The sequence below is a fragment of the Schistocerca americana genome, chromosome 1 (assembly GCF_021461395.2).
Source record: "Schistocerca americana isolate TAMUIC-IGC-003095 chromosome 1, iqSchAmer2.1, whole genome shotgun sequence".
Classification (NCBI taxonomy): Eukaryota; Metazoa; Arthropoda; class Insecta; order Orthoptera; family Acrididae; genus Schistocerca; species Schistocerca americana.
Window position 1 is genome coordinate 62,552,864 of NC_060119.1, and position 72,089 is coordinate 62,624,952.

Below are 72,089 nucleotides of genomic sequence, written 5' to 3' on the forward strand. Positions count from 1 at the left end.
GGTTCCAGAATGAAGCGCCTAGAACCTCTCGGCCACAGCGGCTGGCCCACATGTCTTCGTCTGAGTGCTGCACGCACTCTTTTTCTAGATCCTCTGTGGAGTGCTGCACGGCTACGGAGACCCTGCCGGTAGTTACACTAACAGATGAACATTCTCCCGGTTCATGTGACTATACAAACCCCCTTGCCCTCACAGACTGTTTTGCTTAAAGGCAGTGTTTCCTCAAAGGAGTGACAACAATACGACAAGCCAGAATTTGTCACCGAGCGAGGTGGCGCAGTGGTTAGCACACTGGACTCGCATTCGGGAGGACGACGGTTCAGTCCCGCGTCCGGCCATCCTGATTTAGGTTTTCCGTGATTTCCCTAAATCGCTCCAGGCAAATGCCGGGATGGTTCCTCTGAAGGGCACGGCCGACTTCCTTCCTTAATCCGATGAGACCGATGACCTCGCTGTTTGGTCTCTTCCCCCCAAACAACCCAACCCAGAATTTGTCTGAATGCTGCCACTCTTTTACGGACTGATGCGTATGTATGTGCATGGGTATGATGACGTTCCATTCACGCGAGTTCTTGGGAAAAAGCACATACCGCTTGGTATAAAGTGTGAGTCAAAAGGAAAGGTGCATGTTTTTACGGACTATAGTATTATTAATACTTAAAATTAAAATTTCAATGAACAAATGCCCGTTTCTTAATCCTAATCGACATAACACTGTTTGAAAATCTACTAGCACTCACATGCGAATACAACCGAAACTACACTGGGATTCGTGGTGTTGTCTTTACTGTACATTCCATTTGCTTGCACCTGGTGGGCCAACGTGCTTATTACATTCAGTAATTGTTTGTGTGGTTGGCTTAAGAGCGAAGTGAACAAGTGCAGAATGTACACAAAGAAGAAATTTCTCGCTCGTAGTTTACATACGTATGCTCAAGTAAAGCACCGTACGAATGTGCTCAGATCAGCAACTCAGCAGCTGTCTACAAGAGCAGCAAAATGCATTGCAATTGATGGTTTACTTTTGAACATCTTTGTGAAGAAATGTACACAATTAAACAAAACATTAACAAGATGTATCAAAACATTAGATCATAATGTTCCATTTACTATCAGCCGCATTTGTTCTGTTCCCTCATTGTTTTCAGTAGTTAAGAACAAGACATATGTTCCGAGCTGTCCTACAGCATCGACTGCACACCGACCAGCGCAGCGCCGCGAAACGGCATCGAGGAGGTGCTGACCCGTGGCCAGTGGAAAGAGCGAGCAGCGCCACACCTCCAGGAAGTCAGAGTTCAGCACTTCCTGTCAACGCTGTCTTAACCAGCCGCCCATCGCTGTTCGCCCCATTTCGGTCGCAGACTTCCAGAGTAGCGCCACTCAGAAGTAGGAACGCGATACGTAGCCCGCATTCTGCGAGTAGTAATAGTGGTTAAGCGTAATCAAATGTAGGAGGCACAAGAAGTTAAGTTTCTTTTCTGTTTAGAAATACAGTGTTATGCACAGATCATTTTGAATTCCTGTCACTACCATCACAACTTCTCTCCTCTTGTTTGCGTCCCTTGTGACACCCCACAGTAGCTGACAACACATCATATGACGTTTCTTCTTCGGAATCACTATCACCCCCCTCCTCCCCAAAACTCACCCTATATCATACACATTGTACACACACACCTTCTCGATAGTTGTTATGGACTTGGTGATAGATAACTGTTAAAAGGAAACTGAAATTCATTAACTTTCTAGACAATATTGACAACGTTACGGTAAAGTTTTACTTTAAAATATAGACGAAAGAGACATGTAAGTACACAGAATCCTACATTCCAGTTTCCTCAGTGAACTCTGTAGTCCCCAGGGTTTCTGCTTTCAACTTAACGCTGCACCACTTCAAAAATGGTTCAAATGGCTTTGAGCACTGCGGGACTTAACGGCTGTGGTTATCAGTCCCCTAGAACTTAGAACTACTTAAACCTACACACATCCATGCCTGAGGCAGGATTCGAAATCTGCGACCGTAGCGGTCGCGCGGTTCCAGACTGTAGCACCTAGAACCGCATGGCCACTCCGGCCGGCTGCATCACTTCCTGCTAGTACCTGTATCCGCTAGTGATTTTGAATAAGACCTACGCGCCATCACTACAATAGCTGAAAAAAATGGTTACTGAACCACACGCAGTCACACTACTTTGAAGGAAAAGTTAAAGCACCAAAGTAAAACACTTAAGTGTCAACCTATTGTTCCCTGAACGATTTCCAGCAAGCAGTGTTCGTCTGTAATATTTCCGAGCAAAAATAATAGTGAGCTGCTATATCACATAGACAGAAGGCAAGAGTTTGTTGAATCACAAAACAAACAGTCCCCAGTCAACGCAAGGGAATAAAATCTATTACAAAGATTGTAACTCATACAAAACAGTAAAAACAAGTACATCAACGTGCTCCAGATCTGAAAAACGCTACAGAAGCTGGGAGGTGCAAGAAACAGATTCCACCTGGAAACCAGGTACAGTTATGTAATATAATATGTATAAGTAAAGCACATTGCATGCAATGTACAGAAAATGTCACTGCTTGTAGATCAAGAGACACTACAAGGGTCGTGTGGAAAAACTACTGAATAAACAAACTGTCTTCATTTACTTTGCACTCTTTGTTGCAGCCGAAAGAGATTCCCGAAACCTTGACTCGTTACTTAACCCATCTTTGTTAAGCTGTGCCCCATTATAGATAGATTCGCCCGTAATAAATTTTGTTACTAATTTGAATGTATTATTTTGTCTATTTAGCAGTAGCTGCAGCTGCTAATTTCACTAATGGTTGTAAATTCTTTGCTCGTCACTGCTGAGGAGCGTATGCAGAGGGTGTTGGCAGCGGCATGCATCTGTTCACTGTGCTACTAAAGTAGTTACACGTTACACAAAGTGTACAGCAGACAGAAACGTTATTACTTTTTAAGTTCCATACCTCAATGGGTAAAAACGGAACCATTATTCCATTATATTTTTGTTGTTCGTCTGTTTGTATGCTTGGCTTCTAAGGCCCTATTTCTCAGGAACAAATAGAGGCATCAAATTGAAATTTATATCATGTACTAAAATTTTCGGTCCCGTTGCGGCATGAAACATTTAACTTTCTACGTCAGTGCAGCCAATATATACTGCCATTTTTTGTGACATATTTGGATACTTGCAAACTATGTGTGAACTACGTACGTACATACTGGGGCTGTTGCTCTAGTGGTATTGTCACTTTGCATGTCGGGCGAGTTGGTTCCGACTCGTTCCGCCTCTATCGCAGCGCCACGAGAGATTATTAGTTTTCCCATTACTGTTCTATATGTGCACGTCGCATCGTTGCCTGTCTCACAGCGTCTCGTGTTTGTGAATCAGTTTTGACGTAGCGTTGTCTTTGCCATGATGTCGTCCATGACTCCCAGGGATATTCCACGTACAAGTACCGTCAGTTTTAGTTCTGTCAAGTCCACGTGGCATCTGCAGCCAGTTTGTAGACACGATCAACAGATTCATACAGCTCACTTCGAGTCTGAATCGCAGGTGGTTCATGTCAAGTTTCTAGACCCACGTTAGGTTGTGAGGCTCCTTTTGTGGCTTGGACAACAACTCCATTTCACTCATTGTAATGGTTCTAATAGTGTGGTCAATCTGGTAAATGCGAGTGTGGAACATATCAATGTGTTTAACGTTCTGCCCGAAGTAGATGACGGTTTTCTTAGTACCATCATGCTTCCATTTTGGGGCACATGGAATACAATGCGGGAACGTTGATCCGTTCAACACCGCTGACAGGTTTATAATGGTGTTAGATTACTGGACATGGTGGTAAAATGGAATATTCCATCTCGATTGCAGGTGTGTGGATACCGAGCACATGCAATTTACACAAGACGAGTAGTGACCTATTTCATATGTAACTGCACGAACTGCCTGTGTCATCTCAAAGTCTTAAAAACAACATACTAACATAAAAAAAAGGCTAACTTCAGCGACTGTGACTAACAAAGTTCCTGACGGGCAATGCCAGCTATTGCTTGTTGGCCCAGGTGAATTTCCTGCCACTTCCACTTCAAAACAAGCGTACACGGACGCGAGAGGGTGAGCAGTCTGACGGTACCTCTTCCCTTGTCCCCCCGTCGGGGGATGCTTCTCTCCTAGCAGAGTCAACTGCTGTTTAGAATCTGAAAGCGTCCAGTAACGCTCCCGGTGCATCTTCCGAGACCGAGACGGTCTCATCGGAATCGCATGGACTTGTGTGGAACTCCCTACTAAATCTACGGACTTGAAGGGCATTCCTATGACGTATTACCGGAAAGTGAAAGGATGCCACACAGGCCGCTGCTGATCAGACTCACTTCGGCACAAGCGTGCCTATGGAACACGTGGTGACGGTAAAAGACCTACCGCCACCTTCCGTTCCTATCGATTCTCAGGAGAGACTCCTTCCTCTTCGCCTGATACTGAATTTCCGTAGGAGGCCCTCCCCCACACGTAGCGGCATGAGGCAGTCACGTTCCCGCAAAGCCACAATAAACAGCGTTTTCAACTTGAACGTGCGGCATTGCAAAGAAAGAAAAACTTAAACGGGGTGTAGCAGAGGGATCCAGGATTTTACATTCAGATTCATCCAATGACTTCACCACAGTCTGCGATACACGAGCTTATATGACACTTGCAAGTAATCGTCTGAACTGTTCTGGTAATAACTGCATGCCGGCCCATACTCTTCTTACCTTGAACGAGAACAGAATTAGTTTAGAACTTAGACTTGCGGCGTTGCGACGATTTATTTACGATTTAAGAGCAGACGTGATTACTTTTGCATGAAGTATTATTTCATAATTTTTCTGTCCCATTAATGTGGCTCCTGAAATATCTACTGGTACGCTGTTATTTTACTAAGAGGGAATGCGAATGACCGATTTCGATGTTCTGGGTAACGGCCGAGCGACAGATCGCGCTTTGTGTGGCCTCACTTTAATTCTTTTTCATGCTCCTTCAGCATCTGGCCATTCCGTAGGCCGAGTATGATTTTACGAAGAGGATATAGTTTACTTATTTCGTAAGACTCCGCAGAAACCTCTGTTAGGCGGAGATTTTAATTGTGAACTTTTAACATGGTAGCGCGTCAACAATCGTGAATAATTTAATGACTATACAGAATCCGTCTCGATTGCAAATAGAAACCGGATGTTTACCTAGGTTTCGGCGCGGATCACCACGCCTTCTTCGGGACACACTAAAACGCCCCTTTAGGCCGTTAGTAGTTTTAGTGTGTTCCGAAGAAGGCGTGGTTATCCGCACCGAAACCTAGGACAACATCCGGTTTCTATTTGCAGTCCAGACGGATTCTTTATAATCATTAAATTTTAATTGTGTTTTGCACCCTGTGGATCACAACGACACTTTTAATTTGCTTAAGCAACTAGATGGTTTGGAGCGCTTTTCGCAAATACGAGATGCATGGTTCTGTTATCTCGTCTGGTACGTGCATTCTACAGCTACTTGCGGCAGCAGACTTGATCACTTTTTTTTTTCTTTCTGACTCTTTTTTTTGGCAATTTTTAGTGACAGACGTGATACCCACATGTTCCACTGATCACTGTGCAGCAGCTGCAACCTTCAGTCACGCGGCTCAACCAGTAGAACTGTATCGCCTCTTCTGGATGTTGAAAGCATCTCTTAAAGAGACTTTCCCTCGAGATTATCGTTCGATAGGTTTGGACCCGTAGCTTGCGTCCGTTATCCTCATTCCAAGTCCGTGCTCTGGAAAGCGTTAATGCGTTACGGAGCTGACAGGGCGAGGGATCTCTGGCAGATTCAGTAATATTATTATTCCGTCTATCATCAACTTTATGAAGGTGCCGGACAAGGTCTTTTAAGGATTGTGGATACTCGCCATGTTTTGCGAAGCTTCGTCAGTTAGAGAGACAATGCATAAATAAAGTATATCATCTTATCTTGTTGCGCGAGCGTCGTAAAAAGAGCGTGTATCGAATAACTTACTTGCACCGATGGTCAGGAACTGAGGTCTCAATGTGAGATTTCCAGAGCGATCTGTAGTTACCGACCTGTATGACATCAGCGCTACTGATACGATTTTCGTTGGTGCATTTATTCGGCTCCTGGATTGCATTCACTCCTGCATTAAATGAGGACTTTTTAAGTGACTTTACTCGAGATGATATACATCGCCTTATTGTTGGTTCATCATCACAAAAATCGCCTGGACTCGAGATTCATCAGAAATACACTCCTGGAAATTGAAATAAGAACACCGTGAATTCATTGTCCCAGGAAGGGGAAACTTTATTGACACATTCCTGGGGTCAGATACATCACATGATCACACTGACAGAACCACAGGCACATAGACACAGGCAACAGAGCATGCACAATGTCGGCACTAGTACAGTGTATATCCACCTTTCGCAGCAATGCAGGCTGCTATTCTCCCATGGAGACGATCGTAGAGATGCTGGATGTAGTCCTGTGGAACGGCTTGCCATCCCATTTCCACCTGGCGCCTCAGTTGGACCAGCGTTCGTGCTGGACGTGCAGACCGCGTGAGACGACGCTTCATCCAGACTCAAACATGCTCAATGGGGGACAGATCCGGAGATCTTGCTGGCCAGGGTAGTTGACTTACACCTTCTAGAGCACGTTGGGTGGCACGGGATACATGCGGACGTGCGTTGTCCTGTTGGAACAGCAAGTTCCCTTGCCGGTCTAGGAATGGTAGAACGATGGGTTCGATGACGGTTTGGATGTACCGTGCACTATTCAGTGTCCCCTCGACGATCACCAGTGGTGTACGGCCAGTGTAGGAGATCGCTCCCCACACCATGATGCCGGGTGTTGGCCCTGTGTGCCTCGGTCGTATGCAGTCCTGATTGTGGCGCTCACCTGCACGGCGCCAAACACGCATACGACCATCATTGGCACCAAGGCAGAAGCGACTCTCATCGCTGAAGACGACACGTCTCCATTCGTCCCTCCATTCACGCCTGTCGCGACACCACTGGAGGCGGGCTGCACGATGTTGGGGCGTGAGCGGAAGACGGCCTAACGGTGTGCGGGACCGTAGCCCAGCTTCATGGAGACGGTTGCGAATGGTCCTCGCCGATACCCCAGGAGCAACAGTGTCCCTAATTTGCTGGGAAGTGGCGGTGCGGTCCCCTACGGCACTGCGTAGGATCCTACGGTCTTGGCGTGCATCCGTGCGTCGCTGCGGTCCGGTCCCAGGTCGACGGGCACGTGCACCTTCCGCCGACCACTGGCGACAACATCGATGTACTGTGGAGGCCTCACGCCCCACGTGTTGAGCAATTCGGCGGTACGTCCACCCGGCCTCCTGCATGCCCACTATACGCCCTCGCTCAAAGTCCGTCAACTGCACGTATGGTTCACGTCCACGCTGTCGCGGCATGCTACCAGTGTTAAAGACTGCGATGGAGCTCCGTATGCCACGGCAAACTGGCTGACACTGACGGCGGCGGTGCACAAATGCTGCGCAGCTAGCGCCATCCGACGGCCAACACCGCGCTTCCTGGTGTGTCCGCTGTGCCGTGCGTGTGATCATTGCTTGTACAGCCCTCTCGCAGTGTCCGGAGCAAGTATGGTGGGTCTGACACACCGGTGTCAATGTGTTCTTTTTTTCATTTCCAGGAGTGTATTATTCACATTTTCGGCTTCTTGTAAATGATACCATTACGTCGCTGATAAATGAGGCGATAAATTGACGGTTTGATTCCTGCCCCTTTCAATGCTGGTAAAGTCGTTCTAATTTCAAAGACAACCGGACATCCAGACGATGATAAATTCCGCCGTTCACATTCCTCAATTTCGATTACAAAACAGTTGCGTGGGTGGTTAACAGCCAGTCGTCGATGTTGCTAGATATACTCTTGACGTTCCCCAAAGCTGTTTCCCTAGACCTACGATCCTGATTTCTTTAGTCTAATGGTGAGACTTCGCCCCGGTGGTTGCAGCTACTTCTACGCTGAAGAACCACAGAAACTGGTACGCCTGCCTAATATCGTGTAGGGCCCCCGCGAACACGCAGAAGTGCCGCAACACGACGTTCAAAGCAGACTAATGTCTGAAGTAGTGCTGGAGGCGAGTGTTACCATGAATCCTGCAGGGCTGTCCATAAACCCGTAAGAGTACGAGGGGGTTGGAGATCTCTACTGAACTGTACGTTGCAATGCATCCCAGATACGCTCAATTATGTTCATGTCTGGGACGTTTGGTGGCCAGCGGAAGCATTTAAACTCAGAAGAGTGTTCCTGGAGCCAATCGGTAGCTATTCTGGACGTGTGGGATGTCGCATTGTCCTGCTGGAATTGCCCACGCCAGAATGCACAGTGGACGTGAATGTATGCAGGGGATCAGACAGGGTGCTTACGTACGTGTCACCTGCAGAGTCGTATCTAGGCGTATCAGCGGTCCCATATCACTACAACTGCGCGTGACCCACACCATTGCACAGCCTCGACCAGTTTGAACAGTCCCCTGCTGACATGAAGGGTCCATTGATCCATGAGGTTGTCTCCGTACCCGTACACTTCCATCAACTCGATACAACTTGAAACGAGATTCGTCAGACAAGGCAACACGTTTTCAGTCATCAACAGTCCAATGTTGGTGTTATGGTCCCAGGCGAGGTGTAAAGCTGTGTGTCTTGCAGTCACACAAGTGCGTCTTCGGCTCCGAAAGCCTACAACGATGATGTTTCGTTGAATGGTTCGCACGCTGACACTTGTTGATGACCCAATGTCCGAGCGTTGAAATCTGCAGTAATTTGTGGAAGGGTTGCACTTTTGTCATGTTGAACGATTCTTTTCAGTTGTCGTTGGTCTCGTTCTTGCAGGATATTTTTCTGGCCGCAGCGATGTCGGAGATTAGAAGTTTTACCGGATTCCTGATATTCACTGTATGCTCGTGAAATGGTCGTACGAGCAAATTAGAGATGCAGTCTCCCATCGCTCCTGCGCCCACTATAATACTACGTGCAAATTCACTAAGCCTTGCTAACCTGTCGTTGTAGCAGCGGTAACCGATCTAACAGCCGTGCCGGAGCCACGCTGAGTGGCCGCGCGGTTGAAGACGCCATGTCACGGATTGCGCGGCCCCTCCCGCCAGTGGTTGGTGTCCTCCCTCGGGTGTGTGTGTGTGTGTGTGTGTTGTTCTTAGCATATGTTAGTTCACAGTAGTGTGTAAGTCTAGAGACCGATGACCTCAGCAGTTTGGTCCCTTAGGAATTCACATACATCTGAACATTTTTTGAACTGCGCCAGACACTTGTTGTCTTATATAGGCGTTGGCGACCGCAGCCACTCTGCTTGTTTACATATCTCTGTATTTGAATACGCTTTCCTATACCAATTTCTTTTGCGCTTCAGTGTATTTCTGTGTCATTACTTTTTATTGATTTTGAAAAGGCATTTGAGCAGGTCAGTTGCAATTTCTTGCTGCAGGCGTTGAGCCGACCGGTGCTAATGAACTGCGTGTCAGGTACCATCCAGTCTTTTTATTGGTATTCAAGCGTCTGTCATGACGAATGGACAACTTATTCCCCAGATCACCAACCGACAGGGCTTGCCACAGGGCAGCTTCCTCTCGATGTCGCTTTTTGCCTTGGCCCTAAAACCACTGCAGCCCCGTACTGCCGCTCAATTATGTCGCTTTAAGATACTGGGAGAAACATTCTCGATGCAAGCGTATGCAGATAATGTTACGATATCGCTACATCACCGATAACATATCCTTGCTTAAGGACATTTTGCAATCCTTTTGTGTTCTCTCTCTCTCTCTCTCTCTGTCTCTCTCTCTCAGCGCGCGCGCGCGCGCGCGCGCGTGTGTGTGTGTGTGTGTGTGTGTGTGTGTGTGTGGTGGTGTCATTCCATGGGCAACAGTGGTTGTTCGTCACAAATCTTAGGGGATTACCTTGGATCGCCGATTCGCCGCCCGATGAAAATGGCTGCACTCAGTGGGCGAGAGGTGCCGGATCGAATTCAAGGGGCAATTCGTGAACAGGAACACCGTTCCCTTAGCCTTCTTTAAAAAGTACGCATCTTAGATTCCAAAATTTTCAGTAAAATGTATTACGTTACACAAACATTTGCTCTCCCTGCGACGACGTCGTGAAAATTGATGTAAGTATCCGGTCGTTTCCTACGAAAAAGTCACATTTTTGGAATCCGGTAGGAAGTGGTAGCGAGGTCCCTTAGAGGTTTGGGGCTTCCCGACACCAAAGTACAGATTTTAGTATAGTTTATACGGCCTTACGTCTTAACATGCAGTCGAGCTACTCACTCTATTACATTTCTCTTATTTAAACTTCTTCAACCGGTCTGACTTTCCCTGAGGATTGCCAGTTGTGACACATGCGTGAATATTTTAGTGTAGTAAGTTTTCTGGGAGCTGTGATTTTATCAGTGTCACACCTTACCACCAGTTCCTTGCTTTCTCGTTGGGGAGTGCAATCATCCCTCCCCTTTGTTGAAATTGCCGTGCCATTGATATCCTGGAAAACTGTGTTATTTCACGTTAGTCTTCCTATTCTCCCGGTACAAACGTCTCATCGTGGTACAGGGTCATACGAAATGTGATCCCGTCAAACGAACGCCTCCATCGCATTGGTCTTCGTCCGACTGGTCTTTGTGATACATGTGAGTAGCCGGGTACATTGCCACAATGGCTTGTGGCTTCAAATGGCTCTGAGCTCTATGGGACTTCACTTTTGAGGTCATCAGTCCCGTAGGACTTAAAACTACTTAAACCTAATTAACCTAAGGACATCACACACATCCATGCCCGAGGCAGGATTCGAACCTGCGACCGTAGCGGTCGCTCGGTTCCAGACTGTAGCGCCTATAACTGCTCGGCCACCCTGACCAGTCACAATGGCTTGTCTTTTTAATAGGAGAACGCTGACACTGAATTCGCCAAAAGCTGATTTTTCTTACCCTTTCAGCTGAAGCTGCTTTCTCGGTTGAACTTCTTCCCTGTGCGGAATTTTCCGTTTTCCCTCAGACGAAGACTAATACTGTGTAGTCGAATTGGGACAGCGATTCCGAACGCGTGTTTTTAGCCAATATATGGTGAACGCCCATTGTAAATGGCGGAGGCTACCACGTTATCTTGCTATTGTTACGACTTCTGCACCACTTGTTAGCAGCAGATACAATGGCGGCGCCAAAGACTGAGGCGGCGTGGAGTTTTACAATTATTTATTGAATTTTCTTTACAATTTCTCCCTCGTCGTCGCTGCCCAGCCCTGCGGATCCCTCCGCCTGGCTGCTGCTGTGTAGATTCTCCGTCAATGCGAGCAACGCGCGCCGCTGATCGCAGTCGGGAGCCACAGGCCACCAGTGCTCCGCTGAAGCCAGGATGCCCTGTGGTTGAGATGAACTCGTCGTCGTGAGGTCAGCTGCCGACGCCTGCTGCACCGACGGCTGGGAAGAAGCCAGTCGCGATGTCCGCGAGCTCCCGTCATGGACGGACCACGCGCCGTGGGGCCGGGTTGCCGTGAAGTCCGGACGTCAGCCCCCGGCGGCGCCCGCGACCAAGACCGCGCTGCGGCCGGTCCTGCTGGAAGTTGCCACTGTAGTTAGTCAGCCATGGTGCCGACCGAACTCGGACCGACCTCCAGAGCTGAAGCTGACATCTGGCGGCGAACGGATGACTCCTGCGAGCTGGAACAGACTTCCGGACTTCCTACGAAGATTGAACATTTGGACACGGACCACGTCGGTCCTCAGATCCTAACTGCTTCCTAATGGCTTCTGTCTGTTGCTGCGTGCGCTCCACTATTTATATCCGGCAGGAGGACGTTTTTGACCCTCAGTGGTAGCTTTTTGTTATTACTCCCGCAGTATATTGCAGCGTAACTTAAGCGTGCTGGCCGCACTTCCCCTTACTCAGCACTATCCAGTCTTCGCTCGGCGCTCGGTGTGTGTGCGTCCTTGCATCAGCCTGTTGGTTGACTTCTGCTGGCATGCCTCTGTTTTGCCATTCTCCACTGAGTGAAGCAACGCTTATTACATGTAGCCGCAAGACTATATTTGCGGTTATCTTGTCTTTAATCGTCAAGATATTGAATACTTTGTTTTTTTCCTCCATGTTCTTGAGCCTTCCTTCATTGCGTTCTTCCTAAAGGAGAAAAAGTTGTTAACATCCCCATCATCCATGCACTGCATCCCATGAAGTGCATCCTTCTTTGGGCCAAACAGATGGAAGTCGGGAGGTGCCACAATTCCGCTGTAGGGTGGATGAGGCATAACAGTCCACTGAAGTTTTGTGAGGTCTTCTCGAGCGCGCGTATTTGTGTGATGCCTTCCATTGTCACGGAGGATAAGTTCGTTCGAATTTTGGTGGCGACGAACACGGTGAAGTCGCTACTTCAATTTTCTGATGGTAGCAGTACACACTTAAAAGTTGATCATGGCACCACAAGTGAAGTCATCTGACAGAATAACTCTTTCAGAGTCCCAGAAGATGGTCGCCAAAACTTCACCGGCTAAGGGTGCGGCTTTGAACTTTTTCATCAGAGGAGAGGTGGTGTGGCACCACTCCAAGGATTATCTTTTTTTTCGGTTTGAAGTGACGAATCCATGTTTCATCACCTGTGACGAATTTCGATGAAACGTTGGCCCAATCAGGCCCGTAATGGTCAAGCGATTTAGCACAGATGTACCTTCGTGGTTCTCTATGATTATCGGTTAGGCGGCGACGGACCCAGCTGGCGCACACCTGTGAGTACACCAAGTAGTGGACGAGCGTGTCACTACTACCAACAGAGATGTACAGTTGTGTTTGATTGCGACCCATCGAGCACTTCGAATGAGACTTCCTGGCAGATTAAAACTGTGTGCCGGACCGAAAATTGAACTCGGGACCTTTGCCTTTCGCGGGCAAGTGCTCTACCAACTGAGATACCCAAGCACTATTCGCAACCCGTCCTCACAGCTTCAATTCTGCCAGTACCCCGTCTCCTACCTTCCAAACTTCGCAGAAGCTCTTCTGCAAACTTAGCAAAACTAGCACTCCTGGAAGAAAGGATAATGCAGTTTCATATCAGCGCACACTCTGCTACAGAGTGGGATTATGAGTGTGTCTGCACGTTCCAACAGCGCAGGAGTAAGAGGTGTGTGCATTTAGCAGATGGGACAGATTTATGCGACCTTGTTCCGATTATGACAGACGTCTCGCCCAGCGATATACCGTGGCTTTGCTCGCTGCCATTTTGAGGGCTACGTATAGGCCAGCACCTATCGGAACTTAATGAAACTTTAGGGGCTCAAGCGGGAATATTCCACAATGCCAATAGTGAAGACCACAATTAATCAGCCGAAACTGGCCGAGAAAAAAATGTGTCGCATTACTTATTGAACGCCGCTTTTAATTAGTAGAAGTCAGCTAGTGAATACTCATGGTGGTAAAGGGCATTAAACACCACAGCTTTCAAGGTAGAGGAGAAGTGCGCGAAGTACGCGATCACAAATGATACAGTGTAGTGCCAACACCATTTCCGTTGCGTTGCGAATGCGTGTTCGTGACGAATCTTTCCACAGGGCAGCTAGACTGCGTAATGCTGTTATTTCCTCTGGGCTTTATTCACCTGTAATGAGGGCATCATTAATCAGGATTATTCGAAGTATCTTTAGTGTTGACTGTTACTGGTGAATTCACATCCAATTTTACACTCATGGTTGCAACTTGAAACTGACTGAAGCAGCAACAGAAATCCGTTCGTTCTGACAGCAATGTTTCGAAGGAAACGGCCAATTGCGCAATAGGCTCTATCTTTCCTAGACAACCTTTGCTCAGCCGCACAGTTTTTTTTTCACAGCCTGCTTAGTTACCTTGGGCTGCCAGACACTTTTCCTCATGGTCAGAAACTGTTCTCTGAAAGCTTTCTGATGCATTCATGTGCACATGGTAGTTTAAATTAAGCACAGGGGCCTATCTTACAACGTAAAACGCAATTTTGGCGAAAATTACTAACTTGTAATTTAACTGCAGGTACGGCGAGCAAAAATTACGGACAATATCTCTACACTGGGGCCTTAGTACTATTTGGTACCTTCTGTCCGCCCTTTCAAAGTACATAAAATGTTGAATCAAACAATAGCCAAAATTATGGTTTCGATATATCATTGATAGCCGCGAAGGCTTCCTAATCTCTAAGTATCTTAATTATGAGTTGACAATAATACATTGTGTGGTAACAGAAGTAGTAAAAAAAAAAAGAAAAAAATAATTGCCCCGTGTGGTAGCATACATCATGACAATCCACCCATGAGTGAGGCAAGTGACATTGAGAAGATAATTGCGGAAATCCACCAGACACACAACTTACTTGCACTGACGGACGGTGCCGCCAGTTCTAGATAGAATATTTTCTACATTATGAATGAAACACACACGCCGCTGACATAATATTCTACAATGTTTATTGTTTTACAAGCCGGTTTTCGGACGTTACGGCATGATCAGACACAAAGATAAATGTGTGTGGCTGTGAAATTTTGTAGAATCAAATATTTTAATTAGTAAGCTGAAAAAAAGCTGTAGAATGGATAGAAGCAGTTAAGAAAGACGCCAACAAAGTGGGTGTTACAGAAGAAATAATACATGACAGGAATCACTTCAGGCTACTGATAGGAAACGCAAACTATGAAGATCAGCCAAAACCTCGACCCAAGAGGGTGTGGACAGATGAGCAGAGACGAGCAGTTGGCGAGAAAATGAAGAAAAACTGGGAAGAACGGAAGAAAAAGAAACACTATCAGTCTTAAGTTGTATGGGGTCCATAGCTGGCCAAATTCATAAATTAAAAAATATATATATATATTGTAGTAGATTACAGAGTATCTCCTCTCCTTGTAGGTGCTTAATTTCTTCTGTCTGCGAATGTAGTTTCACAGTGGGACGTTTCAAAATGTGTAGAAAGACGTCAGGAATGGATAACCGCTTCGGCCCCACAAAGGAAAGACCTCTTCCTTTTCACTTTAACCGCGTGCCCAAGTGAAGTCGGCTGACGTCACACAGTGGGTGTCAGCTGGAGGCCACGGGGCGACAGCTGTGTGTGTGGAGCGGTCGGGCTGCCTTTGCCCAGGCTCGGCCTTTGTGCGAGTCGCGGCTAATGGACGCCGCGCGGACGCCCGCGACACGGCGCGCTGCGGCGCGGAGCCCGAGGCCGGCTCTTCATTCCGCAGAACAGGGCCGCCCTTCCCTGCCCTGCCCCCTCTGTGCTCCACCGTTCTCCCCTCACCACACTTTCTGTCTTAACGCTCGAGCTGTGCCTCCGGGCGCACCAATTACAGCAGAGGAAGTAAGTGGCCCCCCGACAGCGCCACCCGCTGTTGGCTGTTGGCTGCTGCTGCGCCACTTTTCACACAATTATTGGGGCGCCTGCGACACAACTGCTATTCTATTTCTACATTTCCCTTGAAGGTTGATTCTTATTGAAGTTGAAAGCCCCAGGAAGCGACGAACATGAACCTGAGGAAAGTACACTACTGGCCATTAAAATTGCTGCACCACGAAGATGACGTGCTACAGACGAGAAATTTAACCGACAGGAAGAAGATGCTGTGATACGCAAATCATTAGCTTTTCAGAGCATTCACACAAGGTTGGCGCCGGTGGCGACACCTACAACGTGCTGACATGAGGAAAGTTTCCAGCCGATTTCTCATACACAAACAGCAGTTGACCGGCGTTGCCTGGTGAAACGTTGTTGTGATGCCTCACGTAAGGAGGAGAAATGCGTACCATCACGTTTCCGACTTTGATAAAGGTCGGATTGTACCCTATCGCGATTGCGGATTATCGCATCGCGACATTACTGCTCGCGTTGGTCGAGATCCAATGACTTTTAGCAGAATATGGAATCGGTGGGTTCAGGCGGGTAATACGGAACGTCGTGCTGGATCCCAACGGCCTCGTATCACTAGCAGTCGAGATGACAGGCATCTTATCCGCAAGGCTGTAACGGATCGTGCAGCCACGTCTCGATCCCTGAGTCAACAGATGGGGACGTTTGCAAGACAACAACCATCTGCACGAACAGTTCGACAACGTTTGCAGCAGCATGGACTATCAGCTCGGAGACCATGGCTGCGGTTACCCTTGACGCTGCATCACACACAGGAGTGCCTGCGACGGTGTACTCAACGACGAAACTGGGTGCACGAATGGCAAAACGTCATTTTATCGGATGAATCCACGTTCTGTTTACAGCAGCATAATGGTCGCATCTGTGTTTGGTGACATCGCGGTGAACGCATCGTCATACTGGCGTATCACCCGGGGTGATGGTGTGGGGTGCCATTGGTTACACGTCTCGGTCACCTCTTGTTCTCGTTGACGGCACTTTGAACAGTGGACGTTACATTTCAGATGTGTTACGACCCGTGGCTCTACCCTTCATTCGATCCCTGCGAAATCCTACATTTCAGCAGGATAATGCACGACCGCATGTTGAAGGTCCTGTACGGGCCTTTCTGGTTACAGAAAATGTTCGACTGCTGCCCTGGCCAGCACATTCTCCAGATCTCTCACCAATTGAAATCGTCTGGTCAATGGTGGCCGAGCAACTGGCTCGTCACAATACGCCAGTCACTACTCCTGATGAACAGTGGTATCGTGTTAAAGCTGCATGGGCAGCTGTACCTGTACACGCCATCCAAGCTCTGTTTGATTCAATGCACAGGCGTATCAAGGCCATTATTACGGCCAGAGGTGGTTGTTCTGGATACTGATTTCTCAGTATCTATGCACCCAAATTGCGTGAAAATGTAATCACATGTCATTTCTAATATAATATGTTTGTCCAATGAATACCCGTTTATCATCTGCATTTCTTCTTGATGTATCAATTTTAATGGCCAATAGTCTAATTTAATACAATACACATGCGGCCACAAATGTCGGAATATACCCCACAAGTGGCCAACAAATGTTGATCTATCGGTAAAATGACTTTTTCCCAAAAATATCTATATATGTAGGTTGCAATTCTACCTCTACATATAGTTATATTGTTATCGAAAGAGCAATCTCGACAACCGAAATTTTCATTTTATAATATATCATTTCCACAAATTTAGAAAAATATATTAAGTTGTTGTTTTGAATTTGTAGTAGTACATAATTTTACTTTCACTGTGTCAAGGAGTCTTATTACTTTTTGAGCTTTCATCGCGTCCAGTATTCTCCTTGACTGGGTGAAGCAAGTGTGTGTGCCACAAAAGAAGAACTCCGATTGTATTGCGGGGTACCGGTGTGAATGAAACAAGATTTCTGACGTCAAGAAACGGTATTCCAGTTTCCTTAAAAAGGAGTTTTTAATGCAGCTAGTGCTCTTTTTCTACATATCCACAATCTTCAAAAACAGTTGCAGAAAATGATGAACAAAAGTCTAAATGACAAGTCACGATGTTGGCGTAATCCGTGCTCTGCACTAGCAACTGAAACGTGACACTTTTTACAAATATTTTAAAACCTTTAAATAATTGACCATACCAGTCTGTGTGTGTGTGTGTGTGTGTGTGTGTGTGTGTGTGTGTGTGTGTCAGGGTAGTCATTCCTTCCGGATTTATTGTTACACAGATGTTCACCTGAATATGTGGCTTTTAGTGGCACGTAAGCGGTAGTGGTCCAGTAATAAAGGACTAAATACAGCTGAAGCCGTGTTTAATACCCAAGAGGAATACTCATAGCTCTGGTTGCCCCACCTACAACCCTGTCTCCAGTACCCAAGATGAAACGCCTACCTTCACCACGCATTTTTGACACTACAACTGGCGTTCGCAGAAGCGAAAAAAAAAGACAAGTCGACGTGAAGTGTTCCGGACAAATCCGATATGTGACGAAACCTTTTATCGTACCACTTACATGCAGTTACCGCTGTCAGCAAAATGATTATCGCCAAGTGTGAACGTGCATCGCTTTCCTTTTAGTTCTTGCTCTAAGGAGGATAGAAAGACTGCTAGCTTGTTCATGTATAGTATGACTAACAATGAACCAAAACTTAAATATACAGCTCAAAGCAACATTTTTACAATACGCAACCGTTATTTTTGTAAGCAGTTACGTTGATATTTTATCCGCCCATATATCGAAACTTTTTTTCGAAATCTCGAGAGCCAATAATGATATTTTTTGTAATACCTAGATGTCTGATTTACGATATTTTTAAAAAATATCAACAGTACCTGCGGGATCTAGACAACATACAAGCAAATCTTATTAATGGAGTTTATTACAACAAGTTAAATTGACAATTCTTAACTTGGCCTTTTTACAGAGAAGTGTCGCAAGCAATTGGCGACATGCAAATAATCAATGTCCTTCGATATATACAATTTCCATGAAAGTAATTAATATAGATCACAAGCCTCGGCTAAATCGTTTGGATGACGGCCCGTCTCCTAGTGCGACCGCAGCTAGCTGGAGCATCGCTTATATTCTCTTCGTACAGGTGCCGCTCCTATCGTGGTGTGGTCCTGGTCAGCGTTATGTTGGCTGGCGTCGTCTCACAGCCTTCTCTGCTGCAACGTTGCATAGCGACGTTCCGGCGCTTAATGTTACACCGGAACAGTCCTATCCCGTACCACAACTAATTTCCTTTCCTGTTGCGCTCGCAAATGAAAGAGTGAGAAACTACTACCTATACGCCTCCGCATCAGTCCTAAGTTCTCGCATTTTATCTTCGTGGTCTTTACGAACTATCTATGTTGGAAGCAGCAGCATCATTCTGCAGTCACATTCAAAATGTGATTCTCTAAATTTTATCAATAGTTTTCCTCTGGAAAAAGATCGCCTTCCCTCCAAGAATTCGAATTTGAGTTACCGAGGCAGCTCCATAACGTATGTTGTTCGAACCTACCAGCAAGAAATGTAGCAGCCTGCTCTGAACTGCTTCGTTGTTTTCCTTTAATTCGACCTGGCACGGACACCAAACACTCAGGCATGACTCAATAACAGGTTCTACATGAGGTCTCCTTTACAGATAAACCACATTTTCCTAGAATTCTCCAAATAACCCGATGTCGCCCATTCGCCTTTCCTACCACATTCCTCACATGCTCGTCCATTTCATACCCCCTTGCAACGTCACACCCAGATATTTAACAGGACACTGTTAATGCTGTATGCGAACATTACGGATTTGTTTCCCTACTCATCCGCATTAACTTATATTTTTCTTCATTAAAGCTAGGTGCCATTTATCACACCAACTACAAATTCTTTCCAAGTCATCTTGTATCATCCTACAGCCACTCAACTTCGACACCTTACCGTACAGCACAGCACCATCAGGAAACAACCGCAAATTTCTGTTCACCCTGACCGCCATATCACTTACGTATGTAGCGAGTAACAGCGGTCCTGTCACGCTTCCCTGAGGCACTCCTGAGGAAACCCCAGTCTCTGATGAACACTCGCCATTGAGGATAAAGTCTACTGAATACATTCAGAGAAAGCGAAGGTAAACGTGTTAAGAGACTAGTTACTGGAATTGATTTTGCAGTCCAAAAGCCTAGCCAGCTATTACACAAGATGCAAGCCTTGATTGGAAAATGTGCTTCAGACACTCTGGCTAGAAACGCATTCGGTTTCTGTGAACAACATTTTAACTATCAGTACAGAGGAACCGTTTACGCTGTCCAAGTTAAAGATGTTGCTTAATTATTACATCCAGAAAAGTTAGATGAAACTGCAAAGAACATTTACAAGTGCAGAAAATATAAAAGGAAATAAAGCAACAAATTGTAGAAAATGAACGAGGAGGAGAGTGAGAAAGGGGCTGTTAAAAGCTGTAATTTGACATGTTCTGATTGCAGAAGCTAAACATAAAGATGAATTCCTCAAGAAGAAGGACGACACAATAAAGTTTTATTAATATGTTTTAGATCAAGATAGGCAAGTGAAAGAGAAACAGTGAAAGGCTGAAGACTTTGATAAAATTTTAAGGAAAATATATGCAGCTGTAAAACGAAAGATGGCAAGACTGAGAAGAGCGGTAGAGGATGTAACCATAAAAAGGAGAATTTTATTTGCTGGAATGGTTGCAAAAACACAGGAAACCATTCTCCGAGCAGAGCAAAAATGCTTTAATTAATGGAATCAGAAAAGGATTTTCCAAACATTTCCAAGGACACCCAGCCACAATATTCCCCAGAGGAATCACTTTCAAAGTACCGACATAAGAGAAGACAAGGTTTTCACCTCGACTCCTGCAGCATGTTGTCTATGTGGAGAACTAATGAACATTCACTTCAGACACTGTAAACAGTTTCTTGTAACTGTGTTGGATTCTATTGCTTGTCATTCTATTATCCTTTATATTTGTTTGAATATTGTGTTGACCTTTTGCAGAAGCAAAATTGTTAAGGCTTTCGTGGCCACTTATTGACCAACTGCCTGTTAGCTTCTGTCTCGGGTTCTTCGGCCGACGTTTGTTGGATGCTTTTTCTGACGTTTCGCCAGCACGAGTGGCTGGCATTGTCAAAGCTTCATGCTCCATTGCTGGTGGTGGATTGGAGTAGAGCTCGCGGCCGCATATTATGTGTACCTGGCGGTCCAACGTACAAGGGCTTTTCTGTTGTCATTTCCGATGCGATTCTCCTCTTGCTACCTGCAACAGTCATCGCTGCAGCACGGGAATTCAGGCTCTCTTTTTTCTTGTGTATTTCTATAACTTCCTTGAACAAGCGGGTGTGATAGCTCTCCTAATTTCCGTGTCGGCGAATTTTACCATGTGGTTGACGTCACACAGCGAATGCTCTGCCATGGCCGATTTTTCTAGGTGCCCCAATCTGCAATGCCGCTCACGTTCAGTGATCCTGGTGTTGACTGATCGTCCAGTCATTCCAACATAAACTTTTCGCATGTGCATGGTATCCGGTATATTCCCGACATTGCAAATGGGTCCCTTTTCTTTTTTCCCGGTCTAAGACACTCTTTGATCTCCAGAATGAGATTTTCACTCTGCAGCAGAGTGTGCGCTGATATGAAACTTCCTGGCAGATTAAAACTGTGTGCCGGACCGAGACTCGAACTCGGGACCTTTGCCTTTCGCGGGCAAGTGCTCTACCACCGAGCTACCCAAGCACGACTCACGCCCCGTCCTCACAGCTTTACCTTTACACAGTACCACGTCTCCTACCTTCCAAACTTTACACAAGCTCTCCTGCGAGAGGCTAGGAGACGAGGTGCTGGCAGAAGTAAAGCTGTGAGGACGGGGCGTGAATCGTGGTGCTTGGGTAGCTCGGAGGTAGAGTTCTTGCCCGCGAAAGGCAAAGGTCCCGAGTTCGAGTCACGGTCCGGCACACAGTTTTAATCTGCCAGGACGTTTCGCTCTTTGATCTCCTTTGTCGGTTTATAAATAGTCTTTAAGCCGCGCTTACGCAATACACGGCCGATTCTGTCCGTCACTCTGGGAATGTGTGGCAGAAAGGCAGCACCCGACATTTCTTTTTCCGACGTTTCACTTCGTCTAGTGTTTGACACTGTTACACGTATTGTGTAAGTGGTGCAGTACCCATTGCTCCTCAGAACACAGGAGCACTGCACTGGAAATGGCACGGAAGAGCCCTTGGACGTTGGTGCGCCAGGTCATATAATCTGCGGCCGTGAGCTCGACTCCAGTACACGGCCAGCAGTGGAGGGTGAAGCTCTGACAATGGCAGCTCGTGCTAGCGAATCATCAGAAAAATCATCAAACATACGTTCGCTACTGGTGGGGGAGTAGTGCACAGTTCACAGTGATATTGTGAGATATTTCGGTAAAGCTATTCGTTTTAGGTTAGGTTGGGTTAGGTTAGGTTAGGTTAGTGTTTAACGTCCCGTCGACAACGATGTCATTAGAGACGGAGCGCAAGCTCGGGTTAGGGAAGGATTGGGAAGGAAATCGGCCGTGCCCTTTCAAAGGAACCATCCCGGCATTTCCCTGAAACGATTTAGGGAAATCACGGAAAACCTAAATCAGGATGGCAGGAGACGGGATTGAACCGTCGTCCTCCCGAATGCGAGTCCAGTGTGCTACCACTGCGCCACCTCGCTCGGTATTCGTTTTAATAACAAGAAAAGTAATTGAGGGACCACTGTTATGCATATGGTGTTTCATGACTTCATGTAAAACCTTCGGTTTTTATAAAACCTCAGTGTGATCCGTTTAGAAAAATAAAACTGTAATATTGTGTAATTAGCTATGTATGTTAGAAACAATAAAATAAATATTGTTACACAATTACTTTTTTTACCTCCAGTGAATACACTGTGCTAAGGCTGTTGTAATTCATTTGCACGGTGATCTGCAGTCAGGAACCCTGTGGGAATGCCCTATGTTTTGACTCTGCAGACAGTGAACAGGCTTTACAAAATTCATTCTAGGATACAACCATGCACTGCCAACAGGTACATACTCCTGTCGAACAACTTCAGCAGTTTGAACAGGGTCGCATTTTGCACCTGAGTGAAGCTAGATGGACTTACCAACAGACTGCTGAACATGTTGGGCCCAATGTACCAGTGATGTGTCGAAGCTTTTAGCAGTGGTTTGTGGAACATTCCCACACCCATAGACATACTTGCTGACTGAGTATCATCCGCCGGCCAGTGTGGCCGTGCGGTTCTAGGCGCTTCAGTCTGGAATCGAGTGACCGCTACGGTCGCAGGTTCGAATCCTGCCTCGGGCATGGATGTGTGTGATGTCCTTAGGTTCTAAGTTCTAGGGGAGTGATGACCTCAGATGTAAAGTCCCATAGTGCTCAGAGCCATTTGAACCATTTTTGAGTATCATCCAGGGAAGGAATCAGGCAGATGTTGCACTTGCTGTCATCAAGGATCAATGGGAAGTAACAAGCGCCCACTACGTTGTACGTGTTGTTACCTCCATTTTACTGACATTCCTTCGACAGGAAAGTGATGTATATTTCCAGCAGAACAACGCAACTCTCCATGTGCTGCTGCCACGCAGTGTGCTGTTTATGGTGTGCAGCAACTGCCCTGCCGAGGAAGATAACCAGATTCCTCGCCAATTTAACACGAATGGGACATGGTGGCCTAGACCTGCGGTCTAGGCTTACCGCCTTTGATTCATAATCAAAAACGTGTTCGGTCCCGGGTTCGATCCCCACCACTGCCTAAATTTTGATAAATAATCAGCATTGGCGGCCGAAGACTTCCGGCATAAGAAGTCAGCCTCATTCTGCCAACGGCCTTGACTAGGAGGCCGGAGGAGCTGATAGAGGTTCAGGACACTCTCTTGTCCTAGGGGTGGGAAATTGCACCTAAAGGCCGAAGAATCAGTAATGATCAACGACATGAGGATGCAGAAGGCAATGGAAACCACTGAATTAAAGACACGTAACGTGTATCCACAGGACATGATGATCTCTCCATTGGCAAAAGATTCCGGAATAGTCCCCCATTCGGATCTCCGGGAGGAGACTGCCAAGGGGGAGGTTACCATGAGAAAAAGATTGAATAACCAACCAAAGGATAACGCTCTACGAGTCGGGGCGTGGAATGTCAGAAGCTTGAACGTGGTAGGGAAACTAGAAAATCTGAAAAGGGAAATGCAAAGGCTCAATCTAGATATAGTAGGGGTCAGTGAAGTGAAGTGGAAGGAAGTCATAAATTTCTGGTCAGATGAGTGTCAGGTAATATGAACAGCAGCATAAAATGGTATAACAGGTGTAGGATTCGTTATAAATAGGAAGGTAGGGCAGAGGGTGTGTTACTGTGAACAGTTCAGTGACTGGGTTGTTCTAATCAGAATCGACAGCAGACCAATACCGACAACGATAGTTCAGGTATACATGACGACGTCGCAAGTTGAAGATGAACAGAGAAAGTCTATGAGGATATTGAAAGGGTAATGCAGTATGTAAAGGGGGATGAAAATCTAATAGTCATGGGCGACTGGAATGCAGTTGTAGGGGAAGGAGTAGAAGAAAAGTTTACAGGAGAATATGGGCTTGGGACAAGGAATGAAAGAGGAGAAAGACTAATTGAGTTCTGTAAAAAGTTTCAGCTAGTAATAGCGAATACCCTGTTCAAGAATCACAAGAGGAGGAGGTATACTTGGAAAAGGCCAGGAGATACGGGAAGATTTCAATTAGATTACATCATGGTCAGACAGAGATTCCGAAATCAGATACTGGATTGTAAGGCGTACCCAGGAGCAGATATAGACTCAGATCACAATATACACTCCTGGAAATTGAAATAAGAACACCGTGAATTCATTGTCCCAGGAAGGGGAAACTTTATTGACACATTCCTGGGGTCAGATACATCACATGATCACACTGACAGAACCACAGGCACATAGACATAGGCAACAGAGCATGCACAATGTCGGCACTAGTACAGTGTATATCCACCTTTCGCAGCAATGCAGGCTGCTATTCTCCCATGGAGACGATCGTAGAGATGCTGGATGTAGTCCTGTGGAACGGCTTGCCATGCCATTTCCACCTGGCGCCTCAGTTGGACCAGCGTTCTTGCTGGACGTGCAGACCGCGTGAGACGACGCTTCATCCAGTCCCAAACATGCTCAATGGGGGACAGATCCGGAGATCTTGCTGGCCAGGGTAGTTGACTTACACCTTCCAGAGCACGTTGGGTGGCACGGGATACATGCGGACGTGCATTGTCCTGTTGGAACAGCAAGTTCCCTTGCCGGTCTAGGAATGGTAGAACGATGGGTTCGATGACGGTTTGGATGTACCGTGCACTATTCAGTGTCCCCTCGACGATCACCAGTGGTGTACGGCCAGTGTAGGAGATCGCTCCCCACACCATGATGCCGGGTGTTGGCCCTGTGTGCCTCGGTCATATGCAGTCCTGATTGTGGCGCTCACCTGCACGGCGCCAAACACGCATACGACCATCATTGGCACCAAGGCAGAAGCGACTCTCATCGCTGAAGACGACACGTCTCCATTCGTCCCTCCATTCACGCCTGTCGCGACACCACTGGAGGCGGGCTGCACGATGTTGGGGCGTGAGCGGAAGACGGCCTAACGGTGTGCAGGACCGTGGCCCAGCTTCATGGAGACGGTTGCGAATGGTCCTCGCCGATACCCCAGGAGCAACAGTGTCCCTAATTTGCTGGGAAGTGACGGTGCGGTCCCCTACGGCACTGCGTAGGATCCTACGGTCTTGGCGTGCATCCGTGCGTCGCTGCGGTCCGGTCCCAGGTCGACGGGCACGTGCACCTTCCGCCGACCACTGGCGACAACATCGATGTACTGTGGAGACCTCACGCCCCACGTGTTGAGCAATTCGGCGGTACGTCCACCCGGCCTCCCGCATGCCCACTATACGCCCTCGCTCAAAGTCCGTCAACTGCACATACGGTTCACGTCCACGCTGTCGCGGCATGCTACCAACGTTAAAGACTGCGATGGAGCTCTGTATGCCACGGCAAACTGGCTGACACTGACGGCGGCGGTGCACAAATGCTGCGCAGCTAGCGCCATTCGACGGCCAACACCGCGGTTCCTGGTGTGTCCGCTATGCCGTGCGTGTGATCATTGCTTGTACAGCCCTCTCGCAGTGTCCGGAGCAAGTATGGTGGGTCTGACACACCGGTGTCAATGTGTTCTTTTTTCCATTTCCAGGAGTGTAGTAGTGATGAAGAGTAGGCTGAAGTTCAAGACATTAGTCAGGAAGAATCAATACGCAAAGAAGTGGGATACGGAAGTACTAAGGAATGACGAGATACGTTTGAAGTTCTCTAACGCTATAGATGCAGCAATAAGGAATAGCGCAGTAGGCAGTACAGTTGAAGAGGAATGGACATCTCTAAAAAGGGCCATCACAGAAGTTGGGAAGGAAAACATAGATACAAAGAAGGTAGCTGCGAAGAAACCATGGGTAACAGAAGAAATACTTCAGTTGATTGATGAAAGGAGGAAGTACAAACATGTTCCGGGAAAATCAGAGGTACAGAAATACAAGTCGCTGAGGAATGAAATAAATAGGAAGTGCAGGGAAGCTAAGACGAAATGGCTGCAGGAAAAATGTGAAGACATCGAAAAAGATATGATTGTCGGAAGGACAGACTCAGCATACAGGAAAGTCAAAACAACCTTTGGTGACATTAAAAGCAACGGTGGTAACATTAAGAGTGCAACGGGAATTCCACTGTTAAATGCAGAGGAGAGAGCAGATAGGTGGAAAGAATACATTGAAAGCCTCTATGAGGGTGAAGATTTGTCTGATGTGATAGAAAAAGGAACAGGAGTCGATTTAGAAGAGATAGGGGATCCAGTATTAGAATCGTAATTTAAAAGAGCTTTGGAGGACTTACGGTCAAATAAGGAAGTAGGGATAGATAACATTCCATCAGAATTTCTAAAATCATTGGGGGAAGTGGCAACAAAACGACTATTCACGTTGGTGTGTAGAATATATGAGTCTGGCGATATACCATCTAACTTTCGGAAAAGCATCATCCACACAATTCCGAAGACGGCAAGAGCTGACAAGCGCGAGAATTATGGCACACTCAGCTTAACAGCTCATGCATCGAAGCTGCTTACAAGAATAGTATACAGAAGAATGGAAAAGAAAATTGAGAATGCGGTAGGTGACGATCAGTTTGGCTTTAGGAAAAGTAAAGGGACGAGAGAGGCAATTCTGACGTTACGGCTAATAATGGAAGCAAGGCTAAAGAAAAATCAAGACACTTTCATAGGATTTGTCGACCTGGAAAAATTGTTCGACAATATAAAATGGTGCATGCTGTTCGAGATTCTGAAAAAAGTAGGGGTAAGCTATAGGGAGAGGCGGGTCATATACAATATGTACAACAACCAAGAGGGAATAATAAGAGTGGACGAGCAAGAGCGAAGTGCTCGTATTAAGAAGGGTGTAAGACAAGGCTGTAGCCTTTCGCCGCTACTCTTCAGTCTGTACATCGAGGAAGCAATGATGGAAATAAAAGAAAGGTTCAGGAGTGGAATTAAAATACAAGATGAAAGGATATCAATGATACGATTCGCTGATGACATTGCTATCCTGAGTGAAAGTGAAGAAGAATTAAATGATCTGCTGAACGGAATGAACAGTCTAATGAGTACACAGTACGGTTTGAGAGTAAATCGGAGAAAGACGAAGGTAATGAGAAGTAGTAGAAATGAGAACAGCGAGGAACTTAACATCAGGATTGATGGTCACGAAGTCAATGAAGTTAAGGAATTCTGCTACCTACGCAGTAAAATAACCAATGACGGACGGAGGAAGGAGGACATCAAAAGCAGACTCGCTATGGCAAAAAAGGCATTTCTGGCCAAGAGAAGTCTACTAATATCAAATACCGCCCTTAATTTGAGGAAGAAATTTCTGAGGATGTACGTCTGGAGTACAGCATTGTATGGTAGTGAAAGATGGACTGTGGGAAAACCGGAACAGAAGAGAATTGAAGCATTTGAGATGTGGTGCTATAGACGAATGTTGAAAATTAGGTGGACTGATAAGGTAAGGAATGAGAAGGATCTACGCAGAATCGGAGAGGAAAGGAATATTTAGAAAACACTGATAAGGAGAAGGGACAGGATGATAGGACAAGACACGAGGGAATGACTTCCATGGTACTAGAGAGAGCTATAGAGGGCAAAAACTGTAGAGGAAGACAGAGTTGGAATACGTCAAGCAAATAATTGAGGACATAGTTTGCAAGTGCTACGCTGAGATGATGAGGTTAGCGCAGGAAAGGAATGCGTGGCGGGCCGCATCAAACCAGTCAGTAGACTGTTGACCAAAAAAAAAAAGGGACATGGTGAAGTGGAATGTTGCTCGTTTTCGAGTGCCTGCAAGGACAAAAAATGGCTCAAATGGCTCTGAGCACTATGGGACTTAACATCTGAGGTCATCAGTCCCCTAGAACTTAGAGCTACTTAAACCTAACTAACCTAAGGACAACACACACATCCATGCCCGAGGCAGGATTCGAACCTGCGACCGTAGCAGTCGCGCGGTTGCCGACTGAAGCGCCTAGAACCGCTCGGCCGCCGCGGCCTGCAAGGACAGTTGCCCAACTGCAACAGAGGGTGGAAGATGCATTGAACAGTCTATTGTGAGATGCCGTTCAGAACCTTTATGATCATTTGCGTGTGAGGATACACGCCGGTATTGCTGCCAGAGAGGGTACATTGTGTACTGATGTGATTGTTTGGCCACCATTTACTGTGACATGTATATTTCCTTTGGTCTGAATTTGTTGTGATGTTTTCCCACAATGGTGCTAAATCTGTCATCGCTTTTCAATAAAATGACCTTGTCTTTGAGAGTCTTGCCCTATTTTCGGCAGTGTAGTTGCTGGCCAAGACGTCACAGGGTAGTGCGACTGGGGGCATGGGATACGAGTCTACTGAAATGCAAGTGGGTGTGGGAAGATGGTAGCTGAGCACAGACCGACGAAAATAACTATATGTTAAATTATGTAACGAGATTCTTCATTTGTGTATCGATAATGTCTGCAGTTAATAATTAGAGTGAGTATATTAGTTTCTCTTAGTTTCTCAATATAGATGACTTGGATCCACATGGATTAGCCTTTCGAGTGTTGAAAGATTACAGGATGTGTATATTGCAGTGACAGCCTGTAACACTTGTTTATAGCTTCCACAATGATGCCGCAGTCTGCTGCAGGAGATATTAAACCATCTAAAGACCGGTTTCGTTCATTACATCATCATCAGGTTGTTTGCAGTTACACAAAGCAAGAAATTAGATTAAAAGCTATCATGTCTTAATGAATAAAGTAAGCTTACACTGCCAACAGTCTTCCAACAATTCCTCAGGGAGCCTTACCAGTATCGTGATTTAATACGTATAGCTATCACATATAACGTCACAGGCAAAAATCTAGAGATGATGATTGTATAGACATTCTGCACTTACTGCTCACCATGCTGCATCAAACGCAACCTGTCGAGCAGAAAGCGTTCTGAAATGTAGAGGTAGTCATGTGGTATAAACATTGATGCAATTTGTATGGTGTCAAATGAGTGACACACCCTACATTGAATTCCTGAAACAATCCCGGTTAACTCGATACGTCACATGACATAATTATTTGAAATCGTATGAATTTTATTAATATGCAGATCTAATAAGCAAGCCAGCATCTTGTGTGTATAAACCACTAACACTCACACTAGTAGTTGCACACATGTAATTTCCCCGGCCCGAGCTACGAGATGCAGTTCTGACAGAAAGGAGAATTTTACGATGGCAATGGCTGTCCCACGTAGGCCTACACCTTCGCCGTAGGCCACCTAGCGGACACAATGGGATGCCTGAGCCACTGCGTAGGCCACTGCCAAAAGCCGCCCCTTGTCCCTGCTTTTGATGATAACTCTTCGGAAACCCTTTCTACAGGGAGCGGTGGGGAATGCAACATAAACGTCTGGAGAAACCCAACTCAAAACATCGGTGATTCACTGTAGCCACTGGTTCACATTGGTGATTCACTGTAGTCACCTGCATTAAAACTCGCGTAAAAGAAAAAACTATCTGTATTATGAGGCAGGAGTTAAGCTCTGCCCTACGAAAGAAAAGACGCATGTGATAGGCTACAAAAACTCTAGTGGGTGAAGTTATAACAAGCCCGAACGCCCTGATTGGCTAGAAAGGAAACACGTGGCCACCAGCTTTGATATAGGCAAACTGCAGATAGAGTAATTAGCTTCTTCTCTTGCAGAAAATCGTCGAGAGTTCAGCAATGTGACTCGCGCTGCACTGAGACGGTTGTGTCATTATGTGAACTCTTATTCACAGGCCCTTCTCAACTCATAAGCAAATTAGAACTGCTAAGTCTCCGGGAATGCAGAATCACACTGAGCACCGACAGTTAACGCCTTCGAGGGCAACGATGTACGCGCTATTCCAGACAAATAGCTAGGAGTCTCGGATTGACCGAAGACATAGGAAATGTATCCAACTGGTGTTTAACAGTCGAGAGACATTTAGGAAAGATTCTCGGGTTCACAGCTCGTACCGACAACCACCACTGCTGCCGCCAACGCAAGGTAAAAACACGCGCTCCTGCTATGCCAGCAAGTGATATTCAATTGACAATCAGAACTGTGGTCGTCTCCCTCTCCCAATTTCTTTACATTCAGCCATGACCTGTAGTTACACATATTCACGATTGTCAGGCTTAAATAAAGCACAAATGCGAGATATCCGATCCAACGAAAAGCTTTGATCAGCCGCTGAAGTGTTCTTTATACTATGAATTTGTTGAATTGTTTTAACTGCGTTCTTCTTTTTGATTGCTCTTTACCGACCCCATTCAGTTTTGGGTATTTCCATTGTGCATTTTAGTGTAATTGATATCTCTGGCCCTAATTGCTCTTAATTTATTTGTAATTTTGTTGGCCCCCAGCCATGGTCATCAACCATCTTACCATTAAAAAACGTTACAGTAGTTAGGAATTTGGCTCCACAGTTGTGAACACCAAGTATCAATATTTTACCATCCTGTACGTAATTTTGCTAACATTGCCATGTCATAAAGTCAAACTTAGATTTTCGTTATTAGGGTTTATTTTTAAAATTTTCATTTTTTGCTGGCATATAGTTACTCCCGAACCCATACACTAATATTTGTTAGCGATAATGTTTCCTTTACAGGGAGTGTAGTGGAACCGGCATTGAGATCATTGTCTGATTACAACACTGTCCACACTGCTACACTCTTCTGAACTATGCATGTCTGAGATGGTATCTTCCTACGCTGGAGGCCGTATGTTCAACACCAAATTCCTAGAATACTCATAGAGCGTCCTTGTACAACTGTGGTAGGAAGGTAAATCAGAACCAGTCACAGACACGTTAGAAATGTATATCGAAAATAGAAGCTGACTGTTATTGAAATTCGATTCCATTTGTCATAAACATAACATGTGGTTTAAAAAGTAAGGAAAGAGCAAAATAATGGCTTTGCATTAGCACTGCGCGGCATTTGTCAGTATTTCATCAAGAGATTTAGTACCAGAACAGCTGGAGCAGTAGCCATCACTTCCTAAAATATGTCGTTCTATGCCTGGAAAAGCGTAACTGGAACACCATTTTGTTGTTATTTACATTATTGTTTGTCCAGGTGCTGCTGCATCCTGCAGTCACACGCCAGTTTATGGAGCCAGCTGGACGTAGAATTCAGGTGGCAGCGAAATTCAATGCTCAAAGGTATAATTGGAAAAGATTAGTAATATAAATGTAAATATTATTTAGTACAATAATTCAGTTATAACGTATTACGTTTAAGTGTGAACTCTATCAATTTAGATAATTTTTATTATTTACTCATTCTTTATTAAGAATTGAAGAAATTATTCAAATGAAAATGAACTTTTAATGCAACATAATTTTAAATCTAACTAAAAAGTAAAACAAAAAAAAAATATTCGCCCCACACCCATGAAGATCCCTAGCCCCACAGAGATGGCTCTGAAAATTTGTGATTGTTAATTTGTAATAGCTATGGAAATACGTGTAACATTTAAAACGAAAAATATGGGATGCATGCAGCAGATAGTGGTAAGTAGGTGAACTATTGATGTATCCACTAGTAAGTAGTGTGATAGCAACGAGGTGAAATGGTCCTGTGTCAGTTACGTATTACCTACCTCTCTTTTTAAATCGTACAAGTATTTTCGAAGCTACTGAAAACTCACGATATCAAATGTGTAGGACTCCCTGCATGGGACTTAGGAATCTGTATGGGAATACAAGAAATTACTTTATAATTTTTAGTCCGTTTCAGAAAGGAGTATATTAAAACTTCATTTTTATTCAAATAATTATTTCCTGTTTTTTATGCTTGTGTGTACGAAATTTTTCATTAAGTTTCAAACATTTTGATGATAATATAACAGACACACGGTAACTTTTTTGTTAATTTCATTTTCTCTTCACCTGATTCAATGTATATATACATCCTTCTACGTGACGTTCATCTTGCAGAAAGACCGTGAAGATAAAAATTAGAGGTATTCGAGGTAAAACCAAGGTCTGCTAGCAATCATTGATACTACGAAACATTGGTGGCTGGAACAGGAAAAGGGTAAAGTGCAAAAGTGGTAGCTGTACATGTTCCCTCCGACTAACATCATACGATATATCGAGTCATTGTCACCCATTTCTGTGCTGTGTTGACAGTTTAAAGTTTGTAGCTGATTGGGAAGTTTGAAATCAACCGCAAAATTGGTACCGAACGAACAGACGGGGTAATGACGCAAGAGAAACGTTCTAAGAAAGATTAAAGCAACCTACTGGTAGCGGGAGTGTAGTCTACGACTGCCCCTCTACTCACTACACGTCGCAGAGCACAAATATTAGCGTGAGCTCGCCACCACGTCCACTGGACGCTGGGAACACAGGAAAACGTTCCTGAACTGAAGATTCGCACTTCACATTGGTACCGTTGCGGTAGGGACGGAGTCCTACGTCGCTAGAGAAATTCGGCAGATACCATCCCCAAGGCATACGACTGGCGACACAGACGTCAACGTGTGGCAAGACACTCACAACGATTGGTCGACGCAGCAAGGCGTCAACGGGGTGCACGCCTTCGCTGCCAATCATCCAAATGGACAGGCTCCAGAACGTTATTTATGCGGGATGATCGATCCACGTGGCTTGTTCGAGCAGGCTACTGTGTGGCCAGACGGCCACCGTGCTGATGAATCCCCGAGCATCCGCTGGACAGTCGTCGTCGCCACACACCTGGCGCTCCCACACCGCCTTCTTCACATACTCACCGCCGATTGTGCCAGTCGCCACAGCCTGCAGGAATGCAATGCTAGCAGCAGGTGGCCACTTAGTCTCCACCCAGCATCTGCATCTACATTCAAATCTACATCGATAAATCGCCAGTCACCATACGGTGCCGGGCGGAGGGTACCCTGTACCACTACTAGTCATTTCCTTTCCTCTTCCACTCGCAAATGAAATGATGGATAAACGATAGTCTATATACCTCCCTAAGAGCCCTAGTTTCTCGAATCTTATCTTCGTGGTCCTTACGTGCAATGTATGTTGGAGGTAACCGAATTGTTCTAAGGTCAGCTTCAAATGCTCGTCCTCAATATTTTCTTCAGTAGTGTTTCCCGAAAAAGAATGCCGCCTTTCCTCCAGGGATTCCCATTCCAATTCCCGAAGCATCTACGTAACACTTGCGTGTTATTCGAACCTACCGGTAATGAACCTAACAGCTCGCCTCTAAATTGCTTCGATGTCTTCCTTCAGTCCGACCTGGTCGCACTGGCGTGCTCTATGCAGTCTCCTTTACAGGTGAACACACTTTCCGAAAGTTCTCCCAATGAACCCAAGTCGACCATTCGGCTTCCCAACCATAGTTCTTAAATGCTCGTTCCATTTCGTGTCGGTCTGCAACGTTACGCCCAGATATTTAAACGGCTTGACTGTTTCAAGCAGGACACTAATTATAATGTAAAGGAACATTACATGTTTGTTCTTCCCACTCACCCGTATTAACGTATTAACGTATATTTTCCACACTTAGAGCTATCTGCAATTCGTCACACCAACAAGAAATTTTGTGCAAGTCGTCTTGTATCTTCCGACAGTCACTCAACTTTGACAGCTTTTCGTATACCACCGCGTCATCAGCAAACAACCGCAGACTGCTGCACACCCTGTGCGCCAAATCACTTATGTATATACAGAGAACAACAGCGATCCTATCACACATCCCTGGGGCACTCCTGACGATACTTTTGTGTCTGATGAACATTCGCCATCGAGGATAACATTCTGGATTCTATTACTTAAGAACTCTTCGAGTATGATATTTCTTTGAACTTATTCCATATGTTAGTAACTTCTTTAAAATAGTAACAGAGAACCGTGCCAAATGCTTTTCGGAAACCTAGAAATATGGAATCTACCTGTTGTCTTCATCCATAGTTCACAGTGTATCATATGAGAAAAGGGCAAGCTGAGTTTCGTACGAGCGATGCTTTCTAAAACCATGCCGATTCGTGGACTTAAGCTTCTCAGTCTCAAGGAAGTTTATTGTATTCGAACTGAGAAAAAAACGTTTATTCTGTAGCAGTCCGAATTTAGGGATATTAGTATCCAAATTTATGAGTCCATTGTTTTACCCTTCTTATACACTGGAGACACCTGCGCTTTTTTGCAGTCGCTTGGGACTTTGTGCTGGGCGAGAGGTTTGCGACAGAAGCTCCAAAGATTACTTTTGTAAAATCGATTTGGGATTCCATCAGGACCTGGTGATTTACTTGCTTTCAAATCTTTCATTTGTTTTTCTACGGCATGGCTGCTTATTACTACGTCATCTGTACAGGTGTCTGTCCGATGGTCAAGTGCTGATATGTTTGTATGATTCACCTGTGTGAACGATTTCTTGAACGTCAAATTTGGAACTTCGTGTTTCGTTTTGCTGTCTTGAACTGCCACACCAGACAGGTCATCAAGGGACTGAATGGAAGCTTAAGCCCCGCTTGGTGGTTACACATATGACCAGAATTTTCTCGAATACTCTGTCAGACCTTTAGCAAAGTATGACGGTGGTAGTTACTGTATGCTTCGCGCATAGATCTCTTCACGGCCGCACGAATCTCTAGTAACCTTTGCTTGTCGTCAATTTGTGCGTTCTCTGTTGAACCGAGAGTGTTACAACCTCTGCTTTGTCAGCATCTTCCGAATTTCATTATGAACCATGGTGGGTCTTTTCCATTCTTTATTCACTTACTAAGTACATAATTCTCGCGACCATGACTTACGAACTACTTAAACATCATACTACAACTAAGTGTCATCAGTTCACTGTCCAAGTGATATGCCAACAAGTGCTTACCCGCTCTGTCTAGCAGGAACACCTTCCTAGCCGGCTCCCAGCAGGATGTATTACCTTTAGAGACGTCTCCCACCGCCGCACCGATATGAAATCGTGGGGGCCTGATACAGGAATGCGCTAGCAGGCGAGGGTAAAGGAGGTCGACAAATATATGGAAACACCCAAAACACAACACTTTACCCATGGCTAATATGGCGGACAAAACTGCTGGCATTGAAAACAACTTCCAGTTGTTACTGAACGTATAAATACAGGTCCTCTAAAGGTTTTCAAGGGAATCTTATACCACACTTCCTGTAAAATAGTGGCTAGTTCAGGCGACGATGAAAGAAGTGGATAGGATCACGCCCCCTTCCTTCCAAACTAGACCACGGAAGCTTAATAATATTGAGATCTGATAGTACGTAGTCGCGCTCACAAAACCAGTCAGGAACGATGCGATCTATGTGAACAGGCGTCCTGCAGATAACTAAGAAGCCCATGGAATACCACGATATCTCTGCCCAAACAGTCACTGAACCCCCCCCCCCCTTCCCTCCCACCGCCCCCATGTTCCGCTCCCGGGATGTAAATTCCGCTAGAAGTTAGAAAAAAATGTGCAGCAAGATGTGAGGCCCCCAACAAAATTTTTCTTTCCTTATGTTTACGGAATATGAAATACTTTGACCAGGGAGTACAAAAATGTTTCAAATGGTTCTAACCACTATGGGACTTAACATCTGAGGTCATCACTCCCCTAGACTTAGCACTACTTGAACCTAACTGACCTAAGGACGTCACACACATCCATGCCCGAGGCAGGATTCGAACCTGCGACCGTAGCAGCAGGGCGATTCCGGACTGAAGCGCCTACAACCGCTCGGTCACAGTGGCCGGCCCAGGGAGTACACAAATGTTAGTAAGTACTAGTAACAATAAAGCAAGACTCAACATTCACATTTTTTTTCTGCGGCCAGCAAGGAGATCCCTTACTGTTTCTCATCGCCCCTTGTTCTTCAGCTTTCGATGTGGTGCATCTATCTTATTGGATCTTAAGAACCCTGTATATATTTAGGGATTTTTGAAATTAGTACCTTTCAGATTTATTTGACGCACTAAACGTATCCCTTTATATTAATCTCTTGTAATTGTTAGCTTTGTTTGCAGCTGTTCGTTTAGAAAAATGGAAAGCTGCTGACGTTCGCTTTGGCCGCTATTGGCTTTATCTAAATACTGTTTAACAAATTATTGCATCTTTTACTGTGCACCAATGGACCTGCAGTGTCTCACAAACGAAGTCCGTCATAGAATTAACCATACTACATACTGCCATTGAGCAACCGCTTTATGCTCTCGCCTTTTCAAAATTGCGTTGCACCATGTCTGTATCTTAGCGTTTCTCTCTAACGCCTGTCTGGAGTAATAGGAACTCGTAACAGAAACCGATTAGGCACTGCTCCGCTAATTTCGGTTAACGTTACTGAGCTGGCTTCCTGTTGGGAAGTGGTAGGTGATTTCGATTTTATATTCTTTAAATTCTTAACCTTCTTCCACCTTCCCAAGCAAGCAAGGTAGCGGTTACAACACTAAGACTTACCCGAGAAACGACTTTGATCCATTGGCCCATAGCCCGTATCTTATGACATCGGCACCACGTTTTACAGTTACGGGCTTCTGCATCAGAGTGAATGGGTTTGGAATTTCAGCTCGTCCTGCATCAAACAGCTGACACTGTTTGCGAGTGTGTCATTCAGTTTTACGATAAATGTGGCAGCTGACCTCCTCTTACATTTTGTCACAATCCCCTTCAACGACCGTCTGCCACGGTCACTCAACACAGACGTTTGTCCGCGTTGTGACATAGCGGATGGTTTTTCCGCTTTCGCTGCACGTGCTATGAATCTTCGATACGATGCCTCTTTGAGCACGTACCACTTCGTCTGCCTCGATTACGGAAGCACCCGCCGTACGAGAAGCAAGAACTTGCCCACGTTCGAATTCATTTAGCTCCTACATTACGCACGGCTGAACATGGCTGACGCTTGCAGCGTACTGTGGACACAGGTACCGTTTGTGGTCAAATGCAACAGCACAACCTGCTGCTTCTCTAGCATTTGCATTTATGTTCAGGCATGCAATATGCGTGGTGCTTCCCCGTAGCAGATGAGGAATTAAGTGTTTTCCTGAACACCGTCTGCCTTCCTCCAGGAACCTTCATCTCTGTCGAATTCCTGTAATCCTTAACTAGCACGTCGAACTCACTCCATCCAGGTGCGAGAAAACCATCCTGACAAACCAGAAGAACGACCCCTCTACCACCTTCCGTAGAGGTCAACACAGCTCTAAATCGAGGGTAAGGTGTGGGTACGCCGTAACGCATTGTGGGGAATATACCCTCCCTGCCGATAGATTACCGTTCAGGCAAGTACTGGAGGCGTTCTCGCATGGGATCCGTCTCCTTGGCATGAGGTGGCGACACTACCTGTAAGACACGCATCATGCGTAGGATTGGCTCTTTCAATTCAGAGTGCATACTTTCCAAGGAACGTGAGTCAACGTATTGCTTTACTCCACATAAAATCGGTGGAATTAGAAAAATTAGCCCTCCTCTTGTTAGTCACACTCTGACTGCTCAGCTATTTGGCTGACCGTAATTGGTTCTGCCGAACTGAAAAGTGTTCCGGCGCAACGACAAGCACAGGCACGAAGGTCAAGAAGGATACGGCACGGAGGGTTGTGAGACGACGTCAGCCCATAACACGCTGACTAGGACGTCACCACGACAGGAGCGGCCTCTACACGAAGAGAGCAACAGCGACGCGCCGCCTTGCGTCGGCACAGGTAGACCCGGACAGTAGAAGACGCACACTAGCAGAAAGGACTAGAAGAGCTGCACTAGAAGACGACACATGAATTGTGATCCATATTAATTGTTAGTATGGAGAATGTATATATCAAGGGACATTGATTATTCGCATGTCGCCACTTGCTTGCAACACGACGTTGTAGAAACGAAAGTTAAGTATTGTCAGTTCATTTACTGTAATAAATTCCATTAATATGATTTCCTTGTATGTTGTCTAGCTATCGGGGAACAGCTTCCTAGAGATCTTGTAAGACACGGGTGGGCAGGATACCACAAAATGTATACCTGGTGTAACTAAGTTCTCTTTACAGACTTTGAGGACTTGTAGCGGGACCAAGGCACTTAAGTTTAACATTGTAAGTAATTTTCGGGAACGTAACGTTCGCCCACTACACGCAATGTACCACAACACACGTTGCTCTCTGATTCTTGTTTTAGTCGTCTGGGTCCACTCCCAAGTGGGGGTTCAGTCCGGCAGGGACGTCATCAGGGATATGGTATTTCCATGACATGCTGTGGTACACACGATCACCATTCCATGGCCCTCCAGCAGCAGCCGCTGCCATAAGCCGGGCCCGTACGTCTACTTCGGACACCAAATGTGGCTCGTAAATCAATGATTTCCTGTCATCCCACATAGTGATCGGTTTCAAGTCGGGCGAACGTACTTAATACTCTACATAATGGCGACGAAAATGTGTGTGACTTGCACATGTTTTGCGGTATTTTGCGCGCAGGAGGAAAACGATAGGCTTCCTATCGTAACCTTAACCGTTTTGCTCCGCAGAACAAGTCTGTAAAGGAAATTTCGTTACACCCTAAAATATTGGAATCACGTTGTCACTGGGAAGCAAAGGTTGTAATATCAAGTCATGTTCTGTCCTGACATAATTACACTGTACGTAATTTTATTTCTTCCTCCACCGCATTTTGTGACGTATGGGCAAGGAGCTACGAATGAAAGTTCTCAAACAACCTAACATCTTTGGGGCAAATGTTGGGCTACAAATACAGTGTGACCCCAATACACTCTCATAACCAAACATTTGAAGAAACAGATTCAAGTGTAGCTGTGATTTCATACATCGCATGTGCAAATAGGGGCAACGCTGATTTGGTATTTACATCTGACTGCGAGAGGTCACTAAGCCGCTTATCAGCTCATGGAACGACTATCGATAGAGGCTTCCCTCTACGCTATTTTTGAACCTCGTTACCGAGAAATGAGGGCTATGGCGTCCCCCTGGAGGGGGGAGCGGGACCCGCTTGCCGGAGTTACGAGCGCTGGAGCACCAGCTCGCCCTGTCAGAGTGTGCTCGTCGGAGTGGCTTGTACTCTTAACTAGCCACAGTAATTGAGGTGCTAACACTGAGAGGGAGTACTGGTTGCTTTGTGATCGGAGGCGTTGACTGACACTTCGTTTCGTCTTCTGCCAGCCTGAGGCACTGTTGAAGGAGACGCACCGGGGACACAGAAACTGGGGAGACTGCAGCTCATACACGTAACTCCCTGCGCGCCCCGCTAGTCGCAGACTGACGGTAAATGCCCGTACGAAGCCAGCTGTAGCTTTCTTCGTTACCTGCACGGTGAGTGGAATATGCAAAAATAGTTAACCTTCCGTTTATCACAGTGGCTTGTGGAGCTGCTAACAGTTGTTTAAATTACTAGTATCAAGCGTCATCCGATTTGCCTCTGTTGTTTTAGCACACCTTTGGTTGTGTTTTAAATCACGATTTATTAAATTACTGTAGTTGCCCTGTTATAAAACAGGAAATTGTTTTGTGCGTCTTAAGTTATCATTGGTTTTGTGGCACTAAGTGCTTAAGTTGTTATATCCAAATGTTCTAGGTTTTTTTTTGTTTTACGAAGTTTTTATGTAAAGTTGTTTGTTTAAATTACTAAACTTATAATTTACATGTTTTGTCATTTTTCAGAATTCTAAAAGCCTCTATATTGTCTGAGTTCTACCTCACGAAAATATAATCGTCAGTATAACACTGGGTTCCTTACTCGTTCCGAAAGAACAGTGGAAACTAGAAGATACACTCCTGGAAATTGAAATAAGAACACCGTGAATTCATTGTCCCAGGAAGGAGAAACTTTATTGACACATTCCTGGGGTCAGATACATCACATGATCACACTGACAGAACCACAGGCACATAGACACAGGCAACAGAGCATGCACAATGTCGGCACTAGTACAGTGTATATCCACCTTTTGCAGCAATGCAGGCTGCTATTCTCCCATGGAGACGATCGTAGAGATTCTGGATGTAGTCCTGTGGAACGGCTTGCCATGCCATTTCCACCTGGCGCCTCAGTTGGACCAGCGTTCGTGCTGGACGTGCAGACCGCGTGAGACGACGCTTCATCCAGTCCCAAACATGCTCAATGGGGGACAGATCCGGAGTTCTTGCTGGCCAGGGTAGTTGACTTACACCTTCTAGAGCACGTTGGGTGGCACGGGATACATGCGGACGTGCATTGCCCTGTTGGAACAGCAAGTTCCCTTGCCGCTATAGGAATGGTAGAACGATGGGTTCGATGACGGTTTGGATGTACCGTGCACTATTCAGTGTCCCCTCGACGATCACCAGTGGTGTACGGCCAGTGTAGGAGATCGCTCCCCACACCATGATGCCGGGTGTTGGCCCTGTGTGCCTCGGTCGTATGCAGTCCTGATTGTGGCGCTCACCTGCACGGCGCCAAACACGCATACGACCATCATTGGCACCAAGGCAGAAGCGACTCTCATCGCTGAAGACGACACGTCTCCATTCGTCCCTCCATTCACGCCTGTCGCGACACCACTGGAGGCGGTCTGCACGATGTTGGGGCTTGAGCGGAAGACGGCCTAACGGTGTGCGGGACCGTAGCCCAGCTTCATGGAGACGGTTGCGAATGGTCCTCGCCGATACCCCAGGAGCAACAGTGTCCCTAATTTGCTGGGAAGTGGCGGTGCGGTCCCCTACGGCATTGCGTAGTATCCTACGGTCTTGGCGTGCATCCGTGCGTCGCTGCGGTCCGGTCCTAGGTCGACGGGCACGTGCACCTTCCGCCGACCACTGGCGACAACATCGATGTACTGTGGAGACCTCACGCCCCACGTGTTGAGCAATTCGGCGGTACGTCCACCCGGCCTCCCGCATGCCCACTATACGCCCTCGCTCAAAGTCCGTCAACTGCACATACGGTTCACGTCCAAGCTGTCGCGGCATGCTACCAGTGTTAAAGACTGCGATGGAGCTCCGTATGCCACGGCAAACTGGCTGACACTGACGGCGGCGGTGCACAAATGCTGCGCAGTTAGCGCCATTCGACGGCCAACACCGCGGTTCCTGGTGTGTCCGCTGTGCCGTGCGTGTGATCATTGCTTGTACAGCCCTCTCGCAGTGTCCGGAGCAAGTATGGTGGGTCTGACACACCGGTGTCAATGTGTTCTTTTTTCCATTTCCAGGAGTGTATAATGCATTAGTTCAGTTTTTTTACAAGGTAGATATGAAGATTAACTTAATTTTATAACCCATTTCAACAGACATGTTGTGAGTATTTATAACCGTCTTTGAATGGTAACGTTTCCCTAGATATAAACAAATTTGCAAGACCCTTCACTTGAAGTACATACACATGATGTTCACAGTTGAAGTTCAGCATAAGACATAACATACACTGGTGCTCTATGTAAGACGATGCTGTCGTCTCAACCGTTGATGACGAATTGGGCTGAGCGTCGCCATGCTCGGCTGGATATCGGCGTCTCGGTGCGGTGGCGCTACGAACAGAGAGGCAGCGTGGCTTCGCCAGCGCTCTCCATTTGTCGTTGCAGTACGCAGCGAGACATCGTCACCTTCTGCGGTCGCTATGCGGGGCCCCGACTTCGATACGGCACCGCGGTCTTTGGACGATAGGACAGTGTGCGATACCGTGTCGGACCGTGCAGCAACTCTACGTGGCATTGACTAAAAAAAAAAAAAAAAAAAAGAAAAAGGTCGTTGGAAGTCCTGTAAAAATACTGAGTGTTACAGGTACAGCATTAGTACACTGACTGACTTTTCGATTACTACCTGTAAATGTCCGATGGGATCCACTGTCTGGATGGTCAAATCATTCACTGGAATTGTCCAGTCTCCTTCAAACAAATCGCGGACAATTGTGGCCCAACGACATTGCGCATTGTCATCCATAATAATTCCATCGTATAATCGCTGAAAATGGTCTCCAAGTACCCAAACATAGCAATTTCCAGTCAATGACCGGTTCACAAGCTCCAGTACATTCCAAGTAAAAACAGTGGCACCTTTATGGAGCCACTACCAGAGTGCACAGTGCCTTATTGACAACTGGGTCGATGGCTTCGAGGAGTCTGCACCACACTAACCTACTATCATCTCTCACCAACTGAAATCGGGACTCATCTGACCAGGGCACGTATTCCCAGTCGTCTAGATATGGTAACAAGCCGAGCAGACGGGCTGCAGGTGATGTCGTCCTGCTAGCAAAGGCAGCTGCCGTAGCTCATTAACGCCAGATTTCGTCGCACTGTCCTAACAGATATGTTCGTCGTACGTCCCACATTGATTTCTGCCGCTATTTTGTGCAGTGTTGCTTGTCTATTAGCACGGATTACCCTACGCAAACGTCGCTGCTCTCGGTCGTCAGGTGAAGGCCGTCGGCCACTGCGTTGTCCGCAGAGGGGGGAAATGCCTACAATTTGGTATTCTCGACACCCTCTTGACATTGTGGATCTCGGAATGTTGAATTTCCTAACGATTTCCGAAATGGAATGCCTCATGCGTGTAGCTCCAATCACCACTCCTAATTAAAAGTCGGTTAATTGCCGTTGTGCGGCCACGATCACGTGGGAAACCCTGTCACCAGGGTGCAAATGGCGGCTCCGTCAGTGCACTGACCTTGTGCCTGCGATACTACCGCGATCTGTGTATGTGCGTATGGCTATCCCATATACTTTTGTCACGTCAGTATGTATTGCTTTTACTGTGTGTGTTCATCTTTTCGCACGTTCCGTAAGAGTTTTGCAAGTATTTTAGCAACCGTGTGCAGCCAGCCGAGTGCACTCGAGACTACGTGGGAGGGGGCAGCTGCTTATTTTACACGGAAGACCCAAAGAAACTGGAAAACCTTCCCAATATCGTGTGCGGCCGCCGCAAGCACGCGCAAGGGCCGCAACACAACGTGGCACGGACTCGACTAATGTCTGAAGTAGTGCTGAAGGCAACTGACACCATGAATCTTGCAAAGCCGTCCATAAATCCGTTACAGTACTAGGGGATGGAGATATCTTCTCAACAGCACGTTGCAAGGAATTCTGGATATGCTCAATAATGTTAATGTCTGGGGAGTTTGGTGGCCAGCGGAATTATTTACACTCAGAAGAGTGTTCCCGGAGCCATTCTGTAGCAAATCTGGACGTGTGAGCTGTAGCATTGCCCTGCTGGATATCCCAAGTCAGTCGGAAAGAACAATGAACATGAATGGATGCAGGTGATCAGACAGGATTCTTATGTACGCGCCACCTGTCAGAGTCGTATATAGACGTATCAAGGGTCCCATACCAGTGTCTTTGCCGCTTGGGTGTATGGTGCGTGTTTTAATGCACATTTTGATAAAATGGTGGTGGCTCTGGATCATATGATTAATTCGCGTTTTATTTGTACGTCTTCGTAATTGAAGCCTCATTGCAATTTTATTGCGTAGATTGTATGTGTTTGTGCAGCACCAGCCTCAAATTGAAAATGAACTGATCCTTGGACTGAATATTTTTTTGTGTTTCGTCAGTCTACTCCCAGTTCTTGGCTCTTTATGCTGTCAGCTGGACTTCAGAGAAACTCGGTTCAAATGGTTCAAATGGCTCTGAGCACTATGCGACTTAACTTCTAAGGTCATCAGTCGCCTAGAACTTAGAACTAATTAAACCTAACTAACCTAAGGACATCACACACATCCATGCCCGAGGCAGGATTCTAACCTGCGACCGTAGCGGTCACTCGGTTCCAGACTGTAGCGCCTAGAGTCGCATGGGCAATCCGGCCGGCTAGAGAAACTCTGTAAGAATGCCGCGAGCTGTATGTAACCCTTATTTTCACATACTGAGCGGACAGGCGCACTACGTGACGGTGGGGCTCTGTAACACGTTTGTCACAATTTCGGCAGACACGCGACAGCAGGGCAAAGTCCAGTTGCGGCTTCAGAGGCGAGACGTGGGGACAGCTTGCCGGAAATGACATTCCGCCGGCAGCGCCTGCGAGGGCTGCTGGAGCACGGCACCGGCCAGTAACTCGCGTAACTGGGCAGGGCTGCAGGGCCCGCGTAATTAATTTCGCGGAGCGCCGCCGCAGCGGCTACTGTGCGTGGCCGTAAATTGTGGCTGCGGCGTGGGTGGGCGGGCGGGCGGCCGCTGCCCTGTGCCACGCCCTCCGCCTGCAACATGCGGGCTCAGGGTGCCACCAACCAGCGCTGAGGGCCTTACAGTATCCTGCAGGCACTGGGCCCCACTGCACTGTGCCAGCTGTTTTCGCGAACAGCTGTCGTTGACGCGGAGGCCAATGATGACTTCTTTTCGGTACTATACTCTTTAGTGCAGCATATTCTAAACAATGTCGAGCAGGCAGTTATCTGCCGGCCGGTGTGGCCGAGCGGTTCTAGGCGCTTCAGTGTGGAAACGCGTTACAGCTACGGTCGCAGGTTCGAATCCAGCTTCGGGCATGGATGTGTGTGATGTCCTTGGGTTACTTAGGTTTAAGTAGTTCTAAGTTCTATGAGGTTCATGACCTCAGATGTTAAGTCCCATAGTGCTCAGAACCATTTGCACCATTTTGAAGACGTTGTGTGAGCAAATTTGTAGAATGCTCGAAAAAAAATATTAAAATGTGTGTGAAATCTTATGGGACTGAACTGCTAAGGTCATCAGTCCCTAAGCTTACACACTATTTAATCTAAATTATCCCAAAGACAAGCACACACACCTAAGCCCAAGGGAGAACTCGGAGCTCCGCCGGGACCAGCCGCACGGTCCATGACTGCAGCGCCCTAGACCGCGTGGCTAATCCCGCGCGGCTGTAGAATTTTAATATTAATGAGGGGGTTATAAATGTCCACCTATATTCCTGACAGTGTGTGGCAAGGTTAATTATCATTTTCCCTCTTTGCTAACTAATTTGTGTATGGTAATAAACACTGTGATAAACCCGTGTAGAAGCTGTAATTTATATCTTTTCTACGAAACATATTGCGACACACACTGCACAGTCATTTGTCGAACGTATATATGGATGAAGAAGTCGTGTAATTCATGAAAAGAACGTGCACTGAATGAAGACTGTATTAATAACTTGCTGTACACGATCTAAAGTACCACAGTACTTTAATATGGAATGAGTCCACCCTTCGCATATATGACGGCCTGGATTCTGCTGGGGACTCTTTCAATGAGGTTTCTTAAAGTGTGTGGAGGGACGGCAGCCCATCCTTCCCAAGAGCCCAAACCAGGCAGTTAGACGATTAGACGACAGATTCAAATGGCTCTGAGTACTATGCGACTTAAGATCTGAGGTCATCAGTCCCCTACAACTTAGAACTACTTAAACTTAACTAACCTAAGGATGTCACACACATCCACGCACGAGGCAGGATTCGAACCTGCGACCGTAGTGGTCGCACGGTTCCTACTGAAGCGCCTAGACGACAGGGTCTGGAGCGAAGTTCACGTTCTGAATCATCCCAGATGACGGCCAAAAGCTTCGGTAGTTGGAATTGGAGAGGCGAGAAACGTACTTAGGGATGAATTTGTTGTATTTGTAAATAAGTTCAAATCGTGAAGTAAGCTTTCGGTGTATCTGATGGCCTTAGGGCGTTCCCTCTTAGATTACGTATCACGCTCCTGTGCTTCTGATGGATCATCTTGTGGCTGTCCTTCCATACAAATGCCTGATTCTTTCATTATCTTTTATGAGTCATACCGTAATGATGATGCGTTTCGAACAACTGACGCTAGCGAAGAATGCGTACTGGCTGTCTACAGGGTCCGACAATCCGAGAGGGAGACGAGACAACAGGGGAAGTCATGTGCACGAAAGGCAGGGAACCAAATGTTTGGAAATTCTAACTAAAAACGGAATACACACTTGAAGAAAGTTTGCTGCAGTGTTCGATTTATGAATGAAATTACTTAATGAAAACAAGAGAACCCGAACCACCACTGCACTAAGCTCGCCAACTGGAAAATGACCTACATTACGAGCATGGGACGTGCGCATAAAGCTTCAATATCCATTTTCTTGGAAATTAGGGTCCGTCACATGAAGAGCTGCTGGCCAGACACTCAGGACAGGTCTCTCTGCAACATACCTGCGAGTCTTCCAAATCCATGATTAGATTACAAGTACGACGGTCCCCTTGTCAGATGTAGACAAAAGACGAGAATGCATCCTGTCGACGTGGCCAGAATTGGACGTTACACTCAATGCAACACATTTAGACCCCAGACTTCCTACTCAGTCGAAGCAAGGGATATATCGGAAGTACTACCCACGAAGATTCCCCAACGTGACCTAATATATCTGATCAAAAGTATCCAGAGAGACTTATGAACATTAAATACCACGAGAAGAGGATAGAGAGGTATAAAAGGAGACGATGTATTGTGTTGTCAGAAGAGAAGTTTTGACACTAGAATGGATCGTTCAGGGACGCTGAGTGAATGCCAACGTCGACCAGTCACTGGATATCACGTGAATGAGAGCTCCACTAGGGATACTTAGAGCCTCCTAAAACCGTCCAACTTTTGGTGATCTGATTGTGAAGTGGAAACACAAACCACAGGTAAACCAAAACAAGTCACGTACAGAAGTACAGGGACTGCGGAACATTGCGGAGGAATGACTCGTTAGTTGTAAACAGCTATAAGCAGTACATCTAGCAAAACGTCTATGCGGAGGGAGTACAAGAATTGGATAGAATGGTCGAGCAGCTCTTCAAAACCCACACATTTCTGTAATCAAGCGACGCTTGAGGTGACATAATAAAGGACATTATTCGACAGTAGATGGCTGGGAACGAATGATATGGGGTGATGACACATGCTGTACTCTGTGAAACTCCGAAAGAAGACTTTGGATTCTGTAAACGCCTGGGGAACGTTGCCTGCAATCATATGTAGTGGCTGGTTGATATGGAAAAGGGAACCAATCTCTACTGCTAACAGTGAAGTACGAAGGTTGCGTTAAGGTATGGGGTAGTTTTCCGTGGTTGGATCGACACTAGCATCCAATGTCACTGCCGTCTTTGTTTTCACCTCATGAGGAAGAATGGGCGGCCATTCCTCGATAGACATTCTGATACCTCATTGAAAACATACCCAGCAGGGTTCAGGTTGTCCTAAAGGCTGCCCATATTGACGTGCAGTAATAGCTGGCACAGACAGTTTATTTCGCAGCTCACTCGCTTCCCACATGAACTGTAAAGCACGTCATAACTCCGCCACAGTATGTGTGTAGCTGCCGACGAGGTATGAATAATGTGGAGAAGCAGCAGGGGAAGTTTACATGACGGTGGCGAAGCAAGCAGCGTCGTTTCCGTCCGAGCAGGACACCAGTTGTTAACACCAGAGGCGCTGCAGTAGGAATGCTTACTTCCCGGGAGCAACGACGTGTTTACATGCGTCTTGTCATCTGCACTTCCCGGCAGTGCTCGGGCGGGTGAAGTGACTGTTCGCAGAGGCGAAATCCGCAGTGTGTACCTATTTTCGTTGCACCGGAACTGAAGTCTACAGACGCAGATTTTTTCTTTCCGTCTGTATTCTGTAGGAGTTTCTTAACATCCCCACTCTTCATGTGGCGTATATATTCACAGCATCACAAATGTTCAAACTACATTAATAGGAGCATGCCCCTTGATCTACAAATAAGAAAATGGGCTTCTATCTACTGGGAAAAGAAGAAGAACTAAAAGAAAGAAAACGGATTTCCTCGCAAACCATCGGTAAACCAGGAAGTAATAAAGAATTTGGAATTTAAATAATGATAGCAAACACACTAAGGAGGATGTTTCTGTTGGCTCCTCATGTAAACGAAAGGCTTCAAACAGCGTATTTTGAGACAAGTACGGATCTACTACCTTTCTGGACGTAGTCCACATCCTATATGTATGTGGTGGGAGGGCAACGATCTGCTGTAACCCTATATGAAGTCTCCACGGGTTGTCAGCCGAGTAGCGTCGTCGTTTCGTAGCAACGTTTCGATGGAATGTGTCTCCATCATCTTCAGGCGAAGTGTCGGGTATCGTCGGTCGCGGGCTGATATATCTGCTGGACTGCTCTCCGCTTCCCGCCGCCGGCCAATCACGTGCCCGCGGAATCGCCCGACGCGCCTGGAGCGGCCGGTGCTTGGGTTGGGAGTGGGGGGGGGGGGAACGCGGGGTTCGTGACATGGCGTCCGTCTCTGCTCCGTCAGCGGCCCTTGGTGGAACGGAACGTTCTTCTCTCGTTTTCCTGATTGCAGGCTCCCAGGGTGTGCTGAGACGGTAGCCACTGTCGCGGTTGATTAGGTTGTCGTGTAACCGTATTTCTATGGACTCTTTGATTACTGAGTCCCAAAACCCGTTTGTACTGCACATTTTTTGTGTGTCTTCGAAATCGGAGGTGTGCTTATCGTCAATACTATGTTCCGCCAGAGCAGATTTGTTGGTCTGGCCCAAGCGTACATGCCTGACGTGTTCATTGCGGCGCTATGAGATGCAACGCTGCGTCTGTCCTATATATTGCGTCCCACATTCGCATCAGATGTTGTACACACCTGGTGCCGTCAGACCTAGTGGATCCTTGGTTGAACCTAGAAGATCTTTTATTTTTCCCGCTGCGTGGAAAACAGTCTTCGCTTTATGTTTCTTGAGAACTCTCGCGGTCTTGGCCGTTGGAAGACCTGCGTATGGCAAGAACGCACAGCCCATTGCTTAGTCTTCATCCTGTCTCTCTTCTCTGTTCTTGTGGTCGGTCTTCAGAGCTCTCCTTATTTGTTTCTCACTGTATCCCTTTTTCTTGAAGGTGTCCTTGAGGTGTTGCAATTCTCCTGTCAAACTTCCTTATCGCAGATGGACCTGGCCCTGTGCACTAAGGTGTTGAGTATAGAATTGCGTTGTGCAGGGTGGTGGCAGATGTTGGCATTAAGATAGAGGTCCGTGTGTGTTTTCTTTCTGTACACTGTCCCAGCGTGCCTTCCATGTTTCTTGTGATCAGGATATCCAGAAACGGTAAGCTTCTGTTCTCTTCTGTCTCCATGGTAAATTTGATATTTCCATGCAATGGTAATTGAGGTATTGATGGAACTCTAAGAATTTGTCCCTGCCATGTGGTAAAACTACGAAAGTATCATCAACATACCTGTAGAAGGCTTTTGGCTTGTATTTAGCACTGCCCTGAGCTAGCTTTTCGAAATGCTCCACGTACAGGTCGGCTATGCCTGGTGCTAGGGGAGAGCCCATAGCCACGCCATCTATCTGTTCGTAGAACGTCCCACCACATTTGAAGTAGGTGGGGGTTAGCATATGGTGAAAGAGCTTGATGATATCCTCCTCAAAGTGTTCTTCGAATAAAGCCAGGGTGTCTTCTATTGGTACTCGTGTGAATAAGGATCTCACATCGAAGCTGACTGGTAGGTCTTCATTTTCCAGCCACATGCCCTGTAGTACCTTCAAACTCAGCCGAGTTTTTCACATGGTGTGGACCATAACCCACCAAGGGTTTTAGCATCTGTGATAAATGCTTAGCAATACCATGTGTTGACGAGTTAATATGTTCAAAATAGGTTGTAATGGGACGCCTTCTTTGTGGACCTTTGGGAGGCCATAGATGTGGTGGTGCTGGTGCCCTTGGGTACAGCTTCCTGATGATATTCTTCTCTAGTCCCAATTTGTTGAGCATCTCAACGGACTTGCGAGTCACTGTGGTGGTGGGGTCCTTCCCTAGTCGTTTGTAGGCAGGATCCTGTAGAAGGGCGTCGAAGTTTTGCCAATAGTCTTCTGATTTAAGCAGCACCGTCGCGTTCCCATTGTCCGCTGCCAGTACCACTGTGTCCTGGTCCTACCTGAGTGCCCATAGTGCCTTGTGTTCTGCCGCCGAAATGTTATTCAGTGTTACTTATAATCAGTCTCGATTGCAAAATTTTTTTATTCATATGACCGGTTTCGGTTCGTCCAGAACCATCTTCAGATCTGCTATTTCGATTACAGGAGTAACCCATCCAAATCCAGCAACTTTCACATGCCGCGTCACATAGAAAAAAAGCAATCAAGACGGATTATAAGTAACATTGTACAATTACTGAGAGCTGCTATCCCATCAGACATTATGTCTGTTTTTGCAAAGAAATGTTATCATCTTTGCTTTGCCTAGCACTCTGCAGACGTCTCTTCTTACTTCTTCTGCAGCCTCTCCAGGTAGTCTCCTTATGGCTTGTTCTACCCCATTTATAATGTCCCGTTTCGGCAGTGTCCTCGGAACCAGGGCAAAGTTTAAGCCCTTGGACAGTACCTCTTGTGTTGGCCCATCCAGTTCTTTGTTTGTTAGATTAATGGCCACCTTGTTGAGAGATGGTTTTTCTTTCTATTGTCGCACCTCCGGAAGTCATAGGAATTTCTTGCACTGCCTTTCGGTGGCTCTCTTCTTGGACCATTCGCCATTGGCAAAGGTGTTTACTTCTATTCAGTCCCAGATGTGTTCCTGGAGACGGGAAGCCAATCTAGTGTTCATGTCGAGTTCCAGTATTGTGACCCTGTAGTCCTGTCGATACCGGCTCACCACATTATGTCCTATGGATATACATAACCAAGTGCAGACGTAGAAAGGATCAATAAAAAGATTTTAATAGGCAGACATAAACAGAATACAAGAGGGCTTTCATTTTCCAAACCATGTACGCAATACAGTCTTAGAAAAAGCAAAGTGTGACTAAACCGACACCACAGTTAAAGGAGTAGGCCAAATAGACGAACCTAAGGAACCATAAAGATGCCCGATAACCCTACAATCGCTTGGTACAGTAACTGAACAGTGAACGTAGCTGGGCACGGATGTTCCCGAGAAGAATCAGCGAATAACACGCGATGCGTTCCGATCTGTTGCCATGTGTCACGAGGGAGCAAGGTATTGATAGTTCCGACAGCGAGGCAGATCTGATACAGAGCATACGGAATACTAGTTACAGTCCAACAGCAGTAAACTGTGTGTGTGTGTGTGTGTGTGTGTGTGTGTGTGTGTGTGTGTGTGTGTGTGTTTTATTATGGTTTTAGGGCGCAAAACTGCTACGGTTGTTAGCGCCAGGTCTGTGACTTAGGAAAAGCTAAAAAACGAAACTGGAAACCAGCAGCCATGGGAGCAAAACTCAAACTGTTCTCGAAAGAACAGAATACTGTTGATGACCGTGCAGCTTTCCCTGGAATAAATGATGTAAGCAGGAGATCCTGTGTTCGAGTCCCGTTCGGAGCACACATTTTCAACTGTCCACATCGAGGTATATGAACAACACCTGTCGGCAGATGAGGGTTTCAGTTACTCATCATTTAAAACTCAAAAAAGTGGGGAAACCAAAACAGAAGGAAAGCTTAAAAAACCACTATAGAAGGGGGGTTGTTTGTCCCCAAAAAGAGCTTCAAATTACTGACGTCATCTCCCTGGCACTAATGAATTGGAGAACGCGATCGTCTGAGCGCGTGTCATCTGCTAAAATGGAAGATATATCAGGCGACAGCTGTAGACGGGCGCGTAACGGAATAAAATAGGGGCACTCAAGTAAAAGGTGTCTCACCGTCCACAGTTGAGAGCAGTGGGGACAGAATGGGGGAGGATCGCCGCTTAAAAGATGTCGATGGCTAAAAAGACAATGCCCTATCCGTAGTCTAGTTAAAATTACCTCCTCCCGACGACGAGTTCGGGAGGAAGAGGTCCAAGCACAGGGAAGAGCTTTCACGTCCCGCTATTTATTATTGGGAAGTGTCGACCAATGTGTGTGCCATAAAAGAGCAACACGACGACATAAAAAACTCCGTAGATCGGCGAAGGGAATCGTGCAAATAGCTGGCCGAAGAAGAGAGACCGCAGCCTTGGCCGCTATATCGGCCACCTCATTTCCACAGATACCAACACGTCCTGGGATCCAGAGGAACGCCACAGAGACGCCCCTCATATGGAGCAAGTGGAGGCAGTCCTGAATTCGGTGGACCAGAGGGTGGACAGGGTAGAGAGCTTGGAGACTGAGGAGAGAGCTGAGAGAATCTGAGCAGATAACATACTGTATCCGCTGATGGCGACGGATGTATTGGACAGTCTGGAGAAGCTCAGCAGTATAGACCAAACACTGGTCGGGAAGCCGAAATCGATTTGGGGTGTCGCCAACAATATAGGCACTCCCAACACCAAAAGATGCTTTTGAGCCATCAGTGTAAATAAACGTGGCATCCTTCATTTGTGCGCATAGAGCAGCAAATGTCCGACGATAAACAAGTGAAGGGGTACCATCCTTGGGAAACTGACAAAGGGCACAGAGCAGGCAGGTCCGGGGCCGGAGCCAAGGTGGTGCTGTACCCCAAGTTGTCAAGAAAGTTTTAGGAAAGTGGAAAGAAAGAGAATGGAGCAGTTGACGGGAGCGGACTCCCGGTGGTAGTAGGCAGAAAGGGCGACTGCATACCCTAAATCCAAGGAGGCGTCGAAAAAATTGTCATGGGCCGGATTAGCAGGCATGGAAGACAGATGACTAGCATAACGACTCAGAAGGACAGCTCGCCGATTGGACAGCGGAGGTTCAGCAGTCTCAGCATAAAGGCTTTCCACAGGACTGGTGTAAAAAGCTCCAGACACTAAACGTAATCCACGGTGGTGGACAGAGTTGAGACGCCGAAGAATAGACGGCCGAGCAGGGGAGTAAACTATGCTTCCATAGTCCAATTTCGAGCGCACTAAGGCGCGATAGAGTCGGAGAAGGACCACTCGGTCCGCTCCCCAGGATGTGGCATTCAGGACACGGAGGGTGTTGAGGGATCGCAGACAGCGAGCCGAAAGATAGGAAACGTGGGAGGACCAGCACAGCTTTCTGTCAAACAGAAGACCCAAGAATTTAGCGACGTCCGAGAACGGAAGGTTGACGGGGCCTAGATGTAAGTAAGGCGGAAGAAACTCCTTACGTCGCCAAAAATTAACACAAGCGGTCTTACTGGGAGAAAAGCGGAAGCCGGTTTCGATGCTCCAAGAGTGGAGGCGATCGAGACATCCTTGAAGACGTCGTTCAAGAAGGCTGGTCCGTTGAGAGCTGTAGCAGATCGCAAAATCATCCACAAAGAGGAAGCCGGAGACATCAGGAAGGAGACAATAAAGAATTGGATTGATGGCAGTGGCAAACAGTACAACACTTAGCACGGAGCCCTGGGGTACCCCGTTTTCTTGGGAGAAGGTACGGGAGAGTAATGTTCACCCGCACTTTAAATGTACGCTCTGCGATAAATTCACGAAGGAAAAGGGGCAGCCGACCTCGAAAGCCCCAAGAAAACAGTGTGCGGAGGATGCCTGTCTTGCAACAAGTATCGTATGCTCTCTCCAGATCAAAAAATATCGCTACTGTTTGGCGATTCCGGAGAAAATTGCTCATGATGTAAGTGGAGAGAGCAACAAGATGGTCAACTGTAGAAAGTTGCTTTCGGAAACCGCATTGGTCAGGTGTTAAAAGACTGCGGGACTCCAGCCACCAGGCTAAATGGCAATTCACCATACGCTCGTGAGAGAAATGGGGCGATAGCTAGAGGGGAGATGTTTGTCCTTTCCAGGTTTCGGAACAGGAACGACGATAGCTTCCCGCCATCGTCTGGGGAAAGTACTGTCGGTCCAAATTCGATTATAAAGGCGAAGGAGGTAGCGCAGACTATTGTATGATAAATGCAGCAACATTTGTACGTGGATACCATCCGGTCCTTGGGAGGAAGAGCGAGAAGGAGAGAGTGTATGTTGGAGTTCCCGCATGGAGAAAACAGTATTGTAGATTTCGCAATTTTGAGAGGAGAAGGCAAGAGGTTGCACTTCCGCTGCACGTTTCTTCGGGAGAAACGCTGGCGGGTAATTTGAAGAGCTAGAAATTGCGACGGGGTCCACTAATTTATCATGCTCGACAGTGAGCCCAGAGACCAGGGAGAAACTAGGCGCTCCAGATAACCGCCGAATCCGACTCCAAACTTCCGAGGAGGGAGTGAAGGTGTTAAATGAGCAAGTAAAGAAGTCCCAGCTTGCCTTCTTGCTATCGCGGATGACGCGACGGCATCGCGCACGGAACTGATTATAGCGGATACAGTTGGCCAAAGTAGGATGGTGTCTGAAAACGCGAAGAGCACGTCGCCGCTCACGTATTACGTCACAGCGTGTCTCGTTCCACCAAGGAACTGGGGGGCGACGGGGCAATTCGGAGGTGCGAGGTATTGAACGTTCCGCAGCTGTAAGAATAACTTCTGTAATATGAGTGACCTCTTCGTCAACGCTAGGAAAGTGACGGTCATCGAATGCGCTAGAGACTAAAAAAGGGTCCAATCGGCTTGGGCAAACTTCCAGCGTCTCGGGTGCATATATGGCAGTTGTGGCTGCAATCGAAGGACACATGGAAAGTGGACACTCGAGTGTGTATCAGCAAGAGCGAACCATTCGAAGCGCCGAGCTAGCGGAACAGTACCGACCGAAAGGTCCAAATGAGAGAAATTTGTCGTGGAGGCAGACAAAAACGTAGGGTCCCCAGTGTTGAGGCAAACAATATCCGCTTGTTGGAAGACGTCTATCAATAGTGAGTCGCACAGACAAGGATGCGGAGATCCCCAAAGCGGGTGGTGGGCATTGAAGTCCCCAACCAGCAAATAGGGGGGCGGAAGCTGACCAAGAAGATGAAGGAGATCAGCTTGTGCCATTGGTGTGGACGATGGAATATAGACAGTACAAAGAGAGAAGGTGTATCCAGAAATGGAAAGATGGACAGCGACAGCTTGGAATGAAGTGTTTAAGGGGATTAGTTGATAATGGAGAGTACCATGGAGAAGAATCATGAGTCCTCCTAGGATCGTAAAAGGATCGACAATTCATCCCGATTGGCTCGAATGCCATGGATATTCCAATGGATAATGGACATAGGGTGGACAGAAAATGGAAGAATGTGACCAAGGTTGCCCTCAACTCAACGACTGCTCAGAGCATGCGATCGACAGTATGGAACGGCATTCAGCCGAAGGCAGACGATCCTGATCCATAGGTTGTTCGGGAGCAGCTCCTACCACCTGCGATCGGCAGGTAGATCGGCCGCCAGCAGTGCGCCTCGGCGACACAGAAGACGGTCGAGGGCGGTTACCGTCAGGCGGTGCTGTAGATGGGACACGCCGTGGCGGAGAAGGAGAGGAACTGGGTTTCTTATTAGCCTTTTTGGAAACAGAACGTTGAGATGAAGGAGGAACTGATCGTTGAGAAATTGGGGTACGTAAAAGATCTTCATGAGTAGGCTCTTTTTTGGAAGTCCAGGTGTCTGATTTTGGGGCTCGAGATTTAGCAGAACCCGATGAAAGGTGAGCCATAGCGGGAGCAGGTGAGAGTTGGGAGGTTGAACGGGCGATCTTTACGCTGGCCGATCTGACGACTGTGGCACTAAAGGTTAGATCACAAGTCTGAGAGGCTGCCTCCTTTGTTGGCCGAGGAGAGGCAAGGACAGTGCTGTATTTACCCATCTGAGGCACAGTGGGCTCTCGACTGGCGAATAACTTTCGAGCAGCAAAGGTCGACACCTTTTCCTTCTCTCTGATTTTCTGAATGAGCTTTTCGTCTTTAAAAATGGGGCAATCTCTAGAGGAAGCAGCGTGGTCACACATACAGTTGATGCAACGAGAGGATGGAGGTTGACAAGCACCCTCATGGGCATCATTGCATTTGGCCAGATTGGAACAAGACTAGCTGGTATGATTGAACCGCTGACACCGATAGCACCGCGCAGGGTTTGGGATGTAAGGGCAAACGGGAATTAACTCACAGCCCACTTTTATGTTTGATTGGAGTTGAACGCTGTCAAATGTCATGAAGGCAGTACGGGCTTGAACGATGTTCATGTCAACCCTTTTCATGACTTGATGAACAGCCGTGACGCCCTTATCAGACAGGTAGTTTTGAATTTCCTCATCGGACAATCCGTCGAGGGAGCGTGTATGAACGACCCCGTGTGATGAATTTAAAGTGTGGTGCACTTCCACCTGGAGAGGGAAGGTGCGTAGCAGTGAAGTATGCAGCAATTTTTGTGCCAGGAGGGCACTGACTGTTTCTAACAACAAGGTGCTACTTTGTAATCTGGAACAAGACTTTACAGGACGTGCAATTGCGTCGACACCTTTCTCAATAATGAAAGGGTTGACCGTGGAGAAGTCGTGACCTTCATCAGACCGAGAAACAACAAGGAACTGTGGCAACGATGGAAGGACTGTCTGTTGCTGAAAGTCATTGAACTTACGCTTGTGAGCAGACATAGTAGATGATGAGTAAACCAATGCGGAAGTATCCCCCACGATTACCAGCGTCTCCGATGGCGCGCTCTTCCCTTGTGTGGGCCCTCTCTGAGGGCTCTCCCGCCTTACGTGATTGTTCACACCTCAGGTCGCACCTCCCGAGAAACGGACAGAGGGACCAATCGGCACTTTTGGAAGGTAGCTGCTCGGGTAGTAACCCTTCCCTGGGCCTGGCCGTTACCAGGGGGTACATACGTGTCCTACCTGTCTACCCAGGGCGCGGATTTACGCGTTACCCTGTCACCGGCTACGCATGGGAATGCATGGGTCAGCCTTCAGACACGCACAGGTAGGAAAAAAGACAAAGGGAAAAACAAAAAAAGGGAAAGGAAAGAAGAGAGGTCTCAAACGCCGCAGCGGAGAAAATGGTAAAGAGAAGAGGTAAGGAAAAGAGAAGGACAAAGGAAGGACAAAGATTTGCCAGCAGAGAAAGTGAAGAAGAGAGACTGTTTTACATTTTCGAGCGTCTGTCTCCAGATGCAGGCACAAAACATACTCCCAGAGGGGGAGAAAGGGAAGGAAAGAGGCGGTGGTGAGGGGGGGGGGGCCAAGATGCGAAGATGGGGGATGGGGAAGGATGCGGAAAAGGAAGGTATGCAGCCCGGAAAGGGCCACATTAGCTTGGGGTCCCGTGCTCACTACGCACATATCCACAAAAGAGTTGTGGACCCCCTGGGTGTGTGTGTGTGTGTGTGTGTGTGTGTGTGTGTGTGTGTGTGTGTGTGTGTGTGTGTGTGTGTGAGCGCTCTGAAAATCATCGATTAAACCTAATCTAAAGTAATCGCAGATGCATAGTACTGTTAGCATTTGTAACATAATTATTAGTAGTGCATAGTAATTGCTGCAGTAGAATCAAGCTGCTGATAACTGTCCATAGTTACAACCACTCACCACAGCACTCTTCAGTCCCTGTCTGTTAGTACGTGAAGTCTGCCTTGTCTTGTCTTGTCTTGGCTACACTTGTTCTTTCGTGTTTCCAGTTCACATGCACATCACTAACAGTCGACTGGGGCAGCTTTAGAAGGGTTCAAATGTCACTAATAAATTTTTTACTGTGGTGACGTTTGGAGACTATTCTACGTTCTAAGTAACTTCCTGTCCTGATGATTCCAGACTGCTAGGACTGCTTCTCTACTGATAACACTGTTCCCTGCCCCCTTTTATACCGTTGGTTCCACCTGTTGTGACATTTAGTTTTCTGATCAGCTATGTAGAGGGGTATAAAGAATGTTATGTGCTATATTTCTTCCCCCTGGGTCTAAAGCTTCAGAATTATGATGATAAGCTGCAATTCGGTGATATGATGTTATTAACATGGACCTCTTTTTCTTGATTTTTATTTTCATTATTCTCACATCTTTCCATAAGATGAGGTAGATTGTACTTTTCTTCGAAGCAGGTATTCCATCTGATGTTCTCCAGTAATTGGGTCTGCAAACGATACATATGACAAAGGTTTCTTATTTGTTAATGCAGTTTTTTTTTCGTTTGGCAATATGATTCTCTCTTACATTGAACCAGACCACCTCAATTAGTCAACATTACTATTGTATGGTACATGAGCAATATATAAGTTAATAGTAACAATAGTAATAATTTACTTATAAATATGTAACTCAGCATCTATTTATGAATGTCAGGGATCTCCTCTCAAATCACTGCATCGATTTCAAACAAATTTTTCACAAAAACAGCTAGATCCTGAAATATCATCACTGTAGGGTTTATAACCTCCTAGCTCCAATAGGAGCAGAGATAAGGCCGAGAACGACTATCCTCAGCCCCTGCCATGTACGCTGTCCTGGATGACAATTATGTTGTGAGTAATATCAGCCTGCCATTTCAACCTGGTTTTCAGAGGAATGTCATACAATGAGGAACGCAGTGGACGAAAGATGGAACCCTGTAGAACTCCAAAGATCTGCTACTCTGTCCTTAAAGGGGCCATTCAGGACCTACTGACCACTGTATCATCCTCTAGCGAAGGCGTCATTTGCATTTGGTATTTTGGAGGGGAGGGGGTGGTATGTGGTCAGTCCTCTCTAGATTGTTGTCGGTTTTCTTGTCCTTGGTGGTACTATTTGTCAGTCAAACAGCTCTTCATTTGATCTCATGAGACCAAGTGCACCCTATTACGATCTCTTTAAGGAAAACCCCAGGCAGTACTTGGAAACTCTTTTTCAGCCCCTGACGTGTTGGCTGCCATGCATGACAGGTATGTTATGGGAGTAGTATTGGCCTGTTTTATTGACCTATTTCGCAGGGGCTACACATGCAGATAAGCTTCGCTGAGTAACGGTTGAAATGGATAGATAAGGGACAGATATAGTGAGAGGACAGGGACAGAGGAGGGCAGGAGGCAAGAGAGAGAGGGGCAAGAGAGGGGGGCAGGAGAGAGAGAGAGAGAGAGAGAGAGAGAGAGAGAGAGAGAGGGGGGGGGGGGGGAGTAAGAGGGAATGGACAGCAAGAGATGGAAAGGAAGAGACATGTAGGGCCATCAGGAGGAGATGGACAGAGATGGGAAGGGGGTTGTAGGCAGACATACAGAATGGAGAAAATGTACAGAGCGAGAGGGAGGAAGATATGGTTGGAGAGAGGGGGTGGAGTAGTTGAACAAAGAGAGGTGGCAGGCAGGCAGAGGTGATGAGACAGAGAAGCTGGGCAAGAGGGGATGAACAGACAGAGGCAGAGGATGATGTGGACAGAGAAAATGAGTGAAGAAGGTGTGGACACAGAAAGGGCTGGAGGAGGAAATGTGTGAATTATATATGTCAAACACATATATGAGCAAGGCAGTGGGGAGAAAGCTAGCAGCAATGATAATATTATAATAATAGTACTAATAATAATAATTAATAATAATAATACTAATAATGACAGTATATGTAGTATTGAAAATTTATAATTTAAGAAACACCAGTCATATTAATAATACATAATTTCCTCATTGCATTCTTGTTTGGTGTGAGTAGTCACATCTAACAGAAGCATATGACAACGCTACAGATGGAATTAATGTGGAGAAGAAGTTGTTTGATCAGAGAATGAGCGAGAAATAATAAGGCGCGCAGAGCACAGAGTTGGAAAGAAAAAGACAGAAAGGGAAAGGCAAGAGAAAAGCATACAGAGGGAAGTTACGGCGATGATCTCTCCTTAAGTGCAGAGTGTTTTTGGGTAAGACACCTGTTACAGGCTAATTTGTTCCATAGCCGTAAGACTGAAATGGAGAAAGAAACAAAGACATATTTAGTGTTGTGAAAAGGTGCAGCATATATGATGCTGTGAAATGACGGCAGGTGTCTGACATGTGAGAAGACGCTAGTGACTCAGAAAGCGATGAAGTGAACAGAGCATGTGAAAACCGCGCCACTTACCCGGATGCATGCATCATAACAGAGTATACCAAGGACTGACTCGATCAAACATCTGGGTGTTACACACACACACACACACACACACACACATTACGCAAGTGTTCATCGCGAGCTCTCTGTTTATGCCTTGTTGAACTACACTCCTGGAAATGGAAAAAAGAACACATTGACACCGGTGTGTCAGACCCACCATACTTGCTCCGGACACTGCGAGAGGGCTGTACAAGCAATGATCACACGCACGGCACAGCGGACACACCAGGAACCGCGGTGTTGGCCGTCGAATGGCGCTAGCTGCGCAGCATTTGTGCACCGCCGCCGTCAGTGTCAGCCAGTTTGCCGTGGCATACGGAGCTCCATCGCAGTCTTTAACACTGGTAGCATGCCGCGACAGCGTGGACGTGAACCGTATGTGCAGTTGACGGACTTTGAGCGAGGGCGTATAGTGGGCATGCGGGAGGCCGGGTGGACGTACCGCCGAATTGCTCAACACGTGGGGCGTGAGGTCTCCACAGTACATCGATGTTGTCGCCAGTGGTCGGCGGAAGGTGCACGTGCCCGTCGACCTGGGACCGGACCGCAGCGACGCACGGATGCACGCCAAGACTGTAGGATCCTACGCAGTGCCGTAGGGGACCGTACCGCCACTTCCCAGCAAATTAGGGACACTGTTGCTCCTGGGGTATCGGCGAGGACCATTCGCAACCGTCTCCATGAAGCTGGGCTACGGTTCCGCACACCGTTAGGCCGTCTTCCGCTCACGCCCCAACATCGTGCAGCCCGCCTCCAGTGGTGTCGCGACAGGCGTGAATGGAGGGACGAATGGAGACGTGTCGTCTTCAGCGATGAGAGTCGCTTCTGCCTTGGTGCCAATGATGGTCGTATGCGTGTTTGGCGCTGTGCAGGTGAGCGCCACAATCAGGACTGCATACGACCGAGGCACACAGGGCCAACACCCGGCATCATGGTGTGGGGAGCAATCTCCTACACTGGCCGTACACCACTGGTGATCGTCGAGGGGACACTGAATAGTGCACGGTACATCCAAACCGTCATCGAACCCATCGTTCTACCATTCCTAGACCGGCAAGGGAACTTGCTGTTCCAACAGGACAATGCATGTCCGCATGTATCCCGTGCCACCCAACGTGCTCTAGAAGGTGTAAGTCAACTACCCTGGCCAGCAAGATCTCCGGATCTGTCCCCCATTGAGCATGTTTGGGACTGGATGAAGCGTCGTCTCACGCGGTCTGCACGTCCAGCACGAACGCTGGTCCAACTGAGGCGCCAGGTGGAAATGGCATGGCAAGCCGTTCCACAGGACTACATCCAGCATCTCTACGATCGTCTCCATGGGAGAATAGCAGCCTGCATTGCTGCGAAAGGTGGATATACACTGTACTAGTGCCGACATTGTGCATGCTCTGTTGCCTGTGTCTATGTGCCTGTGGTTCTGTCAGTGTGATCATGTGATGTATCTGACCCCAGGAATGTCTCAATAAAGTTTCCCCTTCCTGGGACAATGAATTCACGGTGTTCTTATTTCAATTTCCAGGAGTGTACATCACAGAAGTAAAGATTTGGCAGGACTAAACACTGGATTAATATTTGTTTAAATAGAGAGGGAAATATTTTTCAAAATTTTCGGATTACATGAAGGGGAAACAAGGCTTCTGCATGATGGAAGAGTTCCTTCTTCACAATCATTTACATGATGTAAGACAATGCGAAGGACTATTAATGGTTTGTGAAACAACAGTACCTTGATTCGTACTGGAGTAACTATTTCTCGAAAAGCTCCATTGGTTCACTGGGGACGACGTGTAATTTCTCAGGATGCAATTTCAGACCCACGTTATGTGCCGATCGTAATACCAAACGAAGTCATTCTTGATCTGGCAATAGCAATGTTCTTATGGCTGGCAATCACGTACAACTGGATATAGTGTGCATGTAAGTGGTGGTTACAAGAGTGATGCGCAATGGAATATCAATGTCATACAACAAGAAAACCAATGAACGAAAGACGGCATCCTGCAGAATACCAAAGCTGTACTCCTCTCTGCTAAGACGGTCCAATCGGGAAATGCCGAACGTCATGTCATTCTCTGCCGAAGGCGTCATTTTCATGCGGTATGGTGGCGCATGTGGTCAGCACATTGCACTCACGATCGATGTTGGTTTTTTTGACCTTGGAGCTGCTACTGGTCAATAAAATACCTCCTCAGCTGGCCTCACGAGGCCGAATACATCCCGTTCCGAATCTCCCGTTAATGAAAAATCCCTGGCAGTACTGGGAATCGAACTCGCGTCCTCTGTGCAGCAGCCAGATACGCTGGCCACTGGGCAACAGAAAGGGACTGCGGAGCTCCATGATGACAAAGTCACAGGTGGAGAATTAACACCTGCTTTTGTGGAAACCGTCGAACAGCTGTAATGCATATTGCACTGTACTGGCATCGAATAGCTTTAGTCGTACTCCATCTCGAACAGTGTTACATTTCCCCACTTTTCGACAAATTGCGAAAAGATTAGATTCAAGTCCGTACATCGAGTCACAGCCAGGCGATGACGAACAGATCGGTAACACCCCTCCTCCACTTTCCTGTGAAACACTGGAGGTGGACTTGTTTTCGAGCAGCAGAAGTCCATCCGGAACCTATAACTTGACTACTGAATGCCGTGACTGGGAAACAGAGCTCGCATTCAACGTATGAGTTTCACACGCTTTTCTGTAATCAGTTCTGGCAGAGCTGGGACGGATCCTACCAAATGGAGACAGCTGACTTGCTTCCCAATCCTAGTCTAATTTGAACTTTCATTTCGTCTCTGGTCACTTTTCACGTTAGACACTGACTTGCCTTGCTTCCTAATGCAGTGTCACTACAGTAATGTGTGAAGTATTTACGCCAAGCATTACTCATGGCAAGAAGACATCACACACAAATGCCATTCAGGATGCCCTCAGTTTGGGAGAAAAAAGTCCACGTGTTTCTGCACGTACACCACATGCAACAGAAGCTCTTCACTGACTATTAGAACGCGTAGGGATATATAAAGACGGAGACTTTGACTGCCACGTTTCACCCACTTTCCAATAAGTTCCAAGCATTTTTATGGGACTGAGGTCTGGTTAGTTGTCGGGCCAGTCGGGCAAAAGGGTGCTTGAATATCATGCAAATCTAGAAACGTCTGTGAGCAAAAACAGAATGTGTTGAAACAGACAACTTATTTAATTTTCATGGAAGACCGAATTTATGCACCCACATCGCTGTACACAAAAAAATTCCAATAAACCACGGAGCCACATAGAGCATGAACACTACCCACAACAGACTGTGGATTTAACGCCTTATATGGCTGTCACTGTACTCGACGCAATGTATCAGCTGAAAAAACAATAATCGCGACTGCACTAAGTGCCTGCAGGCAGTTACGGACCAGCTTCCGTATCGCTAAGTGGTTTGGCCTCTTGCGAGGAACTCTACTCCAGATGTCTATGTAACTTACTTCGCAATGTACGCTCGGAAACTGTTTGAGGTGTAACTGCATACACCAACAGCAGCAACTGCTGTCTGGTTTGAAACCGATTGTCATTGGCAAGACATGATACCTATCACTGGTTCCTTTCGGCTGGGATATTTTTAAGACCAACTTTCTTACCCCGCTTGGCTATATGCCATATACCATTCCTTGTGGAGCACTTAGGCACTGATATAACAATATATCGAGCAAGATCATTCGCGGTGTGATCATCCCTACGGTAGCTCGTTTGTGTACTGTGTAGAATTCATGCAAGCGACTGGTAAATTCACTCCATTTAAATGCCATGACCTCAGCCAGTGGTGGAGAGTCACGTACCTCTGGTACCAGTCCTACGCCATCTACTGCAGACCGAAATGGCCACCGAGCTATTCATTTTGTTATGTGAGTTATCCGTTCACTAAACCATTATTATATGAATTTTAGTTCCCCACACTCCTTCTCCTGTCGCCAAACCAAGTACATACCTTTGTTCTTATTTTGAAGTCTCTATTTCACAGTTTTCAGCACTACTGACTCAAGTGTACACTCCACGTCCGCATGTGCTCACTATGTTGTCACGTGGCTGTTTGCCCTCGTGCCTGCAATGGCGAGTTTCGGGGCTCGGCGTTCTTGTAGCGGCCACTCCTCCACCTGTATGCGGTGGCACCATGATCTCTGCAGTGTTTTTCATGTTATAGCCTCTGGCTCGTTTCATTCTGGATGCCTCTTACACATGTTGATTCAGCTCCTCCTGCTCACAGGTTTTATGCAACCCACAACGCCCTCGAAAAGGATACGTGAGATTTTTCATATTCCCTCGCTCACTACGCACAAACTAACCACATCAAAAAATTATTTGCACCACTCCGGTTCCCAGAACTCTTGAAGACAGAGGTTGACTGTGAATATTGTATCACAGACACAGACCCTTTGAATGTTCACAGATGTCCCTAAACCCGCCCAAAATGGTAAACAACAATGCGTGAGCAGCGCCTATTAGACGGAGGGGGTCCTACAGTCGATGAGCTCCAGTCATTCCACCAGGAAGGAGGTACACGGTTCGTGTTGTCTGTAGTTCAACCATGACTAGACGCTCAATACCGCGGTTTGATAGCGTCCTCATCGTTATTTTGCGCCAAAAAGGGCTCTCAACAAGGGAAGTGACCAGACGTTTCGGAGTGAACCAAAGCGATGTTGTTCGGACATAGAGGAGATACAGAGAGACAGGAACTGTCGATGAGATACCTCGCTCAGGCACCCAAGGGCTACTACTGCAGTGGATGACCGCTGCATATGCATTATGGCTTGGAGGAACCCTGACAGCAAAGTCATCATGTTGAATAATGCTTTTCGTGCAGGCACAGGACGTCGTGTTACGTCTCAAACTGTGCTCAATAGGCTGCATGATGCGCAACTTCACTCCCGACGTCCATGGCGAGGCAACCACGACACCATGCAGCGCGGTACAGATGGGCCCAACAACAAGCCGAATGGACCGCTCAGGATTGGCATCAAGTTCTCTTCACCGATGAGTGTCGCATATGCCTTCAACCAGACAATCGTCGTGTTTGGAGGCACCTCGATCAGGCTGAACGCCTTAGACACACTGTCCAGCGAGTGCAGCAAGGTGGAGGTTCCCTGCTGTTTTCGGGGGACATTATTTGGCACCGACGTATGCCGGTAGTAGTATGGAAGGCGCTGTAACTGCTGTACGATACGCGAATGCCATCCTCCGACCGATAGTGCATCCATATCGGCAGCATACTGGCGAGGCATTCGTCTTCATGGACGACGATTGGCACCACCATCGTGTACATCTTGTGAATGACTTCTTTCAGGATATCGACATCCCTCGACTAGAGTGGCCAGCATGTTCTCTAGACATGAACCCTATTGAACGTGCCTGGGATCGATTTAAAAGGGCGGTTTATGGACGACGTGACACACCAGCCACGCTGAGGAATCTACGCCGAATCGCCATAGAGGAATGGGACAGCCTGGACCGACAGTACCTTGATGAAATTGTGGGTCGTATGCCACGACGAATACAGGCATGCATCAATGCAAGAGGACGTGCTACTGGGTATTAGAGGTACCGTTGCGTACAGCAATCTGGACCACCACCACTGAAGGTCTCGCTGTATGGTGGTACAACATGCAATGTGTGGTTTTCATGAGCAATGAAAAGGGTAGAAATGATGTTTATGTTGATGCCTATTCCAGTTTTCTGCACAGATTCCGGAACTCGCGGAAGCGAGGTGACGCAAAACTTGTTTTGATGTATTAGTCCTACGTAAAAAAAAGTTAGGTTTTTGTAGGAAATTTAATGTATTTAAATGTAAATTTTGTACTGGTATGCATTCTCGATAGAGGCCATGGGTTTACAGTTAATCAAGAAAAACGCATTTTAAGGTAAATTTGTATATTTCTCTCGAATAATTCCAAAACTGAAGCGTCTGGAGAAAACTAGATTAAATTGCCTACTAAAAGTTCCGGCTTGTTTTTTATGTAGGACTAATGCCTTGCACGTAGTGAGAGAGAGGGTATATAGAAATCTTGCTTGTGGTACCTTATTGTGTTGTGGGTTGAATGGAGCCCACGCGTTGGGGCAGCGGAATCACGCTGTACATCGAAACATAAAGACTGAAGTAACTTTTGACTCGTGCATTGTTTCGATATGAAATCGAAAGTAGGATTTAACCTCTTCCTCTGTAGCCAAGCAGCCGCTTCTTTCTCGTTCCCCGTGGGGCAGGCGCTCACTGTGCAGTGCCGACTTGGTAGAGATCTGGAGGTGGTCCCTCTCAGTCGATGACCATCGGTAACTGGAGTATGGGCGTCCAAGCACAAGTGCGGGCAGTTACGTGCGACATGGACGCTGCAAGCACCTGCCAGAACTAGGTATCTGTCAACTTCCATGCTTGAGAACCATGTCGCTCGGATATGTTGGAAGGCGGAGTTGTTACTTCGTCTACTGTTCGGTATTTGCTGAAAGGGGAACTGCTGAGTGTTCGATGCACTTGTCTCATGAGTATCATAATGTGCAGGTTGTAGGAGCTGTTATGTGGAGTTATTCGCTGTACAGTAGGTATTCTTATAATATGTGTTTCAGGCTTGAATCACCCCCCCCCCCCCCCCCCCCGGGAATATGAAGGGTTTACTGGTTGAACTAACTTATGCTACACTACTGGCCATTAAAATTGCTACACCACGAAGATGACGTGCTACGGACGCGAAATTTAACCGACAGGAAGAAGATGCTCTGATATGCAAATGATTAGCTTTTCAGAGCATTCACACAAGGTTGGCGCCGGTGGCAACACCTACAACGTGCAGACATGAGGAACGTTTCCAACCGATTTCTCATACACAAACAGCAGTTGACCTGCGTTGCCTGGTGAAACGTTGTTGTGATGCCGCGTGTAAGGAGCAGAAATGGATCTAAGAAAAAAAAACGTTACCAGGGACTGGAGCACCATCTGCTAACGTACTGGGTGATTCTCCTAATACTCGTGTTGATCCGTTACCTGCTCCTTCTACATTAGATACTGGTAATATTACAAGATATCACAAAGTACATAGATTTTTCACATATGGTTTAGCATATAAAATGATTGAACATGAAAAGGTAGTATGCATGGTTACTCCTTTGGCAGAAATTCCCGTTGATAGGCCATTTTTGTATATGACAACTTCTGAATTCGATTTATTACCTGATGGTAGTAGAATTGTTCATAGTTCTGTAAAAGTAATTGCACGAAATCCCAGAATTGCTTTTCCCACTAATTCAAGTGATACAGAACTTGCAACATTAAATCAAAATAAGAATATGATTACAAGTGTAGGGATTAAATTGAAAATAACGGGTATTAATGTAAAACCTACAGCATTTACAGCAAATGCACCTATGGAAAAAACTGCCATAGATCATAAACGAAAGTTTGATTCCATTTGGAAGTCATGGTATGGTTATAGAAATGATGAAGCAGAGTTTCTTACTAAAGTGCCTGCACATCAATTTGGACAACCCATTAATTTGAAATATTATTATGCGTGTGTTTTTAGCTCAAAAGATAAGGGTTTACATAAGTGGGGTTGGAAATGTGTACAGTCTTGTGTTTCTGAAGTAGATGCAGATGCACGAACAGGAAGTGTTATTGTTGACTATACTTATACACCAACATTAGGTTTTCTCAAAATTCCAAAAGTAGCCAATGTTGATATTTTTCCTATTACAAGTACTGCTCAAAATGTAATTCAAAGGTATAATACTAATGCTGATAAGCACTGTAATCCTTTTATGTCATGTGATAGTTTTTCTTTAACCCCTTTTGAACCAGCAAGAATGGAGGAACAATTAGTAGGAGCTGTTACTCCAGTCACAAATGCAGAAGCATCTGGATATAATAATTTAATAGAAAAAGCTGATATTGCTTCTGCCGGGTATAATATTAGACTTCATGATGCAAATGTACAAACCGAGCCTTCATGTAGGCATCCTACATATGCTTTAAGTACAAGCAGTTTAAGTAGTGATGTTGCAAAATATACTGATACTCAAATGTTGTTTGAAGTTATTGTAGCCTATCGCGATTGCGGTTTATCGTATCGCGACATTGCTGCTCGCGTCGGTCGAGATCCAACGACTGTTAGCAGAATATGGAATCGGTGGGTTCAGGAGGGTAACACGGAACGCCGTGCTGGATCCCAACGGCCTAGCAGTCGAAATGACAGGCATCTTTTCCGCAAGGCTGTAACGGATCGTGCAGCCACGTCTCAATCCCTGAGTCAACAGATGGAGACGTTTGCAAGACAACAACGATCTGCACGAACAGTTCGACAACGTTCGCAGTAGCATGGACTATCAGCTTGGAGACCATGCCTGCGGTTACCCTTGATGCAGCGTCACAGACAGGAGCGTCTGCGATGGTGTACTCAACCACGAACCTGGGTGCACGAATGGCAAAACGTCATTTTCTTTTCGGATGAATCCAGGTTCTGTTTACAACAGCATGATGGTTGCATCCGTGTTTGGCGTCATCGCGGTGAACGCACATTGGAGGCGTGTATTCGTCGTCGCCATACTGGCGTATCACGCGGCGTGATGGTATGGGGTGCCATTGTTTACACGTCTCGGTCACCTCTTGTTCGCATTGACGGCACTTTGAACAGTGGACGTTACATTTCACATGTGTTACGGCCCGTGGCTCTACCCTTCATTCGATCCCTGCGAAAGCCTACATTTCAGCAGGATAATGCACGACTGCATGTTGCAGGTCCTGTACGGGCCTTTCTGGATACAGAAAATGTTCAACTGCTGCCTTGGCCAGCACATTCTCGAGATCTCTCACTAATTTAAAACGTCTGGTCAATGGTGGCCGAGCAACTGGCTCGTCACAATACGCCAGTCACTACTCTTGATGAACAGTGGTATCGTGTTGAAGCTGTATGGGCAGCTGTACCTGTACACGCCATCCAAGCTCGTTTGACTCAATGCGCAGGCTTATCAAGGCCGTTATTACAGCCAGAGGTGGTTGTTCTGGGTATAGATTTTTCATGATCTATGCACTCCAATCGCGTGAAAATCTAATCACTTGTCAGTTCTAGTACAATATATTTGTCCAATGAATACCCATTTATCATCTGAATTTGTTCTTGGTTTAGCGATTTTAATGGACAGTACTGTAGTAATTTCTGTCAATCCGATTTAAGCTGTGTTCATTACTTTCTAGTATCATTTTAGCTGCTTCTGTATTTTATTTGGCTCTCAGGATTAATTTTACTGTATGCTGCTTCTAGTTGAAGGCTTGTTGGCGTTATTGTTTAAAATTTATTTATACGTTCTTTTGTGGAACTTGCCTCAGTAATCTCAATTTCAATTCAAGCTATATACATTGGTAAATTCAGCCTATGCTACTGTTATTCAGCTGTCTACCGGGTTTGAGTCCAGTTTGTAATTTAGCAGGATTCGTGCTGGCTTTGTATAATTTATTTTGGTACTAAGGGTTAATTTTAGTGCTTGTTATTGAAGACAGATGCTGCGCTGCTCTTCAAATTTCATTTCTACACTCTTTATAGTTGCCCATTAATTCCACAGTCCTGTTATAGTGGCTCCTTGAGTGTTCTAACCTGTTACCTAAATCTTTGTTTGTGTTAACTCTATTGCCATTGAGTAGTTGTTACCTGAATTCTGTTGAAACAGAACGACAGGAATGGAGTGACAGTCTAAGCAATGTTACGATTTGTAACCTCAAGTTAAACTGCTTAATTTCTAATTTTAAATCTATATTGTTGCTTTGATTACATTCATTTGCGTCTCTCAGTGCTAACATGTTAGAGAAGCACATAACAACTGTTGGAGTTTCTTTTGGTATAAATTTGACATTTCTGCTTGAAATATGTTTTTTGTGACGTGGCACCGTACTACTACCAGCTCCTCGCTTACTAAGGAATTCCAAATTTAGTCACTTAGCGACAGAGGGTGCTGGGCACTGGCCATTAGCGTGTCCCTGTAGGTCAGGTGAAAGGAAGCCCACGGGCTGCTGGTGTGGCGCACACTGTAAACTCTGCCAGTGGCCGAAAGCGGGCAGCGCACCACAGCACGGCTGCGCTCTGCAAATGTTTGGAGTGCGGCCATCCGTCACGCTGCCTCCCGAAGCGTCGGCTCCCTTACTGCGTGCCCGACCGACACGGCCGGGGTTCAAATTCGTGAGTCGCATTAATGCGAAAGCCCACTGTGGATAGCGACACACTGCATGCACAGGTGTTCCCGAAAGTTTTAAGGACACCTTCGTTTCCGTGAACGATAACCTACTATCCTCCTCTGTTGCTAACAAATTTATTTCTATCAGTCAGCGTGACTTCCCTGTCAACCATTTTTCCGATGGCAAATTCTGAATGTGACCCATCCGCCAATCACGGCAGCTTAACCAGAAAGAAATGCATAATTTTTATATCACTTGACACTGAGAAAGCCTGTGACCACATACAGGGTGGTCAGAAGCAGTCTTAAAAGCTTGTAGGGATGATGAGGGGTAGGTTGTTCTGAGAAATTGTTGTGAAGAAAAAATATACTCTTCACTCAGTTTCCCACATATTTAGCACTGAAGCCGGAGACGGTATCGCCAGACGTTTTCTTCGCGTGGTTTCCTAAAACCGAACAAGACGTACGGTGATGCGGATCGAACCCGACCCATAGCCTGAGCATTCTTGTGTGCTATCATCTACGGTATGAGAAAGATTGACACTAATTGTACCTGTATTAAATTAGGGCGCGCAACTACGTGGCTGTCTAAATTCAATGTGAATTAATTCGGAAACGACACTGAAACCTGGTAGTCAAGGGAAGGCAGGATTCGGTTACGATTGTAGACGGAAACGTAATCAGTTACTATTGGTTGCCTTTACAGTTACACACAATTTATTTTAAACCATTAATTGCAGACAACAATAAATAAAAAATACCGCACGTTGTTAATGAATGAATGAACAATTGTGTAAATAATAGTGTTTTCAGTGAGTCAGAATTTAACAAATAACCATTAAGTACAGATACAACAGACAATGTTTTAAAAGCAAGCCACTGTGATCTGGGCAGAAGGCCTTACACGCCAGCAACGGCAATAAATTAAGAATCGTTTAAGAACTCACTGCAATTCACAACTCACAGGTACTGAAATATCAAGGTAAGTCGCCACACAAACAGCAGAAGGCATCAGACGCCAGGAACGGCAGTAAATAAGGATTTAAAGCTTACTGCTAAAATACAAATACCAAATCTGAATTTTAAGGCAAATGACCACAATCATGGCTGAAGGCCTTACACGCCAAGAAGCCTGCTGTAAAACAGCATATAGTTAATTAAAACAAAAACATGCAACTGATCCAGACAGTGCTCCAGGAATCAACCTCTGAGAAGGTCCGGCAACAAACACTTTAGCGGGTGATGAGATAGGCAGCCACGAGTTGCATTCACTTTACAAGATGGTAACTCAGACTAGTGGCAGTCTAACGAATGAGTAATAATATCCTTGCATAAGGTTTTTACAAACGTTAATACACAGGGTGATTGACTGTCATACAACGCTTGACAAAAAAAAAAAAAAGTAAATCACCCGGAAGGTGAGAAGGGAACGAAATGAAACTTCATGGCTTGAGAGGGTATGTGACGTTACTTCAGCGATTACAACATCGAGTAAAATTTACAAATAACTTGACAATATCAGACCACAAACCGGTTCGGAAGGATGTCATAAAACGAGGTGCCATCCGTAACAGACACCCAGACGTTTGTCTTCTTTTGTCCTGTTGTATTACTCTTAAGACTTCTACAAGATGGAAAGCTCATTTTAGTATCCCACTTCGGGTTTTCGATGGCTTTCACATACTCAGTTTAAAAAGGCTTTGGAACACAATATGACGAATAAAGATTACAGCCTTCTTGTATAGCTGTCGTTTCCAAAGCAAACGCACAAAATGTGTGGGATGTCAAAGTTTCATGCAATACTTCCGGCTGTTTTGCTTATTGTTTTTTTCATCCGTGTAGCCCCATATCAGGGGGGGGGGGGGGAGGAGAGGAGGCTGTCAGCGGTACAATACTACGCTCTTCAACGAAGAGCAATTTTTAAAAATATAACAAAGTTGAGAAAAACAACATGAGGACTAAATTTATTCTAAAATTAAAAAATCGAAGACAGACATCTAAAAAAAGATATTATATATGTTTAAAAATTAGATTGCAGAATGGCGAAATTCTTCTAAGGATAAGCACTGAAGCACTGCACGTTCTCTTAAAATCTGAAGGAGGAAAGCGTTTCTGGAAGAGATAATATGTTCCATAGGGCTGAGAGGTGGGAAGACTATAGAGATAGGAG

At 46.3% G+C, this 72,089-nt stretch overlaps 1 non-coding gene across 1 annotated transcript; it reads right to left on the bottom strand.

Moving 5' to 3' along the window:
* Positions 1-22,028: 22,028 nt before the first annotated feature.
* Positions 22,029-22,100, bottom strand: Trnaa-cgc. Its single transcript has one exon. It is a non-coding gene; the product is annotated as a tRNA-Ala (tRNA).
* Positions 22,101-72,089: the final 49,989 nt, after the last annotated feature.